Raw genomic sequence first — 72,089 nt, forward strand, 5'->3', positions numbered from 1 at the left:
GTAAGGATAGAGATGATCTAGAAAAATCATTATGCAAGTATAAAGAAAAGACTTTGAATGCTAAAATGAAATGTGATCCTCAATTTGCTACTTCACCTATCTTTGTTGATGATAAGGATTATGAATTCTTTGTCAACCCAGAGTTAATTACTTTGGTTGAATCTGATCCTTTAAATGGTTATGAAACTAAAACTGTTGTGGCACATCTTACTAAGTTGAATGATATAGCCACCCTTTTTGCTCATGATGAGAAGATTCACTATTATTATATTCTCAAATTATTTCCATTCTCATTAAAGGGTGATGCTAATACTTGGTACAAAACTCTTGCTCCTGGTTGTGTGCGTAGTCTTCAGGATATGATTTATTACTTCTCTGAAAAATAATTTCATGCTCATAAGAAACAAGCTGCCTTACAGGAAATATTTAACTTCATGTAAATTGAAGAAGAGAGTCTCCCAAAAGCTTGGGGGAGGCATCTCCAATTGCTTAATGCTTTGCCTATCTCTTAAGAAAAATAAAATACTTGATATCTTCTATAATGGACTAACTGATGCCTCTAGGGATTTCCTAGATAGTTGTGCTGGTTGTGTTTTCAGGGAATGAACTATTGGACAAGCTGAAGAACTATTGAATAACAAATTCAAAAATTACGATGATTGGACTCTTCTAGAGCCACCGCTTTACCTACTCTGAATAAGAGGGGTATCTTATATCTCAGTCCTGAAGATATGCAAGAGGCAAAGAAATCTATGAAAGAGAAAGGTATTGAAGCTGAGGATGTTAAAAATTTACCTCCTATTGAAGAAATACATGGGCTTGAAACACTCCACTACCTAAGGTGGTAGAGGTAAATTCTTTAATGAAATTCAATGATAATGATAATCCTTGTAATATGCATCCTAGTCAATGCCTTTATGAGTTTGATAATTACATTAGAAAGCAAGACCATTTCAACGCAAATGTTATGAAACAATTGAAATGTAATTCTGATATGATTGCTCGCTTGAGTGACTTGTTATTTAGAATTACCAATGATGTTAGAGGTGTAGGAAAGCATGCCTCTATGGTTCAAAATCAACTAGAACAAGTTGCTAAATCTCAAAGAGGGTTGATTGATGAAATGAACAATAATATACATGACTTTGCTGTTACAGTAGCCACTAGAGGAGGTAAAATGACTCGGGAACCACTTTGTCTTGAGGGACACCCAAAGAGAATTGAACAAGATTGTCAAATAGTTAACACTGATGCACCTAGTCCTTCTAAGAAGAAAAAAAGAAGAAAACTCGTAGGATTGTGCATGCCTCTAGTGAACCTGAAGTAGAAAAACCTCCTGATGCTACTAATGATGTTTCTATTTCTGATGCTGAAACTCAATCTGGTAGCGAACATTCACACTCTGATAATGAAAAACATAATGACGAGGTTCATGAAGATACTCAAACAAATAACAAAGAACTAGACAATGATGTTGAAATAGAACTAGTTGTTGATCTTGATAAACCACAACCGAAGAATAAAAGGTATGATAAAAGAGACTTTGTTGCTAGGAAACACGGTAAGGAAAGGGAACCCTGGGTTCAAGAACCTATGTCCCTTCCACCTAAGTCAACTAAAAAGAAAGATGGTGAAGAATTTGAATGCTTTGCTGAGATGATTAGGCCAGTCTTTTTGCGTACCCGCTTGATTGATATCTTAAAAATGCCTCCTTATGCAAAGTACATGAAAGACATCATCACCAATAAGAGAAAAATACCGTAAGCTGAAATATCCACTATGCTTGCTAATTATACTTTTAAGGATGGAATACCTTAAAAACTTGGAGATCCGGGAATACGAACTATACCTTGATCCATCAAAAGAAATTATCTGAAAACTGCTTTATGTGATTTAGGAGCTGGTGTTAGTGTTATGCATTTCTCTTTATATAAAAGACTTGACTTGAATAAAATCACACCTACTGAAATTTCTTTGCAAATGGCTGACAAATCAACTTCCATAGCTATCGGTATTTGTGAGGATGTGCCCGTTGTGGTTGCTAACATTACTATTTTAACTGACTTTGTTATACTTGAGATACCCGAGGACGACAACATGTCGATTATCCTTGGTAGACCCTTCTTGAACACTCCAGGGGCTGTTATTGATTGCAACAAAAGCAAGGTCACTTTTCATATCAGTGGTAATGAGCATATGGTGCACTTTTCAAAGAAACAATTCCAAGTGAATGGTATTAATGTTATTGAAAAATCTCCAACAATCACTATTGGAAGTTTTCAACTACCTCTACCTACTGCCAAAAAGAAATATGAAAAGCTTATGGTTGGGGACATTCATATCCCCGCTCAGGTATCTTAGTGTTTTACGAAAAGTTCTTCGATTTCATGCTAATCGGAATTGGTTGTTAATAAGACTTGATCAACCTTATTAATGAATAATTTTTGAGAGGTATGAAGTTGATGAATTTAGTAAGAACTACCTTCTATCCCAACCTTTTGTTTTCTGTTTTTATTAGTTAAATAAAATAAAATGCTTCATTTTGTCTGTTTTCTGAATTTCCCGAGCAATAAAAAAATGACCCAAAAATAAAAGTTCTCAGAATGCACTGAAAATTTAATACGATTTTTTCTGAATATTTAAGAATTTTTTGTGAAAATAACATCAGAGGGAGGTGCTCCTGGTGGGCACAACCCACCTGGCCGCGCCAGGACCCCCAGGCGCGCCCTGGTGGGTTGTGGTCCCCACGTGGGCCCCTGATATGTCTCCAACGTATCTAATTTTCCTAATGCTTTTCCTCTTGTTTTGGACTCTAATTTGCATGATTTGAATGAAACTAAGACCGGACTAACGATGTTTTCAGCAGAACTACCATGGTGTTGTTTTTGTGGAGAAATAAAAGTTCTCGGAATGGAACGAAACTTTGCGAGGATTTTTTATACAATAAAGGAGAATTTCTGGAGCCAAGATCCATCGAAGGGGGAATCTGGGTGGGCACAACCCACCAGGGTGTGCCTGCCCCCCTAGGCACGCCCAAGTGGGTTGTCCCCACCTGGTGGCCCCATAGACCCTGAAGCCGACGCTATAAAATCCCATATTTCCAAAAAATTAGGGAGAAAGAATTATCGTGTTCCACGAGACGGAGCCATCGTCACCTCCTGTTCTTCATCGGGAGGCCAGATCTGGATTCTGTTTGGAGCTCTTGAGAGGGGGATCTTCGATCTTCGTCATCAAAAACCCTTTTCCATCGCCAATTCCATGATGTTCCCCACTGGGAGTGAGTAATTCCTTCGTAGGCTCGCTGGTTGGTGAGGAGTTGAATGAGATTCATCATGTAATCTAGTTAGTTTTGTTTGGGCTTGATCCCTAGTATCCAGTATGTTTTGAGATTGATGTTGCTATGACTTTGATATGCTTAATGCTTGTCACTTTGGGCCCGGGTGCCCTGATCTCATGTAGCGACCCGACCTGAATGGATCAAGTCTCTGTGCTTAAGTGTCATCCCTGGATCGGTATGCTGACACACACAATACTCCAGGATTTATAACAGAGGTAAATCACATGTAAAAGTAACGTAGATACTATTACCTCAATCCAAATAGCGGAAGTAACAACAAGGTTGTGGATTTCCATCAACACCAACGGCAAAGTTGAGTGTAGAAATCGTAACCCTAACGTATCACTTACTCGTCGTAAGATTCCTGCAACATGAGACGTTGCAGCCACAAGGGCCAGTACATTGAATGTACTGGCAAATTCACACCATAGAGAATGATGAAAAATGGCTATCACTACATGCATATATGGCTGGTAGAAAAGCTCTATGGTTATATGTTTTTGTGAAAAGCCAATTTTTCCCTACTGCAAAGGAATACATTTTATTTAACTATCAAGGTGGTTGTTAAACATTGAGAGTGTAGACACCCTCTCAATCCCAATTAAGCATCATCATTAAAACCCAACAAAATTATTTAAAGTCACATGATGAGATTCACATGATAATCCAAGTACCAAATACTCAAGACGTCCATAACCGGGGACACGACTAACCATGATTAGTTTATACACTCTGCAGAGGTTTGCGCACTTTTCCCCACAAGACTCGATCTCCTCCGTTGGGATTCTCGCACTACATGGTGTTTGAGAAACGGATGACCGAGACATAGTCTTTCAGAAGGGCTAGCACCTTACGATCGGGTAGACCGTTACACCTACTTTCCCCTACATCTTCTAGTCTACCACTGTAAGAGTTCGCACAACTTAATCAACTATGCTAGAGCCCATAGTAGCTTGTGGCTGCACACGGAAGTTTCTAGTATGAATAATCTCATGATCCTTTTGAGCCTGAGTGGCGGTCCATAAAGAAAAACAGGAAATCGCTGGAATACCCAGGTGCCTAAACAGGCAATTGCTGGAATACCCAGGTGCCTCAATCCACCCAGATGTGTATTTAAGTTGCCACCTTAAGTTGAACCATTAATTAACAATCTCACATCTGTCATGGATTTCACTCACCCAAACCACGTCTACGAGCATAGCATAGCAATATAAGCAATTCGGATAAGTAACTCCCAAGGGTTTGAATGTAACAGAGCAATAGGTTCTACCTCATCAACTACTTCCCAACCCACATGTTAAAATTACATCCTAACCATGCAATGTTTGAGGATTGGAACTAATGCATAAAAACTTGTGATAAAGGGGTATGATCAAAGTGTGAACTTGCCTGCAATGTTGATGAAGATGATTCGCACTCAAAACTCTTGATAGTTCTACTCCTCACACTCCGGTCAATCTATCGTAAGCAAGCAATAGTAACCACACATAAGCAATCACTCAAAGATCGGAGAGAACAAAGAAGACAATTCGGAAAACGTCAAAACCAAGCAAATAACTCTTGCAACATAAAACAATTTCTAACAGTACCAAAATTAAGTGAATTTGGCCTTATCAGAAAGTTTAGGTCAAGAGCTTCGATTTGCAAAAAGAATCAACTAAATCGGAGTTACGAAACTCAAGTTATGTACAAAAGAAGTTTGAATATGAATCTGAACAAAATTCGAAATTTGAAAATTTCAAAAAGTTGATGTGACAGGTTCACTGGATAGGTGAAAACAAGACGAAGCTATAGGCGCTGGTTTCATCTAATTTGGATAAATGAGTGAAAAATTATGGCTATTTGAAAAATCGGGCCAAGCTGTTTTTTGAAAAAAAAATATAGCTACAGTTAAGGTCTAATGTATAAATACGTAGACTAATTGATAATCTAATTATTCTATCGTATTAGTCTAAAAATAATAAACTACGGAAGTGGAAGAAGAAGAAAAAACAAAGAAATATACCTTTATAAGGCAGAGAAAAGACGACTTTGGAGAGAAAAGACAATTTTCAGAAGTCGCGCCGGAGAGGAGAAATATATTTTTCTTAAATGAATCAAGTCAAACCAAAATACTGATTTAACCCGAACCGGATGATTTTTGGAGGCTATATAGGTCTATATTTATTGATGGAAAAGAGGTTTAAAGGTCAAAAACTAGGCAATGTGGGATTAAACGTAGACGAAAATATACGAAACAGAGATGAAAAAGGCTACACGGGCCTAAAGGCCTCGGCCGACCGCGCTATAGTTTTTTTTCTTTTAAACAAATTCGGTCAAATAAAAAAATATGGATGGCCTGGCCCATGAAGGATAAAGAGAAAGAAAAGATGGGGCGCCCGCTGCCACTATGTTGCGCATGTGGGCGACAGTTAGTTTTAGATGCGCGCGCAGTTTTTGTTATTTGTTTTTTTAACAGAAAGAGATAAACTGAAAAACAAAAATAAAAGTAAAACTTTATATAGGCATATTATATATCAAAATTTTCAGAAAAAGATTTTCTACAAATTGAACATTTTCCTAGCATTAAATAAAATTCACACAAATTCAGATAATTCAAAGAGTTCTACTGATCTAATAAAATCCAATAAAAATCATTATAAAAATACCAAAATTAATTCAAATTTATTTCTCTCCAAATTTCTGATGTAGGGAATTATGTTACCCTATTTTCCGTATATTTTGTTTTTGGAGAAAAATAATTTGAATAAAACCCAAATAACTCCAAATTGAAAATAATTTCAAAAGGATTTTAATTTTTGATCCTTTTAAACTCACAACTCATATCTCATATAATTTGAAGAAGTCATTTTATCTTCTCTCATGAAAATCATTGAGTTGCTTGAAGTTTCTGAATTAAAAATATTTCCAAATGAAATTCAAATCTTTTCAAAACCCTTTTCATTTATTTAAATGGAAGAAGTCATGTCATCTTCTCTCGAGGGTTTTGTATTTGAAAAGAATTTGAATTCACGGAGATCATAATACAAAAATGGAAGTTTGGGAAAGTCCTTTTATTCTCTCTCATTTAACTTCCAAAAAGTTCGAATTCACTCACTTTCAGTCAATCAATCAAACAATCAATCAAATCTATCTATTTAATATAACATTCCAAAATTTAGAATTTTGGGATGTTACAAACCTACCACCCTTATAATAAATCTCGTCCTCGAGATTCGGACAGGCTAGAAAGAAATAGGTTAGGTTTGGGGTCTCCTCAAAATCCATTGATTGTCGTAGGAGGGGGTTTGGGGTGCTACCACCCTTAGAAGCATGGTTACGGTTCCATCAAAACTCATATACTTCATCCATATTGTTAACAGTGTCGGTCTTCTCAGATCTTCAGGATAATTCCTTATATGGGCTCTTTCGGTAGTGGCATAACCTATTTCTCAATTCTTGTGTCTTTCATGTAGGTAAGGTTCTTCTGTGACTGGGTCTTCTTAGCTGACGGGTCTGGCGCCAATACTAAACAACTATCGATATCTCATGGTGGTCAACCATTTATGGTTTCTCCTACAGGAAATGGGTCTGGGTTGATCCTCACCATATAACCTACGGTTGGCAAAAACTGCCTTGTACAAGGGAAAAATACCTATACCATTCTAAGGCTTAAACAAAGTTTTGATTGTCGTCTCTCTACTATAGGTAAGTCACTCAGATTTACCATCCCATATAGCAAGGCGAATAATAGAGTAAGTCGGTATGGTGATCAATCCATCCCGCACGCAAATCATTACCTTGTATACGGTTTAGCGAATCTCGCATTTTAACACTCGGTCATCCTCACAAGCATTGCAGAATTTCTCCCGTCCATGAACTGCGTTCGGAATAATCCATTGATTCTGCAAGCCAAACAAACATCTATCGTTCCTTCACAACTCTCAGGTTTTGCGTTATTCCTATAAAATTGTTTGTCGATAAACGTCGTATCTTCCTCCAGGGTTTTTCCTTCAGCAAGAATGTTCTTGCTTCTTGGCAGGTCCTGGGGCCTGTGGGTTATGGCCCATCTTATCACTTGTAGTCCTTGAACTTATCATCGGGCAACTGATCATTATTCCAACTTCCAACTTCCTAGTATTCTTAAATCCATCCAATTGTACTCTCTTCCTTCCTTCTATTGGCACCAAACTAGGACATGATTACTCAGACTCATCATGGAGTTTCCATTGATCCATATTTCTGACATCATACCTCATTTATATCCAATAGCAATTTATCTCTTCATCTTCGTGGGATATCCCTCATACCGAGATAAAAACTTATACTTATGAAGTCCATATTCCACTTCGTGGAACATCATTATCCTTTCCAGGGTCAAGCGTCCTTACAGGGGAATATTGGCCATCTCTGCATGGCACTTCTTCAACTGGGAAACGTGAAACACATCATGAACTCCTGACAGTCCTTCGGGTGACTCCAACTTGTTGGCCACTTCTCCCATACGCTCCAAAACTCGGTATGGTCCTACAAATCTCGGGGCTAACTTCCTTAACTCCAATTCGTTAACTCCTCGCAGAGGGGGCACACAAAGACATGCTCTGTCTCCAATTTCATAGACTACCTCCTTGCGTTTTTTAGTCTGCATAACTCTTCTGCCTGGACTGAGCTACCTTCAGTCTATCTCGAATCAACTTAACATTCTCTTCTGACTCCTTGATCACATTTGGTCCAAACAACTGACGGTCTCCAACTTCATCCCACATACTCTTGGGTATCACACATATCGAGACAAAACTCGTATTCATTTTGTCCGAAATCCACTCAGTGGAGTATCCTTATCTTTTCCAGGGGTCAAGGGTTCTTACAGGGTACTACCACCCTTAAAATGCACAAATCTTCCATAGACCATATTTCTCATATCCTCAGAAATGGTCAAAATCCTTCTTCATAGAGTAACAACTCATAAAATCCATATCAGTACCAATGATGCTAACTTTATTCACTCTCAATTGATTACAATCTCTCCCTTTTCCATTACATGTCTCAACTCAACACCTCAATATAAAAGAAAATGTTCTCACTTCTACTACTCCATTTCTTTTGTTGCAAACTCAACTATCTAGCACAAGTTTCCTTCTCCTTGGGGCATTCTCTGGCAAAGTGCCCTACTCGATTACAACTAAAACATATTACTTCTGACAAGTCTCAAGGTTTCCTTTTTGGGCAACTGTTGAGGTAGTGCCCTGACTCCTTGCACCTGTAACAGGTGATATGACTGAGGTCCCTCATGGGCTCCAATCGGTTTCTCTTCCTGGACTTTTCCATTCCAATCAGGGCTTCTATTTCCTGTGGGTCATATTCTACTTCCTCTGTCGGGAATTCTACTAGATCCCCATTCAAACAATTTTGGGAGATGTGTCCTTCTTCTCCACATGAATAGCAAGACTTAGTGCAGGGTTTACTCGGGTCTTCTTTAGGTGTGTCCTCCATCTCTTCCTTCATCACAGCTTCTTCTAAAATTTCCATGAGGGCTCCTTTCATTACTTCTTTCTTCTGCTGGATGGTTCGTTGTACCATGGGGTAAATGTGACACTGAGCAGGATAGTGGGTAGTCCCTTCACACAAGAAACAAGTAATCTGCCTAGTTGGGCATTCTTCAACTGGGTGACTTCCTTCACAATTAGGGCATTCATCCTTGTGTTCTTTATGGGTGTGTCCTATTTCTCCACAAATCTTGCATGCACAAGGTTTCTTCATATCCTTTCCATAAGGCTTCAACTTCTGGGACACAAGCCGAGACTTTGGCAGAGTCAACTTAAATTCTTTCCAAGTGGTTACTCCTTGCCATCCATTGATGGTTTGGTACATCCTCCACCAAGTAGCAGCACCTCTTTCAAAGCACTGAAGAGCATGCTGGGTCATATCCTTTCCGACTATAGGGTTATTCTTCATGTGATCCTCCATGTTTTGAATCCATTGGTCCATCTCCAATTGACTCATCGGTCCAGAAAATATAAGCTCATCTTCATTCATCCTCTATTGGGTCCATGGGTTTGGGGTGAGATAAGAAGATAGAGAGGGATACACACAATACAAACAAAAGTTTGAAAAGACAGATTTTATTTGTGGCTGTCGGGAAAAACATCAAACAAATGACAGCTCACAAACGTCGCATCTAACGTAGGTATATAATAGGGGTTTGGTCTTCTAAAGGTCAATAATTCTTCAACGTCTCCAAACTCTTCAAGCCTTGTTCATGCCTCCAATGGCTTCTTCCGATCATGCTTGTCTTCCTCAAGTTCTTTTGCCAGATCAACTCTGTTGACGCGAAGTCTCTCGTGACGTCCTTTAATATTCTGGAGTTGCGTTCCAAACTTCTGGTTTCAACATCCTTCGCATGAACCATGGTCCTACTGTCCTTCAGTTCCTGACGAATCTCCAGTATCTCAAGGTTTTGCTCCTCCAGCTTGGCTACTTCAGCTTCTTGGACCTATGTTCTTCATGAAATGCTTCCTTGTCAAAATACGGCTTCCTGCGGGTCCGTCTTAAAATTCCTGATGTAATTCTCCAGATCCTGGTGATACACCAGCTAAGGTTAAAAATGCTCCTTTGCTGAATAGATGCTCCATCAGCCTTCTACCATCCAATCCTTCCGAAGAAATGCATGCTTAGCTCAGCTCGGTGACCATAGTATCAGTGGCGATGACATCACGGATAACCGTGTTTCTGCCCTTGTCATTGCCGTGAGCTATCTTCCATAGTTGATATCTCCTGCCTTAGGGTTTTCTTGACAAAACTTTGAGGTTTTTAACTCTCCATGCTCGGTCTTTCTCTGATACACCTTGATCTCAGGTATTGACGGCTTCCTTAGTCTGCCAAGTTCCATAAGGGGTGCCTTCCTAGGTCATACAAATCTGGAAAATTCTACAGGACCTTCAAATTCCCCTAGTCTTCGGAGTCTTCAACCGTTGTAGTTTCCATCATTATAATATACGGTAAAATCCTCTTCATTCCGATGTGGTCTTAGTGGTCCCATATCTTTTACTTCTTGGAGTGGTCTCATCAGCCGAATCTTCGAGTGGTCAAAAAAATGAAAAGGGGTATGGTCTCACTAAAAGGGTATATTTGAATAAGCTTAGAAGAGAAGAGAGGTAAAAGATCCTTTTGAAAAGAAAGTTGTAGAGAAAAATCTTTCCTATGGGCTTGCCAGTTTCTAGGGGTGACATCCTACAGTCAACATGTGCTCTGATACCATCTTGTAGCAACCCGACCCGAATGGATCAAGTCTCTGTGCTTAAGTGTCATCCCTGGATCGGTATGCTGACAAACACAGTACTCGAGGATTTATAACAGGGGTAAATCACATGTAAAAGTAACGTAAATACTATTACCTCAATCCAAATAGCGGAAGTAACAACAAGGTTGTGGATTCCCATCAACACCAACGACAAAGTTGAGTGTATCGTAACCCTAACGTATCACTTACTCATCGTAAGATTCCTGCAACATGAGACGTTGCAGCCACAAGGGTCAGTACATTGAATGTACTGGCAAATTCACACCATAGAGAATGATGAACAATGGCTATCACTACATGCATATATGGCTGGTGGAAAAGCTCTATGGTTATATGTTTTTGCGAAAAGCCAATTTTTCCCTACTGCAAAGGAATACATTTTATTTAACTATCAAGGTGGTTGTTAAACATTGAGAGTGTAGACACCCTCTCAATCCCAATTAAGCATCATCATTAAAACCCAACAAAATTATTTAAAGTCACATGATGAGATTCACATGATAATCCAAGTACTAGATACTCAAGACATCCATAACCGTGGACACGGCTAACCATGATTAGTTTATACACTCTGCAGAGGTTTGCGCACTTTTCCCCACAAGACTCGATCTCCTCCATTGGGATTCTCGCACTACATGGTGTTTGAGAAACGGATGACCGAGACATAGTCTTTCAGAAGCGCTAGCACCTTACGATCGGGTAGACCGTTACACCTACTTTCCCCTACATCTGCTAGTCTACCACTGTAAGAGTTCGCACAACTTAATCAACTATGCTAGAGCCCATAGTAGCTTGTGGCTGCACACGGAAGTTTCTAGTATGAATAATCTCATGATCCTTTTGAGCCTGAGTGGCGGTCCATAAAGAAAAAACAGGCAATCACTGGAATACCCAGGTGCCTAAACAGGCAATCGCTGGAATACCCAGGTGCCTCAATCCACCCAGATGTGTATTTAAGTTGCCACCTTAAGTTGAACCATTAATTAACAATCTCACATCTGTCATGGATTTCACTCACCCAAACCACGTCTACGAGCATAGCATAGAAATATAAGCAATTCGGATAAGTAACTCCCAAGGGTTTGAATGTAACAGAGCAATAGGTTCTACCTCATCAACTACTTCCCAACCCACATGTTAAAATCACATCCTAACCATGCAATGTTTGAGGATTGGAACTAATGCATAAAAACTGGGTGATAAAGGGGTATGATCAAAGTGTGAACTTGCCTGCAATGTTGATGAAGATGATTCGCACTCAAAACTCTTGATAGTTCTACTCACCACACTCCGGTCAATCTATCGTAAGCAAGCAATAGTAACCACACATAAGCAATCACTCAAAGATCGGAGAGAACAAAGAAGACAATTCGGAAAACGTCAAAACCAAGCAAATAACTCATGCAACATAAAACAATTTCTAATAGTACCAAAATTAAGTGAATTTGACATTATCAGAAAGTTTAGGTCAAGAGCTTCGATTTGAAAAAAGAATCAACTAAATCGGAGTTACGAAACTCAAGTTATGTACAAAAGAAGTTTGAATATGAATCTGAACAAAATTCGAAATTTGAAAATTTCAAAAAGTTGATGTGACAGGTTCACTAGATAGGTGAAAATGAGACGAAGGCACTAGTTTCATCTAATTTTGATAAACGAGTGAAAAGTTATGGCTATTTGAAAAATGAGGGCCAAGCTATTTTATGAAAGAAAAATAGTTACGATTAAGGTCTAACGTATAAATACGTAGACTAATTGATAATCTAATTATTATATCGTATTAGTCTAAAAATAATAAACTACAGAAGTGTAAGAAGAAGAAAAACAAATAAAGATACCTTTATAAGGCAGAGAAAAGACGATTTTGGAGAGAAAAGACAATTTCAGAAGTCGCACCGGAGAGGAGAAATATATTTTTCTTAAATGAATCTAGTCAAATCAAAATATTGATTTAACCCGAACCGGATGGTTTTCGGAGGCTCTATGGGTCTATATTTATTGGTGGAAAAGAGGCTTAGAGGTCAAGGCTAGGCAATGTGGGACTAAATGTAGACGAAAATATACGAAACAGAGATGAAAAAGGTTACACGGACCTAAAGGCCTCGGCCGGCCGCTCTATAGTTTTTTTTCTTTTAAACAAATTCGGTCAAATAAAAAAAATCTGGATGGCTTGGCCCATGAAGGATAAAGAGAAAGAAAAGATGGGGCACCCGCAGCCATTATGCTGCGCATGTCGGCGACAGTTAGTTTCAGGCGCGCGCCCAGTTTTTGTTATTTGTTTTTTTAAAACAGAAAGCGATAAACTGAAAAACGAAAATAAAACTAAAACTTTATATATGCATATTATATATCAAAATTTTCAGAAAAAAATTTCTACAAAATGAACATTTTCCAAGCATTAAATAAAATTCACACAAATTCAATAAAAATTCAGAGTGCTACTGATCTAATAAAATCCAATAAAAATCATTATAAAAATACCAAAATTAATTCAAATTTATTTCTCTCCAAATTTCTGATGTAGGGAATCATGTTACCCTATTTTCCGTATATTTTATTTTTGGAGAAAAATAATTTGAATAAAACCCAAATAACTCCAAATTGAAAATAATTTCAAAAGGATTTTAATTTTTGATCCTTTTAAACTCCCAACTCATATTTCATATAATTTGAAGAAGTCATTTTTATCTTCTCTCATGAAATCATTGAGTTGCTTGAAGTTTCTGAATTAAAAATATTTCCAAATGAAATTCAAATCTTTTCAAAACCCTTTTCATTTATTTAAATGGAAGAAGTCATGTCATCTTCTCTCGAGGGTTTTGTATTTGAAAAGGATTTGAATTCACGGAGATCATAATACAAAAATGGAAGTTTGGGAAAGTCCTTTTATTCCCTCTCATTTAACTTTCAAAAAGTTCGAATTCACTCACTTTCAGTCAATCAATCAAACAATCAATCAAATCTATCTATTTAATATAACATTCCAAAATTTAGAATTTTGGGATGTTACATTTCAGATCTGAACCATTTATGTTATCACCATTATATCCTTGGTCTAGATCCGATCTTGCAAGTTATAGTCACCTACTATGTGTTATGATCCGGCAACCCCGGAGTGACAATAGTCGGGACCACTGCCGGTGATGACCATAGTTTGAGGAGTTCATGTATTCACCTTGTTTTAATGCTTTGTTTCGGTTCCCTATTAAAAGGAGGCCTTAATATCCCTCAGTTTCCAATTAGACCCCGATGCCATGGGAGGGTAGGACAAAAGATTTCATGCAAGTTCTTTCCATAAGCACGTATGACTATTTACATAATACATGCCTACATTATATTTATGAACTAGAGCTAGTGCCATATCGCCCTAGGTTATGACTGTCACATGATGAATATCATCCAACAAATCGCGATTCAATGCCTATGAATTTCTATTATATTGTTCTTGCTATGTTACTACTGCCATCGTTACTATTGCACTTGCTACAAAATTACTGCTATCACTATTACCGTTGCTATTGTTATTGCCACTACTATCAAAACTACCATATTACTTTGGTACTGATCACTTTGCCGCAGATAATTAATCTCCAGGTGTGACTGAATTGAAAACTCAGTTGCTAATAGTTACAAATATTCTTTGGCTCCCCTTGTGTCGAATCTATAAATTTGGGTTGAATACTCTACCCTCGAAAACTGTTGCGATCCCCTATACTTGTTGGTTATCAGTCCCCTCACTTATCTCTTCATCCCACATCACCACCTACCTCCAAAAAAACACCATTGCTCTTGCTCTCGTGTTCTTGCTCTCAAACCCACGGATTTTGATCTATTTGCTCGAGCCGAAATTGTTTTGGGGGATTGTTGCTTGGTATGTGACTCCTCCATTTGTCCAATTAGTTTTTGCTTTAGTGGTTTATATTTTGAATAATTAGTTACTCTTAGTGCTTCTATAGATGAGCTTGCATGTTGAATTCTTAGATTTCTAAGTAGTTTGAATGCTTGATATGGCCTCTATGCATCCCTATGAGTAGTTGCTATCTATCTTGTGAAGTTTTGTTGAGGAAAATTTTTTGGACTATTTTTTCAGAATTTTGTTCATAGGAAAAAGATGTGTTTCTTTAGGAAGTTTTCTTCCAAGAAGAACTCCAAGGGAGTTATTGGGGAGTCATTTGACAGTGATCTCCTCTCCCGGAGAATGGCGGAGGTATGGCCGTGCGAATGGCCGCACAACCCATTCATGGAAGGGGTCGAAATCCTTCAAGAGTTTGCACAGTATGCTGCTAATGTAGGCCTCACCGACTTCATCGCAGCTGAATGTGAACAGTATCATCTCCTCACAAATTCCTTTATGCAAAGTTTTCATTTCTTGTCTAGGAATAATCCCCCAGAGGTGTAGTTTAACTTATATGTTGAACCCCATCAGATACCACTTACTGAATTTTGTGACATATGCTTGATCCGTTCTGATGGGAGTTTAGTAGAGCCTAGGCCTGTAGAGTTCGAAGGCTTTTACCGTACTGTCTGTAGGATATGAGAGAGGGGTGTCGAGTGTCACCGCCACTACCTTACAATTTCCTTCACGACATTATTTCACTTCATTTATTGTGAAGAGTTTACTTGCTAGAGAGATGGTTGGTGCACTTAGTGCCCCCGATTTCGCCATTTTACAGCGTGCACTCTACGGCGATAACACTTCTAGCTTGGGAGCTATTGTGGCACGTCGCCTCCACATTAATAGATCCAAGGGTAAAATACATGGTGGTATTTATGCAACTCATTTAGCGAGTTACTTTAACATGCAGATATGCCAACATGATTATCCTTTACCCAACGCTTATTTAGATCATCAGGCTATGGCACACCACCAATTTATTGCTGGCGAGAACACTAACATTACCATTCCTTATAACCTGGTTTTCAGTGTGGACACTCGTGATATTATTCCATTGCTTGCACCTGCTTTGTTTGATCCTATTGCTAGGGGCGGATACAGGATTATGCCTGAGGACATTGTCACCTACCAGAACAATCTGGCTGCGGCAGAGGAGGAGCCTCAGGAGTGGGACCCTCAGGTGCCCGCTCCCCAACACTTCAACATAGTACCCCATGGTTTCTTCGAGTGGTGATTACCAAGTTAGGCCAAAAGCCTAAGCTTGGGGGAGTACGTATTTCCACCGACATTATATTCATGTTCACACATTTCATTCCAGTTGTCGGTGTCCCCACTTTTTCATTGTATTATCCATTCTAGATTTATTTTCTCGCTTTGTTCTTGTGTGTTTGAAAAACTTTGAGAAAAACTAAAAATATTTCCTGCTTCTTTTTTATTTTTCTTTCTAGTGTAGTTAGTTGTAATATTAAAAATAAAACCCTTGTTCTTCTTTTGTTTGTTGGGAGATCTCCCGTGTAAATAGTTTTTCTCATTTTTTTCTTCCTTTAATTTGCTTTCTTTCAGAAAACCAAAAACTCCCAAAAAATATTTCAATGTGTTTCTCTGAATTTCTTTTATTTTTATTGAGTCGTACCGAGGAGAAGACCACGATAAAATTGTTGAGTGGCTCTCATATGCATTATTGTTGATCTAACAAAGAGCCCATATCACCTTGTCTTCTCCCTTTGAATAAAATATTTGCAGATTCCAGCTTAGTCCACGACACTCTTGCACTATTATTTTCATATGATTCGGTCATGCAAGTGAAAGGGATATTTGATGAACTGGCTGTGGCAGAGAGAAACGGGTATGAACTCAACTTGTTTTGTTTCTGTAAATATGTTTAACCTAGTATCCATGATTCGGCCTATTATGATCAAACATGTTTACAATGACAATTAGAGATTATAGTTTCTCATGCCATGCTTAAGTTGCTAGGAGTGGATAATGATTTATCTTGGATGTCAACATTGCATTAAAATAATTGTGATGTAGTATGATGATATGGTATCATCCTCTGGATGTTCGAGTGGCTTGACTTGGCACATGTTCATGCATATAGTTGAATCAAAAGCAACATAGCCTCTATGATATTTATGTTCATGGTGTTCATATCCTACTCATGCTAGTATCCAATGTTACTTATGCATAATGCATGTTCATGACCGTTTTCACTCTCTAGCTGACTGCTTCTCAACCTAATTGCTAGCCTTCGCATGTTCTAAGCGGGAATTATGCTTGTGCATCAAAATCCTGAAACCCAAGTTATTCCAGATGAGTCCACCATACCTACCTATATGCGATATTACCCTACCGTCCTAAGTAAATTTGCATGTGCCACCTCTAAAAACTTCAAATAAATATCCTTTTTGTGTGCCTGGATTGTTCATAGAATGATAGGAGGTAGTCAGTATCTTCCATGCTAAGCGGGTTATTCCCATGATGAGTGTTGATTCACTCGTCCTTGCACGAGAGGGGCGGTAATAGGGATTCCCAGTCCCGAACTCAAATTGCAAATAATTAAACAAAACTCCCTCAGGACTGTTGTTGGTATGGACGGCACCCGTTGTTTCTGACAAGTCGTGGAGTGTGATTGTTGGTGGAGGGAGAGTAAACCTTTACTTTTATCGCTTGGGAACTGCCACTAATGTATTTAGCATGGAAGATGTCGATAACTAATGGTCGCGAAGTAAACAAGAAGGGTGCATTTCTCAAAATTTCATTTACCTCTATTTTAAAAACATGAGCTCTGGCACCTCTGCAAATCACTGCTTCCCTCTACATAGGGACTACTTATTTAATTTTATGTTGTGTCATCACCCTCTCAAATAAGCGCCAGAACCTGAGAGCACCATTGTCATCCACATGCATTATGTGTAGCTAATGTTGGGTGCATCATGAATGGATCTTTTCTACCATGAATTACAATGTTTAGTCACCGCTTAAACTTTGGAGGTGCGGATAGTACAATGAAAAAGTGTGGACACCAGCAACTAGAATGAAAATGTGTGAACATGAATGTAATGTCGGTGGAAATACGTACTGCCCCAAGCTTAGGCTTTTGGCCTAACTTGGTAATCACCACTCGAAGAAACCGTCGGGTCCCACATTGAAGTGCTGGGGAGCAGGCACCTGAGGGTCCCACTCCTAAGGCTCCTCCTGTGCTGCGGCCAGGTTGTTCCGGTAGGCGACAATGTCCTCAGGCAAGATCCTACATCCGCCCCTGACAATGGGATCAAACAAAGCAGGTGCAGGCAACGGAATAACATCACGGGTAATCTCACTAAAAACCATGTTATAAGGAACATCCATAGTGGTGTTCTCGCTATCAATAAAGTGGTGATGTGCCATAGCAGAGAGGTCTAGGTAAACATTGGGTAAGGTATAATCATGATGGCGTATTTGAACGTAAAGTGACTCGCTAGGCGAGTATCATAAATACCGCCATGAATTTTACGCTTGGACCTGTTGATGTGGAGGCGACGTGCCACGACAACTCCCAAGCTATAAGTGTTATCGCCGTAAAATGCATGGCGTAAGAAAGCAAAATCTAGAGCACTAAGTGCACCTACCTTCTCCCTAGCAAGCAAACATTTCGCAATGAAAAGAGAAAAATAATGCACAACAGGAAAATGTAATCTAGTGGCCATGACACCCGACACCCCTCTATCATCCCCCACTTCCAGAGTGCGGTAAAAACCATCAAACTCCGCGGGCCTAGGCTCTCTTAAATCCCCGTCAGAAGGTATCAAGCATATGTCACAAAATTCAGTAAGTGGTATCTGATGGGTTTCAGCATATAAATGTAATCTAGTAAACTGCACCTTAGAAGGATTATTCCTACTTATGAAATGAAAACTTTGCACAAAGGAATTTGTGAGGAGATGATATTGTTCACACTCAGCTGTGATGAAGTCGGTGAGGCCGGCATTAGCAGCATATTGTGCAAACTCTTGGCGGATTCCGGCTCCATCCATGAATGGGTTGTGCGGCCATTCGCATGGTTGTACATCCGCCATTCTCCAGGTGTGGAGGTCATTGTTCAACGAATCCCCAATAACTCCCTTGGAGTTCTTCTTGGAAGCGAACTTCCTAAAGAAACTCATCTTTTTCCTATGAATAAAATTCTGAAATTTTTAGTCCATAAATTTTTTCTCAACAAAACTTCACAAGATTGATAGCAACTACTCATAGGGATGCATAGAGGCCATATCAAGCATTCAAACTACTTAGAGCTCTAAGAATTCAACATGCAAGCTCATCTACAGCAGCACCAATAGTAACTAATTATTCAAAATATAAACCACTAAAGCAAAAACTAATTGGACAACCGGAGAAGTCACATACCAAGCAACAATCCCCCGAAACAGTTTCAGAAATGGAGCTTTGAGCAAAGAGATCAAAATCCGCGGGTTTGAGAGCAAGAACACGAGAGAGAGAGAGAGACAGAGTAATGGTGATTTTTTTCTCGAGGTAGCTCATGACATGGGATGAATAGATAAGTGAGGGGGGCACATGGGGACCACAACCCACTAGGGCGCGCCTGGGGGTCCTGGCATGCCCAGGTGGGTTGTGCCCACCTGGTGCACCTCTCTCGGATGTTATTTGCACCAAAAATTCTTAAATATTTAGAAAAAATCGTATTAAATTTTCAGAGCATTCTAAGAGATTTTATTTTTGGGCCATTTTTTATTGCATGGGAAATTCAGAAAATTGACAAAACATGGTATTTTATTTTATTTAACTAAGAAAAACATAAAACAAAAAGTAGGGACAAAAGGTAGTGCTTACTAAATTCAACAACTTCATAGCTGTCAAAGATGATTCATTAATAAGGTTGATCAAGTCTTATTAACAACCACTTTCGATTAGCATGTAACCGAAGAACTTTGCAAAACACTAAGTTACCTAAACGGGGATATGCATGTCCCCAATAATAAGCATTTCATATTTCTTCTTGGCACTAGGTAGAGGTAGTTGAAAACTTCCAATGGTGATTGTCACAGATTTTTCAATAACATTAATACCATTCACTAGGCATTGTTTCTTCGGAAAGTGCATCGTATGCTCATTACCATTGACATGAAAAGCGACCTTCCTTTTACTGCAATCAATAATAGACCTGTAGTGTTCAAGAAGGGTCTACCAAGGATAATCGACATATTGTCATCGTCGGGCATCTCAAGTATAACAAAGTCAGTTAAAATAGTAACATTAGCAACAACAACGGGCACATCCTCACAAATACCGATAGGTATGGCAGTTGATTTGTGAGCCATTTGCAAATATAGTTTACTAGGTGTGAGTTTATTCAAGTCAAGTCTTTTATATAAAGAGAAAGGCATGACACTAACACCAGCCCCTAAATCACATAAAGCAGTTTTCATATAATTTCTTTTGATGGAGCAGGGCATAGTTGGTATTCCCGGATCTCCATGTTTTTTAGGTACTCCATCCTTAAAGGTATAATTAGCAAGCATGGTGGAGATTTCAGCTTTCGGAATTTTTCACTTGTTGGGGATGATGTCTTTCATGTACTTTGCATAAGGAGGCATCTTTAAGATATCAGTCAAGCGGGTACGCAAAAAGACTGGCCTAATCATTTCAGCAAAGTGTTCAAATTCTTCATCATCTTTCTTTTTAGTTGACTTAGGTGGAAAGGTCATAGGTTTTTGAACCCACGGTTCTCTTTCCTTAACATGTTTTCTAGCAACAAAGTCCCTTTTATCACCTTTTATTCTTGGGTTGTGGGTTATCAAGATCAACTGCTGGTTCTATTTCAACATCATTGTCTGGTTCATTATTATTTGTTTGAGTGTCTTCATGAACCTCATAAGTATCTTTTCATTATCAAAAGGTGCATGTTCATTACCAGATTGAGTTTCAGCATCAGAAATAGAAACATCATTTAGTAGCATCAGGAGGTTTTTCTACTTCAGGTTCACTAGAGGCATGCAAAGTCCTATCTTTTTCTTCTTCGTTTGCTTTTTAGAAGGACTAGGTGCATCAGTGTTAACTCTTTGAGAGTCTTGTTCAATTTTTTTTGGGTGTCCCTCAGGACAAAGTGGTACCTGAGTCATTCTACCTCCTCTAGTCATTACTCTAACAACATGATCATTAATATCATTGTTCATTTCATCAAGCAATTCTCTTTGAGATTTAGCAACTTGTTCTAGTTGAATTTGAACCATAGAGGCATGCTTTCCTACACATCTAACATCATTTGTAATTCTAAATAACAAGTCACTCAAGCAGGCAATCATATCAAAATTGTATTTAAATTGTTTCATAACATTTGCATTGAAGTGATCTTGCTTTATAATGTAATTATCAAACTCATAAAGGCATTGACTAGGATCCATATTATAAGGATTGTCATTATCATTGAATTTCATTAAAGAATTTACCTCTACCACCTTAGGCAGTGGTGGTGTTTCAAGCCCATGTATTTCTTCAACAGGAGGTAAAATTTTAACATCCTCAGCTTTAATACCTTTTTCTTTCATGGATTTCTTTGCCTCTTGCATATCTTCGGGACTGAGATACAAGATACCCCTCTTCTTCGGAATAGGTTTAAGCGGTGGTTCAGGAAGAGTCCAATCATCATAATTTTTCAATATGTTATTCAATAGTTCTTCAGCTTGTCCAATAATTCGTTCCCTGAAAGCACAATCAGCACAACTATCTAGGAAATCCCTAAAAGCATCAGTTAGGCCAGTATAGAAGATATCAAGTATTTCATTTTTCCTCAGAGGATGATTAGGCAAAGCATTAAGTAATTGGAGAAGCCTCCCCCAAGCTTGTGAGAGACTCTCTTCTTCAATTTGCAAAAAATTAAATATTTCCTGTAAGGAAGCTTGTTTCTTATGAGCAGGAAAGTATTTTTCAGAGAAGTAACAAATCATATCCTGGGGACTACGCACACAACCAGGAGCGAGAGTATTATACCAAGTCTTAGCATCACCCTTTAATGAGAATGAAAATAATTTGAGAATATAATAATAGTGAATCTTCTCATCATGAGCAAAAAGGGTGGCTATATCATTCAACTTAGTAAGATGTGCTACAACAGTTTCAGATTCATAACCATGGAAAGGATCATATTCAACCAAAGTAATTAACTCTAGGTTGACAGAGAATTCATAATCCTTATCATCGACACAGATAGGTGAAGTAGCAAACTGAGGATCACATTTCATGTTAGCATTGAAAGTCTTTCTTTATACTTGCATAATAATTTTTCCAGATCATCTCTATCCTTACAAGCAAGAATGTCTCTAGTTGTCTCCTCATCCATAACATAACCTTCTAGTACCTTTGGCAATTCATATCTAGGAGAATTAGGTCTAATAGGTGTCTCAAGATTTTCAGTTTCAAGCTCTTCATCAGTTTCAACAATTCCATCAGTTTCAGCATTGTCAAAAGCTTTAGTTCTAGCAAGTTGTTCATCAAGAAATTCACCTAGTGGCACATTATCATCAAGCAATGTACTAGCACCATCATGAATATCATTTATAGCAGAAGTGGCATCATTAATAACATGCGACATATCATAGTTGATAGCATGTGGTGGTGTTGCAAGTCTACTTATAATAGAAGGTGAATCAAGTGTAGAGCTAGATGGCAGTTCCTTACCTCCCCTCGTCTTAGAGGAAAAAAATTAGTCTTAGCATCCTTCAGATTCTTCATTGATAATTTGATAATAATCCCAAGTGACTCAACAAATATAGTTGTGCTCCCCTGCAACGGCGCCAGAAAAAGGTCTTGATAACCCACAAGTATAGGGGTCGCAATAGTTTTCGAGGGTAGAGTATTCGACCCAAATTTATTGATTCGACACAAGGGGAGCCAAAGAATATTTTCAAGTATTAGCAGCTGAGTTGTCAATTCAACCACACCTGTTGATTAATTATCTACAACAAAGTGATCAATAGCAAAGTAATATGATAGTTTTCATGGTAGTAGCAACAACAATAGTAACGGTAACAGTGATAGCAATGATTTTGTAGCTAGTGCAATAGTAACAATAATAGTGGTAACTTAGCAAGAACACTATGAGAGAAATTCGTAAGCCTTGGATCGGTGAATTCGTTGGATGATATTCATCATATAACAGTCATAACCTAGGGCGATACAACACTAGCTCCAGTTCATAAATATAATGTAGGCATGTATTCCGTAAATAGTCATACGTGCTTATGGAAAGAACTTGCATGACATCTTTTGTCCTGCCACTACAAAAAAAGACACATCCATGACATTTTGGGCCGAATGAATTTTTTTCTGTCATACATATGACACTTCTATGACGATAATTATGACAAAACCCGGTATCATCATAGATGTGGTGGGCTCCTACTTCTATGACAAAAAATCATGACATAAAATGGGCTTTTCGTCCTGGGCAGGCCAGAGACGCGGCTGCATGACATTCTTTGGGCCGTCCATGACGGAAAAACCCGTGGTAGAAGCGAGGGTGAGGAAAATTCGGGGAGTTCCCGGTTACGGTGGGAGGTCGGGGGCCGAGCGATGCGCGTTTCTCTCATACACGTACGCGCGTGTGTGCAAGGCGTTGGCTCTAACTGAACCCGAGCGAGGCGTTGGGCTCTAACTGAACCCGAGTGATTGCAATGCAGGCTACGCGTTACTGAACGCGAGCGATCGATCGATGGCTGTTAACTAAACCCGATCGAGCGATTCCTTCGTTACTGCTGCTCACTAAAGCCGATCGATTGGATGAACAGTGAGCGTTGCGGAGGGGGGGGGGTTGGATGAACTGGATGAACAAGACCCCATGGTGTGGAGGGCTGGATGAATAGTAGACAATGGAGGGGTGCCCGTGGAGGGGTGGTTGAACAGGACCCCGTGGAGGGGTGGTTGAACAGGACCCCGTGGTGTGGAGGGCTGGATGAACAGTAGACGGTGGAGGGGTGGTTGAACAGTAGCCGGTGGAGTAGCGCGCGGTGGAGACTGGATGAACAGGAGCCCGTGGAGGCTGGAGGAGGTCGACGGTGCAGATGAATAGTACCCCGTGGAGTCCTGTTTTGCGGTACGCCACACCCCTCCCAATGAACAGGACCCCCGTTTCGACCGTAGGAGGTCCGTTTCCTTCGTTTTGCGGTACGCCACACCCCTCCTGATCAATAGGACCCCTGTTTCGACCGTAGGAGGTCCGTTTCCTCCGTTTTGTGGTACGCCACACCCCTCCCGATGAACAGGATCCCGTTTCGAACGTGGCCGGTCGAACACAAGGCCGTTTCCTCCGTTTTGCGATACGCCAGGCCTCGTTTCCATCGCCTGTTCTGTCCAAGCCCTCTTGATGAACACGACCACACATTCCATTCCGACCCAGCCGGTTGGCTCCCACGCGTTCCGTTGCCTCCTGATGAACACAACGCATTCCGTTACCTCCCCATGAACACGACGCATTTCGTTGCCTCCCCACGAACACGACGACGACGTTGTTTCTCCGTTCCGACCCAGCCATGTAAACGAGACCTCGTCGTACGTATGCGCGAGTAGGCGTTCGAGACCCCGCCCGTATCTACACATACGTGACTGTATTTTCTTTCTTGCACCCTGGCCGCTGTACGTACGTGTACATGCTACGTGCGCGCCTCTACTACGACACGTACGCGCCTCTACTATGACACGTGCGCGCCTGTACATCCACCAGTATATATGTACGTACACGTTCGTGACCATAATGACAATGCTACGTACACTTCGACCAGGTGGGTCCCGACTGTCAGGCACTTCCTTGCGTGCGAAGATGTAGCTGGTGGGTCCCAGCAGTCAAGGGGCGAATCGTTTTTTTTTTGCCCGGACGCACTTCCTTGTGTGCGAAGGTGTAGCTAGTGGGTCCCAGAAGTCAAGGGGGAAACGTTTTTTTTCGCGAAATACGGTGGCCCGTCCGGTGGGTCCCCGCTGTCAGGTGGAGGAATAATTATTTTGCGCGTAATAAGGAGGCACTTCCTTGCTACGGCCGTGGACCCAGCTGTCAGCGTATCCATGCACAGTACTCTTCTGATGGAAGTCGGTCGTTGACCACATTGACCACGCTGCGCCGAGAGCACCACGGCGATGGATGACGGTGAGGCCTAGGAAGGGGACGACACGGAGGCAGGGAAGACTCGATAGTTGTTTCCCACGCGGAGGGGAGTTCGACTGTACGAGGGTTTACTGGTTCATCTGCCATCGCCGGAGAATAACAGCAGGTGTGGGTGAGTAGAGGGATAGCTAGGCCAGCGATGGGAGTACGGTGGGGCGGTGAGGCCTGTGCGGCAGCACAGCTGGCCGCGGGGAGGAAGGAGCAGGCGGTCCCGTCGACGCTTGTTTGAGCGGCTGGAGAAGGAAGAGCAGAGATTGAAGAAGCACGACGGCCGTTGGATGGACATCCAACGGTCAGTGCTTGTGCGTCAGCCTTTTTTAGGAAAGCCTCAAATCTGTGGAAAACAGCATACATCCCATCTACCATTATTTCTAATAATTTACAGCCCATTTGCTAATTCTTAAGGTTTTTTTGGAGCCCATATTCTTTTTGTTAGCATTACAGCCCATATTGTGGCCACGGTTAAAAAAATATTCGAAATTTTGCATATTTCGATGCGGTCCGAACTGTTTTTAATCCCGAAATTTCGAATCACATTCAAACTGATTTAAAAAATAAATGTAGATCAATATAAAATCCAACAAATTCTCCACGCATAAAAATTAATGTAATTTAAAATCTTGAAATGAAAAAAAGATATTTGAAACTAATTGCCAGTTTGATGTGTTTTAAAAATGTACAGCCCATTTCTCATTACTGATGGGCCATTTTCTCAGCCAGCCGAATGAAAGCTCTCCTCGTCTTGAAAGATTTGCAGCCCAACAGGCCTGACAAAGCGACTTACTTGGCAAATCACAAAAAACTAGGCTGTGGCCATGGACCCAGCTGTCAGCCTCTCCACATACAATACTCTTCCAATGGAAGTCGTTCCTTGACCACGTTGACCATGCCGCGTGGAGAGCACCATGGCGGTGGACGATGGCGAGCCCTAGGAAGGGGACGACGCGGAGCCGGGGAAGACGCAGTAGTGGAAGCCCGCGCGGAGAGGAGTACGAGGGTTCACTGGTTCGGCTGCGGTGTGAGGCTGCCGTCGCTGCAGGGCCTGGCCAGCGGTGGGAATAGTAGGGGGCGGTGAGGCCTGTGCGGCAGCATAGCCGGCCACGGGAGGCAGGAGCGTGCGGCACGACCGGCGCTGCTTTGGGTGGCTGGAGCAAGAAGAGCAGAGGTTAAAGAAGCACTACGGCCGTTGGATGGACATCGTACGGTCACTGGAGCTAGAATCATTCATATTGACTAAGTTGAGAAAGCCCTTCGTCCCCGTCAACTTAGTGGGCCCACAAGTCAGCCTCCCACCAAGGTAGGTCCCAGCTAGCCGAGGGAGTATTCATTTTTTTTGTGCGGAATAAGGAAGCACTTCCGGTGGGTCCGAGCTGACAGTGGAGGGAACGCTTTTCGCTAAATACGGTGGCCCGTCCGGTGGGTCCCAGCAGTCAGGGGGAAATGGTGTTTTTCGCAAAATACTGGTGGCCCGTCCGGTAGGTCCCCGCTGTTAGGTGGAGGAATAATTATTTTCCGCGTAATAAGGAGGCACTTCCTTGCGGCTGCCGTGGACCCAGCTGTCAGCCTCTCCACGTACAGTACTCTTCCGATGGAAGTCGGTCGTTGACCACATTGACCATGCCGCGCCGAGAGCACCACGGCGGTGGACGACGGCGAGGCCTAGGAAGGGGACGACGCGGAGCCGGGCAAGACGCGGCAGTGGATGCCCACGTGGAGAGGAGTACGAGCGTTCACTGGTTTGGCTGCGCTGTGAGGCTGCCGTCGCCACAGAATAACATGGGGGTGTGGGTGAGTGGAGGGATGGCTTGGCCAGTGTTGGGAGTAGTATGGGGGCGGTGAGGCCTCCGCGGTAGCACAGCCGGCCACGGGAGGTAGGAGTAGGCGGCACGACTGGTGCTACTTTGGGCGGCTGGAGCAAGAAGACCAGAGGTTGAAGAAGCACTATGGCCGTTGGATGGACATCATACGGTCACTTGAGTATTGACTAAGTTGACAAAGCCCTCCGTCTCTGTCAACTTAGTAGGCCCACAAGTCAGCCCAACAATATGGTGGGTCCCAGCTAGCAGGGGGGTATTCATTTTTTGGGCGTAATAAGGAGGAACTTCCTTGCATGCGAAGATATAGTTGGTGGGTCCGACCTGTCAGCGGGGGGAATATTTTTTTTGTGAAATACAGAGGCCCTTCCTGTGGGTCCTAGCTGTTAGGTGGAGGAATCATTATTTTGCGCGTAATAAGGAGGCATTTCTTTGCGTGTAGCTGTGGACCCAGCTGTCAGCCTCTCCACGTACAGTCCACTTCCGACGGATGTCGTTCATTGACCACGTTGACCAGGCCGCACCGAGAGCACCAGGGCGGTGGACGACGGTGAGGCCTAGGAAGGGAACGACACGGAGCCAGGGAATACCCGGCAGTTGTTTCCCACGCGGAGGAGTACGAGGGTTTACTGGTTCGTCTGCCGTCGCCGGAGAATAACAGCGTGTGTGGGTGAGTAGAGGGATGGGTAGGCCAGCGATGGGAGTACGGTGGGGCCGTGAGGCCTGCACGACAGCATAGCCGGCCGCGGGAGGAGGGAGCAGGTAGTCCCGCCGGCACTTGTTTGAGCGGCTGGAGCATGAAGAGCAGAGATTGAAGAAGCACGACAGCCATTGGATGGACATACAACAGTCACTGCTCTCGTGTGTTGACTAAGTTGATAGGGCGTTGCGTGTGCGTGAAACTTTTTTTATGAAAACATACGCATCAACCTGTAGTAGGCGCACAAGTCAGCCTCAAATCTATGGAAAACAGCATACAACCCATCTGTCATTATTTCTAATAATGTACAACCCATTTGCCAATTCTTAAGAATTTTTTTGGAACCCATCTTCTTTTTGTTAGGATTACACCCCATATTGTGGCCACGGTTAAAAAGTATATGAAATTTTGCATATTTCGGTGCGGTCAACTGTTTTTAATCTAGAAATATCTATTCACATTCAAACTATTTTGAAAAATAATTTATATAAATATAAAATCCAAATAATTGTCCACGCATAAAAATCAATGGAATTTAAGATCTTGTAATGAAAAAAAATTGAAACTAATTTCCGGTTTGATGTGTTTTAAAAATGTACAGCCCATTTCTGGGCAAACCGAATGAAACTCTCCTCGTCTTGAAAGATTTGCAGCCCAGCAGGGCCAATGAAGCAAGTAGGCCTTGTTTGGGTATTTCTTTTAAAAAATAGAACTGGGCTAGCCATTTTCAGCAAGAAAAAAACACAACTGGGCTCATGATGTGGTAAACATAAATAAAACCCTGGCTAGACGGGCCACATCCCCCGCACAGCCCCGTTGTTACCCTGTTCCGTCGCTAAAACTAGTATAAATAACAACTGCTTGTTCCTAAAAAAACTGCGCGACTTGCTGGGTCCCTGGTGTCAGCCACTCGTAGTGTAATTCTCTCGTTTATTGACTATGTTGACAATGGCGTGAGCCCCAGATGTCCAACCATTAGGAGGAACCATATTTTTGGCCTTGTACTATAGAGGCACTTGCTTGCGTACTGCCATGACGCTGGTGGGTCCCTACTGTCATCCTCTCCATGTACAATCATCTCCTTGTTCCTCTCGGTTGTTGACGATGTTGACAACGCAAAAGGGCGGCGCACCGCGCACGGCGAGTGATAACCCACAAGTATAGGGGATCGCAACAGCTTTCGAGGGTAGAGTATTAAACCCAAATTTAGTGATTCGACACAAGGGGAGCCAAAGAATATTCTCAAGTATTAGCAGCTGAGTTGTCAATTCAACCACACCTGGAAACTTAGTATCTGTAGCAAAGTGTTTAGTAGCAAAGTAATATGATAGTGGTGGTAGTGGCAACAAAAGTAAAGACAGCAAAAGTAATGTTTTTGGTATTTTGTAGTGATTGTAACAGTAGCAGCGGGAAAGTAAATAAGCGTAAACCAGTATATGGAAAACTCGTAGGCACCGGATCAGTGATGGATAATTATGCCGGATGCGGTTCATCATGTAACAGTCATAACATAGGGCGACACAGAACTAGCTCCAATTCATCAATGTAATGTAGGCATGTATTCCATATATAGTCATACGTGCTTATGGAAAAGAACTTGCATAACATCTTCTGTCCTACCCTCCCGTGGCAGCGGGGTCCTATTGGAAACTAAGGGATATTAAGGCCTCCTTTTAATAGAGAACCGGAACAAAGCATTAGCACATAGTGAATACATGAACTCCTCAAACTATGGTCATCACCGGGAGTGGTCCCGATTATTGTCACTTCGGGGTTGCTGGATCATAACACATAGTAGGTGACTATAGACTTGCAAGATAGGATCAAGAACTCACATATATTCATGAAAACATAATAGGTTCAGATCTGAAATCATGGCACTCGGGCCCTAGTGACAAGCATTAAGCATAGCAAAGTCATAGCAACATCAATCTCAGAACATAGTGGATACTAGGGATCAAACCCTAACAAAACTAACTTGATTACATGATAAATCTCATCCAACCCATCATCGTCCAGCAAGCCTACGGTGGAATTACTCACGCACGGCGGTGAGCATCATGAAATTGGTGATGGAGGATGGTTGATGATGACGACAGCGACGAATCCCCCTCTCCGAAGCCCCAAACGGACTCCAGATCAGCCCTCCCGAGAGGTTTTAGGGCTTGGCGGCGGCTCCGTATCGTAAAACGCGATGATTTCTTCTCTCTGATTTTTTTCTCTCCGAAAGCAAATATATAGAGTTGGAGTTGGCGTCGGAGGACATCCAGGGGGCCCATGAGGTAGGGGCGCGCGCCCCCCACCCTCGTGAGAAGGGTGTGGGCCCCCTGGTCTTCATCTTTGGCGAGGATTTTTTATTATTTTTTCTAATATGTTCTGTGGAGTTTCAGGTCATTCCGAGAATATTTGTTTTCTGCACATAAAACAACACCATGGCAATTCTGCTGAAAATAGCATCAGTCCGGGTTAGTTCCATTCAAATCACACAAGTTAGAGTCCAAAACAAGGGCAAAAGTGTTTGGAAAAGTAGATACGACGGAGACGTATCAACTCCCCCAAGCTTAAACCCTTGCTTGTCCTCAAGCAATTCAGTTGACAACCTGAAAGAAAGAAAGAAAAACTTTTACAAACTCTGTTTGCTCTTGTTGTTGTAACTATGTCAAGCCAGCATTCAAGTTTTTAGCATAGATCATAACTAACCACATTTGTAATAATTCTCAGGTCTCATAGTTACTCATATCAATAGCATAATCAACTAGCAAGCCATAATAATAAATCTCGGATGACAACACTTTCTCAAAACAATCATAATATGATATAACAAGATGGTATCTCGCTAGCCCTTTCTGAGACCGCAAAACATAAATGCAGAGCACCTTTAAAGATCAAGGACTGACTAGACTGTAATTCATGGTAAAAGAGATCCAATCATAGTCACACCCAATATAAATTAATAGTGATGAATGCAAATGACGGCTGTGCTCTCCAGCTGGTGCTTTTTAATAAGAGGGTGATGACTCAACATAAAAGTAAATGGATAGGCCCTTCGCAGAGGGAAGCAGGGATTTGTAGAGGTGCCAGAGCTCGGTTTTGAAATAGAGATAAATTGTATTTTGAGCAGTATACTTTCATTGTCAATGTAACAACTAAGAGATGGCGATATCTTCCATACTAAACACATTATAGGCGGTTCCCAAACAGAATGGTAAAGTTTATACTCCCCCTCCACCAACAAGCATCAATCCATGGCTTGCTCGAAACAACGAGTGCCTCCAACATACATCAGGTCTTAGGGGGAGTTTTGTTTGCAATTAATTTTGCTTTAGTTTGCATAAAGCATGGGACTGGGCATCCCGGTGACCAACCATTTTCTCGTGAGTGAAGAGCGGAGTCCACTCCTCTTGAGAATAACCCGCCTAACACGGAAGATAAGCACAACCTTGGTTGATACATGAGCTATTCGAGCATACAAAATAGAATGTTTATTTGAAGGTTTAGAGTTTGGCACATACAAATTTACTTGGAACGGCAGGTAGATACCGCATATAGGAAGGTATAGTGGACTCATCTGGAATAACTTTGGGGTTTAAGGGATTGGATGCACAAGCAGTATTCCCACTTAGTATAGGTGAAGGCTAGCAAAAGGCTGGGAAGCGACCAACTAGAGAGCGACAACAACCATGTACATGCATTAAAATTAATAAACATTGGATGCAAGCATGAGTAGGATATAATCCACCATGAACATAAATATCGTGAAGGCTATGTTGATTTTGTTTCAACTACATGCGTGAACATGTGCCAAGTCAAGTCACTTAAATCATTCAAAGGAGGATACCACCCCATCATACCACATCATAATCATCTCAATAGCATGTTGGCACACAAGGTAAATCATTATAACTCATAGCTAATCAAGCATGGCACAAGCAACTATGATCTCTAATTGTCATTGCAAACATGTTTATTCATAATAAGCTGAATCAAGAAAGAGGGACTCATCATGTTTACAAAAACAAAAGAGGTCGAGTTCATACCAGCTTTTCTCATCTCAGTCAGTCCATCATATATCATCATAATTGCCTTTCACTTGCATGACCAAATGGTGTGAATAATAATATGAGTGTACGTGCATTGGACTAAGATGGAATCTGCGAGCATTCAACAAACAGGAGAAGACAAGGCAATATGGGCTCTGGGTTAATTCAACAAAGATGCATATAAGAGCCACTTCAACAATTTAATTATGGTCTTCTCCTACTGACCCCCAAAGAAAAGAAAAGAAATAAAACTATTTACATGGGAAAGCTCCCAACAAGCAAAAGAAGAATGGGAAATATTTTTGGGTTTTCTTTTTAATTATTACTACTACAACAGAAAAATAAACTACTACTAATTTTTTGGTTTTTCTTAAGGTTTAACAAACACAGAAGAAGAAAGCAGGAAAAAGAAAATAAACTAGCATGGATATTACAGTGAAAAAGTATGAGCATCGACATCTAGCAATGAGTGTGTGTGAACATAAATGTGATGTCGATGAGAAATACGTACTCCCCCAAGCTTACGTGAGGGAGTCCTGGATTAGGGGGTCTTCGGACAGCCGGACTATCTCCATTGGCCGGACTGTTAGACTATGAAGATACAAGATTGAAGACTTCGTCTCGTGTCCGGATGGGACTCTACTTGGCGTGGAAGGCAAGCTAGGCAATACGGATATGGATATCTCCTCCTTTGTAACCGAACTTGTGTAACCCTAACCCTCTCCGGTGTCTATATAAACCGAAGGGTTTTAGTCCGTAGGACAACAACCATAACATACAATCATACCATAGGCTAGCTTCTAGGGTTTAGCCTCTCTGATCTCGTGGTAGATCTACTCTTGTACTACCCATATCATCAATATCAATCAAGCAGGACGTAGGGTTTTACCTCTATCAAGAGGGCCCGAACCTGGGTAAAACATCGTGTCCCCTGCCTCCTGTTACCATCCAGCCTAGACGCACAGTTCGGGACCCCCTACCCGAGATCCGCCGGTTTTGACACCGACATTGGTGCTTTCATTGAGAGTTCCTCTGTGTCGTCGCCGTTAGGCTTGATGGCTCCTACTATCATCGATAGCGATGTGGTCTAGGGTGAGACTTCTCTCCCCGCACAGATCTTCGTATTCGGCGGCTTTGCATTGCGGGCTAATTCGCTTGGCCATCTAGAGCAGATTGAAAGCTACGCCCCTGGCCATCAGGTCAGATTTGGAAGTTTGAACTACACAGCCGACATCTGCGGAGACTTGATCTTCGACGGATCTGAGCCATAGCCGGGCGCGCCGCACTGTCGCGATGGGTATGACCTAGCTCTGCCGCCGAACAGTACCCCAGAGGCTGCGCCCGCATTAGCTCCGACCCCTAGCTCGGAGCCAACCGTGCCAGTCGAGGACGGGTGGTTAGACACCGCCTCGGGGGCTGCAGTCTCAACGGTGATCGAGCCGAACACCAGCCTAACCCTCTGCGCAGCCCGTGACTCCAAGGTGCCGGACTCTTTTCCGGACTCCGAACCATCCGCGCCCCTGCCAATCGAATCCGATTCGGTGCCGATCATGGAATTCACCGCCGCGGATATCTTTCAACACTCGCCCTTTGGCGACATTCTGAATTCACTAAGGTCTCTCTCTTTGTCAGGAGAGCCCTGGCCGGATCATGGCCGACAGGATTGGGATGCGGACGACGAAGAAATTCGACGCCCACCCACCACCCACATCGTAGCCACTGTCGATGATTTAACCGACATGCTCGACTTCGACTCCGAAGACATTGACAGTATGGACGACAATGTAGGAGACGAACATGAACTAGCACCTATAGGGCGCTGGACGTCCACCTCATCATATGACATATACATGGTGGACACACCAAAAGAAGACAACGATGAGGAACAGAAGGACGCTTGTTCCCTCGAGAAGCAGTCAAAGCGGCGGCGCAAGCGTCGCCCCAAATCCCGCCTCGGCAGAAATAACGATCATACAGAACCAGCGTTGGAGCAGGGCGAACCACCGCCGGACCACGGTGTGATGCCCCAAGGCCGGAGCTTCAGATGCCTTCCATGTTTCCGAGTGTTGTCGGGTGATTCGTTTTGGTTCGTCGCATCTTGTGCTTTGCATCATGTCATCATGTCATCATGTCATAAGTCTTTTGCATCTCAACTAAATAAACCGTATGGAATTTCAGTCCATTTAAACTGAGGGAATTCACATGGTGATTCTCTTTATAACATATCCTCTCGATATTTAGAGAGCTATAGTAAATATTCCAATTATTTGGAATTCACCTTAACACACTTGCAAATAATCACATGCCTTTTCTCGCTTCAAGTTTGGTCCCCAAACTTTGCTTATATTCTTTCGTCATTTCTCGGAGCTCCACCAAAAATCCGAACATTTTTGGACACCTCTAATTCCTACCCCTTGTTCAAACCATTTGAATTAAATTCAAATGACTTTGAATTAAATCCTTGCAATCATGCCTCTCCTATTTTTCGTGGACCGTGCACATTTTTACGAGTCCGTGAAAATTATCCCCGTGCCCAAACTCTTTCTCTAACCTTTCTTTTCTTCCTTTTTTTCTGTTTTGAAAAGAGTAAGAGAGAGGGAGGGAGCCCAACAGCCAGCAGGCCTCCTGACCTTTTCCCTCTCCCCACCTAAGTGCCTAAGGCCCAGCCGCCGGCCTCTAAGGCCCATCTGCACCGAAGGCCCATCTGGCCCTTGTCTACCGAACCCTAGCCTCCCTGTTTTCCTTCCCCTCACTCCCTCCTCGTCCCTCAATGCCGCCAGAGAGGATAGAACGCACGCGCAACCCGACTCCTCTCTCCCTCGTCGCCTCCTCTCGATCCCTCCTTCTCCCAGCGCCGCAATGCACCCCGTGCCCAATCCCCTCGAGTCTCCTCTCCGTGCGCGACGGCCCTGCAGACGCCCGCCTCCGTTCGTCGGTACCCGTCGCCGTGTGATGTTCCCTCGCGCCACCGGCCTCTGCTTCCCTTCTCCAGGCCGCACCGCCGCCTTTCTGCTCTGCCTCCTCATCATCGCCTCATCGTCCAAGGACCAGCGTCGCCTCCAGCGCCCACAGGGCCCCTGCGCCTCGACCCGACCTCGCCTCTTCCACAGCGTAGCCCCGCCATGACCGCGCCCCTGCTGCTGAGGCCCATGGCCGCCGTTGCCCGCTGCTGCCCTCCTCCTTCTCCTGTTCATTGGCGCCGTCCAAGACCAACAGGCCACCGCAGCGCCATTTTATTGCCTTCTCTCGCGCCCTTATCGAGCCACCAGGCCAGGGGTCGCCAGATGTCGTCCCTGCTGCCGGGGAACCTCGTTCTCCACCCGTTTCTGTCTCCGGCGCCGCGCTAGGCCTCCCCGACGCCCTTGCTGTTGCTACTCCTCGTAGGTCTTCATGGTGCCCTCGTCTCTGCTCGCGGGATGATGAGTGCGACCGCTGCTTCGATCTGCGATGCCCGAGGCCACTTGGCCTTGTTCCGATCTGGATGCGTCGAGACCATCGTTGCAACGTCACGACCTCTGCCCCGGAGTACCTCAAGTTCGTCTACATGAAACTGCCAAGTACCTCTACGCACGGATACCGTCAAGTACCTACACCGGCAAGGCTACACGGACGTTCGTTCCACTACAACACCGAAACGTCAAGTTCGACTATGTTTTGTTGCCCCGTCCGGAGTCGTCAAGTACCCGAAGACCATATTGCACCAAGTACATCTATCGCCGTCTTCGGAATTGTCAAGAACGGCAAGTACCGCGACACCCAGATCCCTCAGATATGTCAAGTTCAACTAACATTGCAAGAACGAGACCGGCGGGTCCGAAGACCCCGAGTACCACGATGACCCTCGAAGAGCTCGGAACCGTCAAGTTCGAATACTGTCGCGTGAAAAAACTACTTCCTCTACCATCGCCGAGTACCACTACTTCCCACAACGATTGTGAACGACTACACCGCTTGACCCGAACCGCTCCGATAACGCACGCTTCAAAGGTATAACCCCGAAACGACCGCCCGTGGACGAATGCATATGTTGTATGAAATGCTCGTGGTTGCACCATGCCCGACGTGTTTCTTGCATGTTCCCCGTTGTCATGCCGTCTTCTCGTGGGAACCCGGTTACCGGGATCACCCCACCTTCTATCGCATGTCACGCTCCCGCCACTTTTCCTTTTCCGCCGGTATCTCCGTGAGCTATCGGAACCGGAATGTTGTCGTGGCACCATTTCCGCTGTCATTGTCGTGGCACCCCTTTCGTTTCCGCCACGATGACAAATGCTTCTTAATGCTCTTGTCAACTTTTAATAATAATTGCATAAAACTTGTTCACGTCATCCGCATCATGATAACAACAATTAAAATGTTTAAATTGTTGTTGCACCAAATTGATAAATGCATATGGGGATTTACCGGAATTGTTGTTTGTTATATCCGACCCCATTTAAATTGCTTAGATTGTGTAGTTTACTCATGTTTCACCTCTTGCCATGTTAACCAACATTCATTATTGTTGAGTACCTAATCGAGAGTGAACTAAATAATTGATGTCGTGTTTCGTCAATATGCAACGGAGTTGCATATTGTGCTCCACTTAATTTGTAGGGTTGCTTGTGCACTTTGCCATGCCATGCTTCATTAAACCGGACATGCATCATACTTGATTGTCCATCATGCCATGTTATGTGGTGGTTGTTTACTATGTTGTGTGCTTCTTTCCGCAGTTGCTTCTTCGGGTTGTTTCCGGTAACGTTGCATTGTGAGGATCCGTTCGACTACGTCCGTTTATCTTCTTCATGGACCTGTTCTTCTTCCTTGCAGGATTTCAGGCAAGATGACCATACCCTCGAAATCACTTCTATCTTTGCTTTGCTAGATGCTCGCTCTTTTGCTATGCCTGTGCTGCGATACCTACCACTTGCTTATCATGCCTCCCATATTGTTGAACCAAGCCTCTAACCCACCTTGTCCTAGCAAACCGTTGTTGGCTATGTTACCGCTTTGCTCAGCCCCTCTTATAGCGTTGTTAGTTGCAGGTGAAGATTGAAGTTTGTTCCTTGTTGGAACATGCAGATGTTGTTCCATGTTGGAACATGTTTATCTTGTTGGGATATCACAATACCTCTTATTTAATTAATGCATCTATATACTTGGTAAAGGGTGGAAGGCCCGACCTTATGCCCTGTGTTTTGTTCCACTCTTGCCGCCCTAGTTTCCGTCATATCGGTGTTATGTTCCTGGATTTTGCGTTCCTTACGCGGTTGGGTAATAATGGGAACCCCTTGACAATTCGCCTTGAATAAAACTCCTCCAGCAATGCCCAACATTGGTTTTACCATTTGCCACCTAGCCTTTTCTTTTCCCTTGGGGGTCGCGCGCCCAAGGGTCATCATTATTTTAACCCCCCGGGGCCAGTGCTCCTCTGAGTGTTGGTCCAACCGAGCGATGTCCGGGGCTACCAGGGGCAACTCTGGGCTGGCCTACCCGACGTCTTGCTCATACGGTGTGCCCTGAGAACGAGATATGTGCAGCTCCTATCGGGATTTGTCAGCACATCTGGGTGGTGTTGCTGGATTTGTTTTAACTTGTCGAAGTGTCTTGTAGAACCAAGATACCGAGTCTGATCGGAATATCTCGGGAGGAGGTCTATTCCTTCGTTGACCGTGAGAGCTTGTCATGGGCTAAGTTGGGACTCCCATGCAAGGATTTGAACTTTCGAAAGCTGTGCCCGCGGTTATGGGCAGATGGGAATTTGTTAACGTCCGGTTGTAGAAAACCCGAAGTTGACCTTAATTGAAATGCATCAACCGCGTGTGTAACCGTGATGGTCTCTTTCCGGCGGAGTTCGGGAAGTGAACACGGTGTTGGAGTTATGCTTGACGTAGGTTGCTTTAGGATCACTTCTTGATCATACTTTCTCGAACGTGCTTTGCCTTCTCTTCTCGCTCTCATTTGCGTATGTTAGCCACCATATATGCTAGTCGCTTGCTGCAGCTCCACCCCATACCTTTTACCTTACCCAAAAGCTTAAATAGTCTTGATCGCGAGGGTGTGAGATTGCTGAGTCCCCGTGGCTCACAGATACTTCCAAAACCAGCTTGCAGGTGCCGATGAGTCCATGCAGATGACGCAACCAAGCTCAGGAGGAGCTCGATGAAGATCTTGTCCTTTGTGTTGTTTCGTTCTAGTTGATCAGTAGTGGAGCCCAGTTGGGGTCGATCGGGGACCGTGTCGCATTTGGAATTCTTATTTTATTTTGGTTTCGTAGTCGGACCATGATTGTATTTGGATATTGTAATGCTTTATTCATGTTATTGTGTGAAGTGGCGATTGTAAGCCAACTATGTATCTCTTTCCCTTATGTATTACATGGGTTGTGTGAAGATTACCTCACTTGCGACATTGCTTTCAATGTGGTTATGCCTCTAAGTCGTGCTTCGACACGTGGGAGATATAGCCGCATCGAGGGCGTTACAAGTTGGTAATCAGAGCCTTCCCTGACCTTAGGAGCCCCCACTGCTTGATCGAATTAGCAGTCGTTGTTGAGTCTAGAAAAAAATGTTTTGAGTCTTTTAGGAATTATATATCAGAGAGTTTAGGAATTATTTTTACTCCCCAGTCCCTTCATCACTCTGGTAAGGCATCCTGACGTAGAGTTTTGACTCTTCTCTTCTCAAATTTCACTAAATTTTTTTTAGGATCACGCGGGTATCTTGGAATCGTTTCGATGGATTTGTGACGAGAACATTGTTCTTGGTGCCTCCTGTCATTTAGGGGTTGTGGCAGTGTCCCGGGGAGTTGAGCTCCGAGGTGTTGTCGTCACAATTTTATCGTTCCAGTTCTGGAATACCTGAGTTTAGTTTCGCCGACATCGAAAATCTCTTTTATGCAGTTGTTGGTGAGATAACCTCGACGCCACCCAGTACTGGGGCGGGAGTTAGGGAGTATTGCCACAACTCGTATAATGGATGCTTTTCGAAGGTTGAGGTAGACGATTTCCAAAGGTTTCTTGGTTATGTGTTGAAGGATGGATACAGCTGGATGTAGGATTTGTTAGTTTTGGTGAGATATTATGCTTCCCCTGTATCCCCAACACCTGATTGCATAACCGGAAAGTTTCGGGAGTTTCATAAGTGGGAATTCAAGTAGCTCTTAGGATATCTTTCCGACAGGTGTATGATATGAAATTGGGGTTCGACGTCTAGTGGTCCGCCTATTCACGGTCGGTTTTACAGTGGTCTCGTTGTGTCTTAAAGAGTCCTTGGCTATGCCGACTCGGGGACGCTTTGCATGTCATGTGCACTGCCTTGTACATGATGGTGCTGTACGATCGAGCCCGTGTAGGCCCCACCACGAAAACTTCGGATGAAATATCTATCATATGTTTGTTCCGGCTTACTCTGGAAGCCAATCCTTTGTTTTGTTTTGAGTTGTGGTATTCGAGTTGCTTCGAAGTCAAATGTTGATTCCATACCTTCTCTAAACGGTGTTCTCATACTCCGACGTGTATACCAATCCTTCATGATAATCGAGATTGTCATGTTAACTCTTTTCAACCGGCGTGTTTTCTCTTCAAGCGGATCTGAATATTTCAACATCCGAAAGATAAAGTATCAGTTCTTCTCAACGGTGTTTGTTTCATCCGTTCCAAGTTGTCTTTGTTTTCCCGCCCACCCACCCTTTTCTTCGATGACTCAGATTTCTTAATCTAGTATCATCTTATTGATGAGAAGCCTCTCCATTCTTTTTCCTTCAATATTCTTATCCGGTGATTCTCATGAAGATCCTAACGGAGCTTCTAGTTTATCATTCTTCGTTCTTTTCTTCTCCGGTGGATTCAAGTCAAGCCTTGTCGATCATATCTTTTCCTTGTTCCAAATGTTTTCTCTTGCCGGTGCACCTCATATTCATTCACCTCTCGCTATCCATTTGTTCCGGAGTGCTCAAGATATCTCGAAGATTCGTGTTTCCACTCTTCTTCCATTCAAGCTATTTCGAGGATGTTATATCATTCAAGCCTTTTTATTCAACCGGTGCATTCTCCTTCTCAAGTAATCTTTTCAACGGTGTTTTTTTTCAGTGGGCCCTAACCCACAGGTCTTTTCCCAGGATCTTACCTGACTCTTCTTATTCTCCCGGAGTTATTCTCAAATTCTTTTCCAAGTTTGACGTAAGAATGATTCATCATTAGCCATATGCTTTTCTCCAAGATCTTTCAATTCTTTTCATCATTGGTTCAACTTTTCTATTCTTCTCATCCCGGAGTATCTCAACTATTTGGTGGTGTTCCTCGTCGTCATTCTCTACATTTGAAGACCGAAGAAGAGTTTTCCCTTGAATCTTGTTTCGTTCTATCAAAGATTCGTGGTTCTAGCTTAATGTCATCCTCTCATAATTGTTTTGTTTGTGAGTATTCTTTTCACCTATCCGGAGCAATTCAAGATTCTTTTCAGTTTGTTTCTCCAGAGCCCATCATCTCAGAATTTATTCATTCTCAGCTTTCAGCTATGGTTCTCCAAATCTGACCGGTGCATCATTCAAGTATTCTCTTATGAGCTCGTGGTCTCTTCGTTCTCATGTATATAAATTCTCTCAAGCATCTTCGTTCATTTAGTAAATTCTTCCCGGTGTTCCTTTATCTTTTCTTCGTTCATTTAAATCCTTACGGTGGTTCATTCAAGATTTCTCTTCCTTCGTTTATCATATCAATTCATTCGTTGTTTCAACCCTACCGGTGGTTCGTTGAAGACCTTCTCAAGTTTATGTTATATCTCTCTTAATCTTTTCAACGAGAATAAGTAATATGTTAAATCCGTTGATTGTCAGCAATTTAATTGGTGAAGGATAAGCATAATGTAATTCTTATTCTTGTTTCTTCCAAGTGATTAATTCCTTATTCCGGAGGTTCATCAAAATTCTTGATTTCTTTTGTTCATCTTTCTTTTCCCGGAGTTCCAACCTTTTTCAATTACATCTCCACGGAGATTCATTTAAATCATTGCAAGGCTTCAACCTTATTCTTTTCATACTCCATTTCGTTTGATCTTTCTTTTTACCGGAGTTTTCATGAAGGCTCAACATGGTGGTGCATCAAGGATTTAATTCCTTCTTGAAGTGTTCATCAACATTCTTTTCTAAGGAGCTCAAGTTTTTATTCATCTTCCAATCCGGAGTGCAATTCTTTCTCCCGTATCATTGGAGATGGTATTATGTCATTCTTAATAATTTGAGTTCATGTTTCATAACTCACATGTTGTTAAGAATGAGGTATTTTAAATCCATCAATCTCTTCATTGGAATTATCTTGGGTTATATTTCACCAAAGCCTTCCCTAAGGATTGTTGCTATTTATGGTGCTTATAAATGACCCAAGTTCTTCAATTATCCTCTCGGTGAAATAAGTTTCTCGTCTCCTTGTTCTTATCAATCCAATCTTTTCCGCGAGTGGCAGGTTGTCACCTAATAATTTGAGATGTATTCCATAAGACCATATCAAGTTTATGCTTTTCGTTGTTGATATCCAACAACTCCGTTCTACCATTTGTTGTAAGCGTGATCCCTCAAGATCTTGTTTCTCGTCGTTCATTCCATTCCATTCTCTTTTCTGTTCCGGAGGCATTGTGATATTGCTTTCTTCAACCATCATCTCGTTTCATCTAAGATCATGTTCTTTTCTTGGGTTATCCATTTAACCGGAGTGTTGTGCCCTTTTGCTCAAGTTCTCTTCGCCTTATCAAGCTTTGCATCACTTTTTAACCGGAGTGCTGTCCGAATTTGTTCTTCCTCGTTACTCTTCTCGAACGGAGGGCTTTCAAATTTGTTCATCTCCGTTGTATTCTTTCTTTCAATGTGTTCAACCTTTTCAAGGTTCTTTGGTCTCACTCGTTTGTTAAAGAAGAAACTTAGTTTTACCTGTTCTCTTTCTTTTCCGTTTTCCCTCCGGTGCCATTCTAGATCTCGGGACGAGATCCTCTCGTAGTGGTGGAGTGTTGTGACGCCCCAAGACCGGAGCCTTAGATGCCTTCCATGTTTCCGAGTGTTGTCGGGTGATTCGTTTAGGTTTGTCGCATCTTGTGCTTTGCATCATGTCATCATGTCATCATGTCATAAGTCTTTTGCATCTCAACTAAATAAACCGTATGGAATTTCAGTCCATTTAAACTGAGGGAATTCACATGGTGATTCTCTTTATAACATATCCTCTCGATATTTAGAGAGCTATAGTAAATATTCCAATTATTTGGAACTCACCTTAACACACTTGCAAATAATCACATGCCTTTTCTCGCTTCAAGTTTGGTCCCCAAACTTTGCTTATATTCTTTTGTCATTTTCCGGAGCTCCACCAAAAATCTGAACATTTTTGGACAACTCTAATTCCTAGCCCTTGTTCAAATCATTTGAATTAAATTCAAATGACTTTGAATTAAATCCTTGCAATCATGCCTCTCCTATTTTTCGTGGACCGTGCACATTTTTATGAGTCCGTGAAAATTATCCCCGTGCCCAAACTCTTTCTCTAACCTTTCTTTTCTTCCTTTTTTCTTTCTTTTTTTCTGTTTTGAAAAGAGTAAGAGAGAGGGAGGGAGCCCAACAGCCAGCAGGCCTCCTGACCTTTTCCCTCTCCCCACCTAAGTGGCCTAAGGCCCAGCCGCCGGCCTCTAAGGCCCATCTGGCCCCTGTCTACCGAACCCTAGCCTCCCTGTTTTCCTTCCCCTTGCTCCCTCCTTGTCCCTCAACGCCGCCAGAGAGGATAGAACGCACGCACAGCCCGCCTCCTCTCTCCCTCATCGCCTCCTCTCGATCCCTCCTTCTCCCAGCGCCGCAACGCACCCCGTGCCCGATCCCCTCGAGTCTCCTCTCCGTGCGCGACGGCCCTGCAGACGCCCGCCTCCGTTCGTCAGTACCCGTCACCGTGTGATTTTCCCTCGCGCCGCCGGCCTCTGCTTCCCTTCTCAAGGCCGCGCCGCCGCCTTTCTGCTCCGCCTCCTCATCATCGCCTCATCGTCCAAGGACCGGCGTCGCCTCCAGCGCCCATAGGGCCCCTGCGCCTCGACCCGACCTCGCCTCTTCCACAGCATAGCCCCGCCATGACCGCGCCCCTGCTGCTGAGGCCCATGGCCGCCGTTGCCCGCTGCTGCCCTCCTCCTTCTCCTGTTCGTTGCCGCCATCCAAGACCAACAGGCCACCGCAGTGCCATTTTTTGCCTCCTCTCGCGCCCTGCATTGAGCCACCGGGCCAGGGGTCACCAGATGCCGTCCCTGCTGCCGGGGAACCTTGTTCTCCACCCGTTTCCATCTCCGGCGCCGCGCTAGGCCTCCCCGACGCCCTTGCTATTGCTGCTCCTCGTAGGTCTTCATGGTGCCCTCGTCTCTGCTCGTGGGAGGATGAGTGCGTCCGCTGCTTCAATCTGCGATGCCCGAGGCCACTTGGCCTTGTTCCGATCTGGATACGTCGAGACCATTGTTGCAACGTCGCGACCTCTGCCCCGGAGTACCTCAAGTTCGTCTACATGAAACTGCCAAGTACCTCTACGCACGGATACCGTCAAGTACCTACACCGGCAAGGCTACACGGACGTTCGTTCCACTACAACACCGAAACGTCAAGTTCGACTATGTTTTGTTGCCCCGTCCGAAGTCGTCAAGTACCCGAAGACCATACTGCACCAAGTACATCTACCCCCGTCTTCGGAATTGTCAAGAACGCCAAGTACCGCGACACCCAGATCCCTCAGATATGTCAAGTTCAACTAACGTCGCAAGAACGAGACCAGCGGGTCCAAAGACCCCGAGTACCACGACGACCCTCGAAGAGCTCGGAACCGTCAAGTTCGAATACCGTCGCATGAACAAACTACTTCCTCTACCATCGCCGAGTACCACTACTTCCCACGACGATCGTGAACGACTACACCGCTTGACCCGAACCGCTCCGATAACGCACGCTTCAAAGGTATAACCCCGAAACGACCACCCGTGGACGAATGCATATGTTGTATGAAATGCTCGTGGTTGCACCGTGCCCTACGTGTTTCTTGCATGTTCCCCGTTGCCATGCCGTGTTATCGTGGGAACCCGATTACCGGGATCACCCCACCTTCTATCGCATGTCACGCTCCCATCACTTTTCCTTTTGCGCCGGTATCTCAGTGAGCTATCGGAACCGGAATGTTGCCGTGGCACCATTTCCGTTGTCATTGTCGTGGCACCCCTTTCGTTTCTGCCACGATGACAAATGCTTCTTAATGCTCTTGTCAACTTTTAATAATAATTGCATAAAACTTGTTCACGTCATCCGCATCATGATAACAACAATTAAAATGTTTAAATTGTTGTTGCACCAAATTGATAAATGCATATGGGGATTTACCGTAATTGTTGTTTGTTATATCCGGCCCATTTAAGTTGCTTAGATTGTGTAGTTTACTCATGTTTCACCTCTTGCCATGTTAACCAACATTTAATATTGTTGAGTACCTAACCGAGAGTGAACTAAATAATTGATGTGGTGTTCCGTCAATATGCAATGGAGTTGCATATTGTGCTCCACTTAATTTGTAGGGTTGCTTGTGCACTTTGCCATGCCATGCTTCATTAAACCAGACATGCATCATACTTGATTGTGCATCATGCCATGTTATGTGGTGGTTGTTTACTATGTTGTGTGCTTCTTTCCGGTGTTGCTTCTTCGGGTTGTTTCCGGTAACGTTGCATTGTGAGGATCCGTTCGACTACGTCCGTTTATCTTCTTCATGGACCCATTCTTCTTCCTTGCGGGATTTCAGGCAAGATGACCATACCCTCGAAATTACTTCTATCTTTGCTTTGCTAGATGCTCGCTCTTTTGCTATGCCTGTGCTGCGATACCTACCACTTTCTTATCATGCCTCCCATATTGTTGAACCAAGCCTCTACCCCACCTTGTCCTAGCAAACCGTTGTTTGGCTATGTTACCGCTTTGCTCAGCCCCTCTTATAGCGTTGTTAGTTGCAGGTGAAGATTGAAGTTTGTTCCTTGTTGGAACATGGAGATGTTGTTCCTTGTTGGAACATATTTATCTTGTTGGGATATCACAATACCTCTTATTTAATTAATGCATCTATATACTTGGTAAAGGGTGGAAGGCTTGGCCTTATGCCTGGTGTTTTGTTCCACTCTTGCCGCCCTAGTTTCCGTCATATCGGTGTTATGTTCCCGGATTTTGCATTCCTTACGCGGTTGGGTAATAATGGGAACCCCTTGACAGTTCGCCTTGAATAAAACTCCTCCAGCAATGCCCAACATTGGTTTTACCATTCGCCACCTAGCCTTTTCTTTTCCCTTGGGGGTCGCGCGCCCAAGGGTCATCATTATTTTAACCCCCCCCCCCCGGGCCAGTGCTCCTCCGAGTGTTGGTCCAACCGAGCGATGTCCGGGGCTACCAGGGGCAACTCTGGGCTGGCCTACCTGACGTCTTGCTCATCCGGTGTGCCCTGAGAACGAGATATGTGCAGCTCCTATCGGGATTTGTCGGCACATCTGGGTGGTGTTGCTGGATTTGTTTTAACTTGTCGAAGTGTCTTGTAGAACCGAGATACCGAGTCTGATCGGAATATCTCGGGAGGAGGTCTATTCCTTCGTTGACCGTGAGAGGTTGTCAAGGGCTAAGTTGGGACTCCCCTGCAGGGATTTGAACTTTCGAAAGCCGTGCCCGTGGTTATGGGCAGATGGGAATTTGTTAACGTCCGGTTGTAGAAAACCTGAAGTTGACCTTAATTAAAATGCATCAACCGCGTGTGTAACCGTGATGGTCTCTTTCTGGCGGAGTCCGGGAAGTGAACACGGTGTTGGAGTTATGCTTGACGTAGGTTGCTTTAGGATCACTTCTTGATCATACTTTCTCGAACGTGCTTTGCCTTCTCTTGTCGCTCTCATTTGCGTATGTTAGCCACCATATATGCTAGTCGCTTGCTGCAGCTCCACCCCATACCTTTTACCTTACCCAAAAGCTTAAATAGTCTTGATCGCGAGGGTGTGAGATTGCTGAGTCCCCGTGGCTCACAGATACTTCCAAAACCAGCTTGCAGGTGCCGATGAGTCCATGCATATGACGCAACCAAGCTCAGGAGGAGCTCGATGAAGATCTTGTCCTTTGTGTTGTTTCGTTCTAGTTGATCAGTAGTGGAGCCCAGTTGGGGTCGATCGGGGACCGTGTCGCATTTGGGATTCTTATTTTATTTTGGTTCCGTAGTCGGACCATGATTGTATTTGGATGCTGTAATGCTTTATTCATGTTATTGTGTGAAGTGGCGATTGTAAGCCAACTATGTATCTCTTTCCCTTATGTATTACATGGGTTGTGTGAAGATTACCTCACTTGCAACATTGCTTTCAATGCGGTTATGCCTCTAAGTCATGCTTCGACACGTGGGAGATATAGATGCATCGAGGGCGTTACACACGGTAATACAGAGAATCAAACCGGACAAACCAATTCTGTCAAAGATGATAGTCCGGACAACATAACGCCGGACAAGGACCCGGAGCAGCAGATTGCCTGCCAAAGGCTTGTTGCCACCACGAGGAGTCTGAAAAAGCAGATGCAAAGGCTCAAGGCTGCGCAGGACACACTCCAAATCAGATGGAGCAAAGTACTCAACACAGCAGCAAAGTACATCAGCAATCGCCCCACCTAGAGCTACCCAAAGCGGAAGTTGCTACCTAAATTCGATGAGGAGGCCTCAGACCCCCCACAGCCAAAAATTAAAACATCCATCTGGCCAGATAGACGACCTCACGGCCAACATAAAGCGGCAAGCAACGCCGCACATAAGCCAATATGCGGTCTACGCGAGGGCTCGCATCAAAAGGAGGGCGAAACCAGATCCATCTATGGACCATGCAAGCGTGCTCCAGCATACGATGCAACACAACAAATATCCGAACAACGCGGTACACCTAGGTATCGGGGTGCCGCACACCCCCTATGTTTCACCGATGAGGTGCTGGACCATGAATTTCCAGAGGGATTCAAACCCGTAAACATCGAGGCATACGATGGAACAACAGACCCTGGGGTCTGGATTGAGGACTATATCCTCCATATCCACATGGCTCGGGGAGATGATCTCCACGCCATTAAGTATTTACCCCTCAAACTCAAAGGGCCAGCTCGGCACTGGCTTAAGAGCCTCCCCGAAAGCTCCATTAGAAGTTGGGAAGAGCTCGAAGATGCCTTTCGGGCAAATTTTCAAGGGACTTATGTCCGACCTCCGGACGCGGATGATTTGAGTCATATAACTCAACAGCCCAGAGAGTTAGCCCGAAAGCTTTGGAACATGTTTCTTACTAAAAAGAACCAAATTGTCGACTGTCTGGACGCCAAAGCATTTGCAGCGTTTAAGCATAGCATCCGTGACGAATGGCTTGCCAGACACCTCGGCCAAGAAAAGCTGAGAACAATGGCAGCATTAACAAGCCTCACGACCCGCTTTTGCACGGGAGAGGATAGCTGGCTAGCCAGATGCAGCACCAGCGACCCCAGTACATCCAAAGTTAGAGATGGAAATAGAAAATCACGGCGCAACAGCAATAAAAAACGCCGGAATAAAGAAGACATCACGAAGAGCACGACAGTAAACGCCAGATTCAAAAGCTCTCGGCCAGGTCAGCAAAAGCCGCCCTCTAAAGGCGCCAGAGACGAACTGTCCAGCCTAAACAAAATTCTGGACCAAATATGTCAGATCCGTAGCACCCCTAGTAAACCCGCTAATCATACCCACAGAGAATGTTGGGTCTTCAAGCAGTCTGGCAAGCTCAACACTGTACACAAGGGGGAGGATACACCAAGCGAAGACGAGGATGAGCCTCTCAAGTAAGACACTATGGAACAAAAGAAATTTCCAACAGAAGTCAAAATAGTAAACGTGTTACACGTGATCAAGGGAAGAAACATAACAGCACTCCTAGAAAAATATGCCCAAGGGCCTATCACCGCGGAGTCCTGCCACTGGTCGTCTCAACCGATCACTTTCGACCATCGTGATTACTCAGCAAGTATTCGGCGTGCAGGATGGGCTGCCCTGGTATTAGACCCAATAATTGACGGATACCACTTCACATGAGTCCTGATGGACGGTGGCAGCAGTCTAAACCTGATATACCAGGATACAATCCGCGAAATGGGGATAGACCCAACAAAAATTTGCCATAGCAATACTACCTTTAAAGGAGTAACGCCAGGCCCAGGGGCTCATTGCACGGGCTCCTTGCTACTAAAGGTTATATTCGGCTTCCCCGATAACTTCCGTTGCGAACATTTAACCTTCCACATCACTCCGTTCCAAAGTGGCTATCAAGCACTACTCGGATGCAAAGCTTTCGCTCGCTTTAATGCAATACCGCACTATGCTTCCCTCACACTCAAGATGCCCGGCCCACGTGGCATCATTACAGTGAACGGAAGTATTAAGCGATCTTTGCGCGCCGAAGAGAGTGCGGCTGCCTTGGCAGTCGCACACTAAAAACGGCCTCACCAACTAAAGCATTTAACATGCCGTCAAGACCTCGGACACGGTTAGACGAGTTCGACGCAGTTATATGTAATTCATACCGGATCAATGGTCACACCCCTATTACAAATACAAGGGGCTCAACGCGCGCAGACAAGTGGCAATTTTTACTCATCTTGAATTATACATGGTTTCTTTAAAAACTATCTTTTTTGGAGGACAACTCTTTCACCTAAGTTCCTCTCTTTTACACATGATCATCGTGCTACACCCGTCCAGGATACGGCACAATGGAGACACAGGCGCAGATGTGCAGCAGGGACCCGCTCCAAGGATTCTTTTTAGATTAAGACCCTGCGTAAACCTTTTTTACTGTCTCTTGTTGATACACATCCACTGAATTTTCAGCACAGTTGAGAAGGATGCTGACGTCTTGGCATGTGGCCACGTCAGAATAATGCACGTACCTGGACACAAGGGGCTTCTTACAAAGGGCACTATTTAGGCCCGGTTTATACCACAAAGACCGAATACCTTAGGGAGTGTTCGGCGTCGCGAGTTTGGCCTTATATGCATCAGCTCCGAATCATTGTCTTTCGTCAAATGTTGGGTTTGCCAGGCTCCTGTGTTTTGGTGCCTTACGTTCCGCTTTATCAGCTAAGGTAGCACTAGGAGAACTACTGCGATTGTGCCTTGGTTCATCCGGACGAGCACCTTAGTAGAGAAAGCCGAAAACTGACTGTCATGATATAGCGTGAGACTGGTCAACCACTCGATGACCTATCGGAATGTTAGAATTCCTCCGCCTTAACGAAGGGCCGTTTTCCGGCCAGGCATGTACCCACGCCGTGATCAGGAGAGTGCAGAGCCACCAGGGGCTATCTAGTCGCCCCACTGTCAAACTCCTATGGCTAAGTGAAAGTGTTAAAGCATTATAGTCCGGTTGCCTCGTTCGCTACGCTATCACCTCCTTAATAGGACCAAGACGTTGGGTTAAGTGTGAACATGCATTTTTCGCGAGCACCTCCGCATTAGATGCGTGGGGGTTGAAGCCGACGGCTGTAATCTTTCAGGTTATACACATGTATGCATAAACGGCCGCACATGAGGCATCATAGCACTTTCAGGCAAAAGTATAAACATAGCCTTATAAAACTTCATAAAAGCATTGTGTTTACAATGAGAATACGTATCACTCAAACATAATATTCTTTGAGCACTGGGCCTCTATCAAACGAGCACCCTCGAGAACCTCGTCGAAATAATGCTCGGCAGCCACTCGTCCTATGGCCAAACCCTGCGCCGCAACAGTGGTAGCGTCCATCTCCGCCCAGTATGCTTTAACATGGGCAAGGGCCATCCGTGAGCCTTCTATGCACGCCGACCTCTTCATCGCATTAATACGCGGCACCGCACCAAGGAACTGCTGCACTAAGCTGAAGTAGCTGTTCGGCTTTGGCTTTTCCGGCCATAGCTGATCCACAACAGACCTCATGGCGAGTCCGGACAACCTATTCAGTTCGGCCCATTCGGCTAGCTGGTCAGTCAATGAAAGCGGACACTCTGGAACATGGAATTGCGACCAGAACAGCTTGTCCACTTCACGATCTGACTGACCTTGGAAGTACTTGGCCGCATCGGCAGCGCTCGCCGCCAAATCCATATACGCATCTGCCGAACTCCACAGCCGATCCAGAGGGGCATACCGTGGATCTCCGAACTTCCTCCGTAACATGAAGGGTTTCCCAGCCGCAATATCCCCGGCTTCCCGCAGCTCCTCCTTCTTCGCTCTCATAGCAGAACGGGTGTCTTTGTCCGCCGTCGTGGCCTTCTCAAGGTCCGTTGCCTTCGATCGGTTTTCTTTTTCAAGGACCCGGCAACGGTCGGTAGTGTCTTTTAATTCTACGACCATCTTGGCCATCTTCTCTTGGCTCTCGCAATGTGTGGCCTTCTCGGCTTTCAACTCTTCGGCCGCCTTCAAATCAGCCGCATTACTAATCCTCGCTTTTTCCTTGGCTTGGGAAAGTTTTGCCTGCAAGGTTTCCACGGTGGCAGCTCCATCTGCAGTCACAACATATTAAAGATATTGGCATCATGCTGCTCTTACTATGTGGCATTCACCAGATAATAATACTTACCCTGTGCCTCGTCAAGCCTCTTGTTACAAGCTCGATGTCGGCGTCTGCCACATCCAGTTGCCGTTTTAATTTGGCAAACTCACTAGTCCGGCTAGCTACTGGAGCTTCCACCACCTGCACATAGGGGCAGTCTGGTTATTGCCTGGGAATATGATCCTCTGTTCGCCGCGTTCTCGACGACAACTAGAGTCTCAGGGGCTACTATCTACACAGGGCACACCTAACATGTGCAGTACTATCACATATTATCTCACGTACCTGAAAGCCTGTCAGTAGACTCATAAAGGCTTCATGTAATCCGCTTTCGGCGGACAAAATTCTCTCCATCACCGTACCCATCAGTGTATGGTGTTCTTCTGAGATGGCCTCTCGCCCAACCAACTCCCTCAAAACGTCCGACCGCACACCAGATAGTGCCGGACTCTTTTGTCTGCTCTCTTCGGGAGCCGGACGCTGGGGACTTCGGGGGTCTATGGGATTATCTTCTGGCCTCACCGGATCCGGAGAGGCCCTCCGTGACGACAATTCGGGGCCGTTCGCTTCTTGAGCGGAGGAGTCCGGATGAGGCGTTCGCTCTCCATCATCTCTGCAAGAAGATCCCCCGAAGATGAGCTCAGCTGAGAGGGGCTAAGGCCTGAACTGCAAGATATATGCGGTGGTTATTTTCTCAGAAAAAAGATAGCATACCTTTACTATTAAAGTATTTTGGATCACTTACGACTCGTTGGAGGGCTGATCCCCCCGCGGACTCTGTGCGGCAAAAGCACCCCCCGTGGCAGGACCCTCTGCGAGAGACTTCTTCTCCCGTTTGGAGGCTTCGGCTTCCGAATCCTCGGAAGAAGTCCTTTTCCTCCCCCGGTTATCCTCCTTCATGGAGACACTCATTCCCTCGGTTGGAACGGGCAATGATGGGGGTCCACGTCCGCCCGTATTATCCCCCCGTATCTTCCTTCGAGGGCTCCGGGCAAGGTGCGACCTCGAGCATCTTTTCCAATACCGGATTTTCCAAACCCTCAGGGAGGGGGGCCAAAAACCGAATCATCTTCGCCTTTGTTAGCCAGTCCTGGTCAAAAAGCGAACTCTCAGAAATAACTTCATGACGAATAAAAGATAATGTGTTTGGCCAGAGGATTTCTTACTTGTTCGGCGGCGCGGTTATTGCTCGGGCCCACTTCCTCGGTAATATCCGGACACTCTACTTGAGGTCCGAAGAATGACTTGTACATCTCCTCGTGCGTCAGGCCAAGGAAACTTCGAATGGCACATGGTCCCTCTGGGTTGAACTCCCACAAGCGAAGGGGCTGGCGTTTGCACGGCTGGACTTGACGAACCAGCATAACTTGTATTACCACAGCCAAATTAAAATCTCCCTCGAAGAGATCTCGGATGCGGCTTTGCAGTATAGGCACGTCCTTGGCTGGACCCCAGCTCAGACCTCTGCTAATCCATGACATCAGTTGTGGTGGGGGGCCCGAGCGGAAAGCGGGGGCAGCCGCCCACTTGGAACTTCTGGGAGCCTTGACGTAAACCCACTCCCGTTGCCATAATTTGGACACCTCTGGAAAGGAACCTTTCGGCCATGGAGCTCCTGCCATCTTGCCTATTGATGCACCTCTGCACGCTGCATGTTCCCCCTCGATCATCTTCGGCTTTACTTCAAAGGTCTTGGGCCACAGGCTGAAGTGAGGGGTAACGCGGAGGAAGGCCTCACACACGACAATAAATGTCGAGATGTGGAGAAAGGAGTCCGAAGCTAGATCGTGGAAATCTAGCCCGTAATAGAACATCAAACCCCTGACGAAGGGATCCAGAGTGAGGCCTAGACCTCGGAGGAAGTGGGAGACGAACACGACGTTTTCGTTGGGTTCGGGAGTAGGGATGATCTTCCCTCGAGCAGGTAGCCGATGCGAAACCTCGGCGGTCAGGTACCTGGCCTCCCTCAACTTCTTAATGCCCTCTTCCGTAACGGAGGAGGGCATCTATTGGCCTTGAAGGCTAGATCTGGACATGATTGAAGATCCGGAGCACCTAACCTGGGCTTTGGGTGTTAGAACTCGAGGCGGGGGAAGGGTTCGATTGAGCACGAGAGGGAAAAAGCGAAAACCTTGTCCCTTTATAAAGAGGGTGAATATCAAGCATCCTCTCCGTAGCTGTTTAGGACTTGCCTATAATCTAGGAGTCCTAGACACGGTTGGGTTACCCACGACCGCATTAATGAGAATCCCGTAATTGAGGGAACACGATCTCCTCTTCGACAAGACGTGTCAAGATACCGCCTCGAGCTGGCTAAAGGAAACGGTTCGAATAATCACCGGGCCATGACATAACGCCATGCGGCCAAAACAAGCCAGTAAATTAGATCTGTGAAAATATTATTCTCTCTACGGTGGAATGTGGAACTTATTTTGCAGGGTCGGACACTATCCTCGTATTCAAATTCTTCTGTGATGTATTCGGAGAAGGAACCCACCTTGCAATGCTGAAGACAATACTGCGCGCCGGACTCATCGTCATTGAAGCTTGGTTCAGGGGCTACTGAGGGAGTCCTGGATTAGGGGGTCTCCGGACAGCCGGACTATCTCCGTTGGCCGGACTGTTAGGCTATGAAGATACAAGATTGAAGACTTCGTCTCGTGTCCGGATGGGACTCTACTTGGCGTGGAAGGCAAGCTAGGCAATACGGATATGGATATCTCCTCCTTTGTAACCGACCTTGTGTAACCCTAACCCTCTCAGGTGTCTATATAAACCGAAGGGTTTTAGTCCGTAGGACAATAACCATAACATACAATCATACCATAGGCTAGCTTCTAGGGTTTAGCCTCTCTGATCTCGTGGTAGATCTACTCTTGTACTACCCATATCATCAATATCAATCAAGCAGGACGTAGGGTTTTACCTCCATCAAGAGGGCCCGAACCTAGGTAAAACATCGTGTCCCCTGCCTCCTGTTACCATCCGGCCTAGACGCACAGTTCGGGACCTGCGGGGGGCGATGCTGATTCCCGCCAACACCTATGGGGACAGGGCCCCTTTTCGGTTCGGTGGGGGGCGAAGAGCGCACAAAGAGCGGATCGAGGCAGTGCACGCGGGGGGGATTTTTACCCAGCTTCGGGCCGCACGGATGCGTAAAACCCTACTGCTGCTTGTTTGTGTATATTGGATTCTTGCTCAGGAGCGATGGACGCTGCCAGACTGAGCGTAAGAATGTCTCTGGGGTTGAACGAGCCGAGCTAGCCGAGTCTCTGAACTCCCCGATTTGTGGAACCCCTTCTACATTGCGCTTGGGCCTTCTTTTATACTCAAGGGGTCACCGACAGGGGGCAACATAGACAAGAAGGGTAAAAATGGAAAAGGATGTGGTAGGTATAGCTACCACTACTGTGGATACAGTGCACCCTACCTAACTCTGACGGCAGGGGACAAGGGCATTAAATGCCTGTCTGAGTCTCCTAAACAGTGCAAAAAGTGACCGTTAGGAGTGCCACCGTTTGCCACGATGGGCTTCTCTTCATCTCCGCTTGCCACCACGTACCCCTAGCTGCACGGCCTCCCGCCACGTGCGCTCTGGGAGAGTCCCAGAGTGACACGTTAGCAGGTGAGCTGGAGCGCGGGCACGCAGTGGGGGTTTCCCGCGGCAAGCTCCTTGCCGCGGCCGTCGTCTTGTCGCGTCCGGAAGCTTGTCGCTCACCGGATCTTGCCGGGACGTAGGGCGCGTCGCAACAAGCTTTCTTGGTATGTCTTGAGTGGCCTTCCCGGCAAGCTCCTCTTGCTGGGGTCTTGTCTCTTCCCGGCAAGCTCCTCTTGCCGGGGCCTTGGTTGGCCTTCCCGGCAAGCTCCTCTTGCCGGGGCCTCGGTAGTCCTTCTCGGCAAGCTCCTCTTGCCGGGGCCTCGACTTGAATACTTTGCTCTTGAATGGTCTTCAAGGGAACCACGGAGGGTCCTGGCGGTCACCTGGCAAGCCTTGCCGCGGGGCGCTGCAACTGCCCGTGCACGAGTTCGGGGTAATAGGGTACCCCTACTCTAGTACACCGACAGGAGCCCCCGGGCCTGGGCCATACACGGTGCCGAGCACTGTTGGGCCAGGCCCAAAACAGTGCATGGGCACGCGCGGCCTAGGTCACGCCGAATCTAACTCTGCTCCCACCGCGCACGCCCAGAACGGCACGCGTCAAACGCGGCGTCGTGGGAGAGATCGTGGGAGTTTATTCACTTGGGAGGCCGAAACGTCCGCCCCGTCCCTCTTTATAAGCAGGGGAAACAGGGGCACTTCCTCCGTCTTTGCTATTCGCTGTTGCAATCTCAGAAGCCTCCGCCGCCCCTCTCCGCTTCCAAAGTCGAAAGAGAGCAGCGCCCCGCTCCCGTTGCCGCCGCCACCACCAGTGCCGTCGATCTCCCCCACCGCCTCCGCCATGCCTCCGAAGCCTGGGAAGGGGAAGGCCACGAAGGCCGCGACCGCGAAAGCTGTGAAGTCGACCGAAGCGCAGCGGCTTGAGGCGCTACGGAAGGAGCGGGCCACCTTCCCCCCCGAGCTCTCCGCGGAGGAGCTGAGGGAGTGGTACTATCTCTTCTGGTCGACGGAGACGCGGGCACATCCGTGCACAAAGGTACTCTCCGCCGTCGCCTCACGAGCAGCCCCAGCTAACGGATATCCTTTCTTCGCCGTGTTCTTCTACTGCGGTCTCTGCCCACCATTCTCTGACTTCTTCTGTGATATCATGAACACCTACGGACTCCACCTCCTTGATTTCACCCCCAACGCTGTTCTGACCATGGCAGTTTTCGCCCATCTATGCGAAAACTTTGTCGGAGTCCACCCCAACGTAGCTCTCTTCCGCCATTTCTTTATGCCTCGTGTCGAGAGAGGGGAACCTCTTGCCGGCGGGATTGCCTGTATCTCGCGGGCCGGCAAGAAGGAGACTTATCTGGAGGGGGAACTCCGCAGCAAGTGGGACGAGTGGAGAGCAGATTGGTGCTGGGTTGTAGAAGAGAGCCCGCAGCCATTCACTGCCCTGCGCCAAGCCTCAGCAGTGCGCGGCAATGACTGGAGCGCTCTGTCCGCGGATGACGACAAGATGACGATCGCCACCACTCGGATTTTGCGTCTCAGGCTTGCCGGGTTGACTGTAGGAGCTGTCGGCGCAGATTTCCTCCGCCGGCGCATCGCCCCTCTGCAGGCGAGGGGGAGACCTGCCTGGGAATTTGGAGGCCCGACGGATATAATGAGGTTGCGTCCAGGCCTTAACTTTAATTTCACCGTCCTAGAGTTGGACGGGATGCTTAAGGAGATATTCAAGCATGACCCACAGCATCCCGAGTGGTTCAGGTTGCCGGCAGGTGTCGTTCCTCTGTGCAACAACTCCTCGCGCAACCGCATCTGCGCAATGATGCCGTTGTGTGATTCGCACGGGATCGCTCCAACTTGGCAAGACCCCGCCGGCGACGTCGTGCAGCAGTTCTTTGACAGCCTCGTGGAGGTGGCGGTCAATGCTGACGAGAAGAAGCTCCTCACCCGCGACACCACTGAGCAAGAGATGGAGCGCATCGCCACCAGGGCGGAAGATGCAGCGGCAGCCGCGGCCGCGGGTGAATTCGGGTTCATCGTGGAGGAAGCGGACGCGGCGTTGGCGATGAGCATTGCCGAACGGGAGCAGCCCGAAGAGGAAGAAGAGCTCGCCGCGCCCGACGCCGAGTCGAACGAGCCTGCCGAGGGTACGAGCGGCCCGCCACCTCCGGGGAGCTTGCCGGGAGCAGGACCCGAAACGCAGCCCCCAGTGCAGCCAAGAAGGCACCTCAGTAGGACCGGGGATGCAGCAGGGCGGCAAGCTGGTCAACAGCCGCAGCGCCACACGACGCGCTCCACCGCGGCAAGCACGGTCGCCGCGGGGGCGCCTCCCATCGCAGAGGCAACTGGGGTGGGGTCGTCTCGGGCTGGCGCCGCGGTCCCCGCCAAGCGGCCAAGGGATCCCACCTCTTCGCCTCGCCGCGCCGGGAGTGGGCCGAACTTCGACCTCTCCGCGCTCGGCTCCGATGAGGAAGATGAAGAAGAGTAAGATTCCCTTGCTTGTTCTTGTAGTTCTTCAACTTGCTGATCTTATCTTGCATCGGATCTGATCCAACCTGGGCTCTCCTTTTCAGGACTCTGGCCCAGAGGGCAGCGAAGAGGGCCAAGGCTCAAGTGGTGGTCATCGAGGACGAGCCTACTGCGACGACAGGAGGCGCGCCCGAGACTACCTTGCCGGACCCGGCCATCACTTCGTAGGGCAGCCCCCAGCGCAGCCCCCAGCGTAAGCGTACGGGTTACTTTCTGCTTCTGGATGCGCGTGGTTGCTCTTTTCCTTTGTTGACATCCGATCTCTGTTTTGCTTGTGCAGGAGCAGAACAGCTTGACCAGGAGGGCGTAGTGATCTCCTCTGACTCGTCGTCTGCTTCGACTACGCCGCCAAGGGCGGACTCCCCGGCAAGGGAGCGTCCTCCGGTAAGGGAGGAGTTTCCAGCAAGGGACAGCGCTAACGATCCGCCGGTGGTGGAGGCCACGACGGCAGATCCTAGCACAGGTAGCCCTCCTTGCCCAAAACTTTCCTTGTAGTCTTCTGCTAGATTTCTCTTCTCGAACACTTGTTTGATTTCTCCTTCTTATTTGGTCGTCAGACCCACCCTCCATGGATCCGATGGATACCGAGGCGGTCGGCGAAGAAGATGCACGCGGCAATACTGATGATGCCGCGGCCACCGAAGGAGCCGGCGCTAATGTGCCCGCCGGCGAAGAGGCCGCCAAGGCTGCCGCCGAGGAAGCTGGCGGGGGATCTGGCGATCGCACTGACGGCCCTGAGGCCGCAGGAGCGTCAGGCGCTGCACCAACCACCGATCCCTCCGCCGCTGCCGCAGCGCCAGGCTCCGAGGAGCCCCAGCCCGGCGCCTATCTGAAGGCTGGCGAGGGTATCTTCATCAAGCTCCCCTGGGCGTCGAGCTCCAGGGCGCCGGTGGAAGGAGAAATTCTGGATGGAGAGGTGCTTGCCTCCGCCGGGTTGTCGATCGTCGACGCGCCGGGAAGCAGCAGTGAAGAGCCCGAGGAGGAGCGGCTGCTGCGGAGGCTGCTGGCGCTCTACCGCGCCCGCCAAGTCAAGCTGGAGTCCCGGGAGGCGCTCGCCGCAAGGGCGAGCGTGTACATAGAGAAGCGTGCGGAGGAGCTCCGGGGTCTTCGCCAAGAAACTCTCCGGGCCTTGGCGAAGGAGCGGGAGCAGCTTGTCGAGGAATGGAAGGCCTTCCTTCTTGAGAAGGCCGAAGCTGAAGAACAGCAGCGGCTCACCGGCGAGAAGTTGTATGTGCGAGAAGGCGAGCTGACTCTGCGGAAAGTGAACCTCGACAGCCACGAAGAGGAGCTTGCCGCGCACGAACGGGCACTTGGTGGGACGCTCCAAGAGGCAAAGGATGCAGCTGCGACTGCCGAGGCCGCCAAGAAAGAATTGGAGGCAAAGGTGGCGCAGCTAGAAACTGATCTGAAGGTTGGTGGCGAATAGCTTGCCTCCCTCAAGCTAGAGCGCGAGAAGGACGCCCTTGCCCATGGTGAACTGCAGGGCCGGCTCGCCGAGAGGGGCAAGGAATTGAGCGCCGCCAAGGGTTCCAACGCCGATCTTACGCTGAAGCTGGCCACCTTGACGGAGACGTTGGACAACGCCAGGAAACGGGAGGCAGACTTGAAGAAGGACATCGAGGCCAACGAGGCGCTGCTTGCGAGGGCCGCCGAAACCCAGAATCTTCTCAGAGATACTGTGGAACTCTGGACGGAGGGCCTCGTGGACATTGCTGCAGTCATCGAAGAGGAGCTGGTGTAATTGGGAGTGGAAGGCTTCGGGTACTCCTCCGACGAGAACCTCCAACCCAGCGCCAAGCTCACTTTGTTCTTCAAAGGCGTGGCGGTGGCGCTCCAGCAACTCCGGGAACGGATCCCGAAGCAGTTGGCCGACGAGTCACGCTCAATTTGTGCCGGAGTTCTGGAGAAGGTGCTGGTGAAGGTGGCCTTCCGCAATCCGGGCCTCAACCTCACCAACGTGCTCAGGAAGCTGCCGGCGGACGCTGATCTTGATGCACTTAAGGCCCTCGTAGCACCCATCGTCGACAGGGTGAACGAGGTCAAAAGGGTTGACGGCGATCGCGTAGATTAGGCCGTCCGTTTGCTTCTTTTCTTGTCGCTGCCAGTCATGTCATGGGAACACTTTATTAGGGGTGCGACAAGTTATTCTTGTAATATAACTCTATCTTAGGTAAAACATTGCCGTGTTACTTCCTTTACTCGACTCTTGGCTTTGTATGGTCCTACCGTACGCTTTTTAGGGAAACTTGTCGGTGTAGGCATTCTTGCCACGAGCGCCGAGTGCGGAACTTCAGCAGCCTGCTGGCGAGGCCGCTACCGACAAGCAACCTTGTCGCAACTAGATGCAGCTCACTTAAGTTGTTGAGTGGACTCGAAACAAAGTAAGGGCGCTTAGCGGCTCACTTAAGTTGCTGAGCGGACTCGAAGCAAAGTAAGGGCGCTAGCAGCTCACTTAAGTCATTGAGCGGACTCGAAACAGAGTAAGGGCGCAACTAGCTGTGAATTGGTTCCTCCGCGCACAGGTTTTCCATACAAAGCACGGTCGTTCAAGGAAAATAACTCAGAAACTGATTGCTCAAGCTTTAGCAACTTAGCTTTTCTGTCGTCTGCTTCCTGGCAAGGAGAAACTCCTCTTCTTTTTTTTTTGAATGGCCTGGCCCACACCATTATCCTCTCCTTCCCCCTCCGGTAAACCTTGTGGGCGAGGGAACCTTCCTTCTTTTGAGAAAGAGACAGAGAGATAAAGCAATGATATGGAGCCTTGGGCTCGTTATCGCTTACCGGGGTCAGGCGCTGCACAAAGTGTCAGATAATATATGCGAAAAAGGATCATAGCATAAGGAAACTGACAAGATGTGCGGTGCACATGAACTTTACTAGTGCACGGGGTCTGCGCCCGGCTCTGTACAAAGGATTACATGCAACAGCGGCAAGACTTGTACATGAAGGTGGTTGCCGGACAGGGTCCGACAACCGCGCCTTATGGGTAAAACTTACGAAGATGCTCGATGTTCCAGGAGTTGCTCACCGGAATGCCATCTTCGGTCTCAAGGCGGACAGCGCCGGGCCTAGTGACTCGTTTCACCCGATAAGGGCCTTCCCACTTCGGTGTCAACTTGTTGGAATTCTTGGCCGACTGAACGCGCCGAAGAACAAGGTCACCTTCCTCGAGACTCCTGGCATTGACTCTGCGGCTATGGTAGCGGCGTAGAGCTTGCTGGTAGCGAGCGGCTCGCACAGCAGCCTGGAGACGGTCTTCCTCAAGGAGCAGCGTGTCATCTTGGCGCAGCTGCTCTTGCTCGAGCTCATCATAAGCGAGCACTCGAGGTGACCCGTATACGAGTTCCGTGGGGAGAACTGCCTCCGCTCCATAGACTAGAGCGAAGGGTGTCTGGCCAGTGGCTCGATTTGGCGTCATCCTGATCGACCAAAGAACCACCGGCAGCTCCTCGATCCAGTTTCTTCCGCACTTGCGCAGTCTGTCGAAAGTTCTGGTCTTGAGGCCTCGCAGCACTTCAGCGTTTGCCCTCTCCGCTTGACCGTTGCTTCTTGGATGAGCAACAGAAGCGAAGCAGACCTTGGCGCCAAGATCTTGGACGTACTGCATGAAGGTGCGGCTCATAAATTGCGTGCCGTTGTCGGTGATGATCCTGTTCGGGATCCCGAAACGGCAAACAATCGACCTGAAGAACTTGACTGCTGACTGTGCTGTCACCTTCCTCACTGGTTCCACTTCCGGCCACTTTGTGAACTTGTCGATTGCAACGTACAAGAACTCAAAGCCCCCGACAGCTCGGGGGAAGGAGCCGAGGATGTCGAGCCCCCAGACCGAAAATGGCCAGGATAAAGGGATCGTCTGGAGGGCTTGAGCTGGCTGGTGTATCTGTTTGGAATGGAACTGGCACGCTTCACACTTGGTTACTTGCGCAGTTGCATCCTGGAGGGCTGTCGGCCAGAAGAAGCCTTGTCGGAATGCTTTGCCGACAAGTGCTCTTGCGCCAATGTGGTGACCACATATGCCTCCATGTATCTCTGCCAACAGCCATTGCCCATCTTCCCGGCGAATGCACTTCAATTTCACACCGTTGAGTCTTATTCTGTACAGTGTGCTGTCGACAAACTTGTACATACTTGACTGTCGGGCTACTTTTTCAGCTTCTTCTTGCTCTTCGGGAAGCTCTCCTATCTGGAGGAAACGGACAATCGACTGCGCCCATGCTGGAGCGTGCGGCTCGACAACAAGGACTAAAGGCATGCCTGTTGCTGCGGGAACATCCGCTTCTACGGAAAGAACCTGTGATTCTGCCGAAGCGTGATGTTCCCCGGCAAGCTTGCCGGAGCAAAACTTGTCGGGAGCGTTTGCTTCGACGGAACAAACCACAAGGTTTGCCAGAGCAGACTGCCCCTCAGCATCGTTGGCGTTGATCTTGGGGACTTTCTTGGCGGCGGCTTCGGGGTGCTCTGCCGGAAAGTAGTCACCTGAAACCAACTTCCTCTTTTTATTCTGCCCAGTTGATGGTGCCACGGAAGGTTGAGTCAGCTTGAGCACAAAGATCCCTGGTTCCACAGGCAACTTTAGTGCAGCGCATTTCGACAGGCCATCAGCAATGTCATTTTGAGCTCTTGGGATATGCTCCATTTGCAGGCCGTCAAAGCGCTCTTCTAGCTTCCTCACTTCATCAACATATGCTTCCATCAACGGGCTCTGGTAGTTCTTGTTGACTTGGCGGACGACAAGCTGCGAGTCACCCCTGATTATGAGCTTCTTGATCCCAAGGTCAGCTGCTATTCTAAGACCGGCAAGCAATCCTTCATACTCTGCAGTATTGTTGGTTGCTTGTTCTTTGGGAAAGTGCATCTGGACTACGTATTTGAGGTGCTCTCCGGTGGGTGCGATAAGCAGCACGCCAGCACCGGCGCCTTGCAGCAAGAAGGCACCATCAAAGTACATCAGCCACTCTTTGCTTGTCTCCTTGACGGGGATGCTCATCTCTGGAATTTCTTCATCTGGAGTTGGCGTCCACTCTGCTATGAACTCTGCCAATGCCCTGCTTTGGATAGTTGCAGTGCTCTCAAACTTGAGGCCAAAGCTTGACAGTTCCAAGGCCCACTCGACAATCCTGCCTGTTGCATCTGGATTCTGCAGTATCCTTTTCAGCGGAAAGCGAGTGACGACTGTGATCTCGTGTGCCTAGAAGTAATGGCGCAGCTTTCTCGAGGCCATGAGAAGGCCGAAAAGCAGTTTTTGCACACCAGAGTATCTCGACCTAGCCCCCTGGAGAAGGGAGCTGACAAAGTAAACTGGGCGCTGCACCACCTTCTTCTGCACGTCCTTGCACATCTGCGCAGATTCTTCTTCGTCGGGACCAGAGCTTGCCGGACCAGAACTTGTTGGAGAAGCCCCCTGCTTGTCATTGGATTCACTTGCTGCGATTGCCGGCTCATCATCCGCCTCCCTCTCCGCTACTAACGCAGCACTAACCACTTGACTGGTTGCCTCTAGGTACAGCAGCAACTTCTCTTGTGGCTTAGGTGCGACAAGTATTGGAGTGGAGGACAGGTACCTCTTCAAGTCCTGCAGCGCAGCCTCCGCTTCCGGAGTCCATTTCATTGGACCTGCCCTTTTCAATATTTTGAAAAATGGCAGGGCGCGCTCAGCAGACTTAGAGATAAACCTGCTGAGAGCAGCCATGCAACCGGCAAGCCTTCGCACATCCTTGACGCGCTTCGGTGCTTCGATCTGCTCGATGGCCTTAATCTTGTCGGGGTTGGCTTCAATTCCCCGCTGAGATACAAAGAACCCGAGAAGCTTGCCGGAAGGGACTCCAAACACGCACTTCTCGGGGTTGAGCTTGAGGTTGATCTTGTGCAGATTTGCAAAAGTTTCTTCTAAATCTTGAATCAGGGTAGCCTTGTCCTTGCTCTTGACCACTATATCATCCATGTAGGCTTCCACATTTCTGTGTATCTGTGGCTCAAAGGCGACGTGGACTACTCTTGCAAATGTTGAACCAGCATTCTTCAACCCAAAGGGCATTCGTACAAAACAGTATGTGCCACAAGGGGTGATAAATGCAGTTTTCTCCTCATCCTCTTCTGCCATGAAGATTTGATGGTATCCTGAATACGCATCAAGAAATGAAAGCAAATCACATCCAGCTGTGGAGTCAACAATTTGGTCAATGCGTGGCAAGGGAAATGGATCTTTGAGACAAGCTTTATTGACATCAGTGAAGTCTATACAAAGCCTCCATTTCCCGTTCGCCTTGCGCACGACTACAGGATTGGCCAGCCATGTGGGATGGATCACTCCTCTAACAAGGCCTGCTGCTTCCAATTTCCTGATTTCTTCTGCAATGAACTCTTGGCGCTCCACCGCTTGCTTCCTGACTCTCTGCTTGACGGGCCGCGCATGAGGACAGACGGCAAGGTGGTGCTCGATTACTTTCCTGGGAACACCGGGGATATCAGATGGTTGCCATGCAAACACGTCGACATTCGCCCGCAGGAAAGCAACGAGCACACTTTCCTATTTGGGGTCAAGTGTGGCACTGATGGTGAAGGTACCACCAGTGCCGTCCTCCTTGGCGGACACCTTCTTGGTCTCGGGCGAGCTGCCATCGTCTTCTTGCACTTGCCAGTGGAGCTCGATGGTGCGTCCTCGATGGTAGCGCAGCACTCTGAAGAGGTGCGCTTGCCGGAGTGGGCATCAGAGCTCTTGCTGGACTTGGCCTTCTTCTTCTTCCCGGGAGCTTCAGTGGCAAGTGTATGGTGATCAGCTACGGCTGCTGCTTCCCGGTAGATCTTGTCGGTGCAGATAAGGGCACCCTTCTTGTCGCCGGGGACAGAGATGACACTTATCGGGCCTGGCATTTTGAGCACGTTGTAAGCATAGTGAGAGGCTGCCATAAACTTGGCAAGCGCTGGACGACCCAGGATTCCATTGTAGGGAAATGGAAAATCGGTAACGTCAAACGTGACCCTCTCAGTTCTGAAATTCAGCTCGCTGCCAAATGTGACCGGCAGCATGATCTTCCCTTTCGGCTTGCTCCTTCCCGGGTTGATTCCTTGGAATGTGCCGGTCTCTTCGAGCTCGCTATCAGGGATCTGAAGTTTGTGAAGGACCGCGGAGGAGATGAGATTCAAGCCGGCCCCACCGTCAACTAGCATCTTTGTGACCTTGAGGTTGCGGATAGTTGGTGAGACCAACATCGGCAAGCACCCAACCGTAGTTACACGATCAGGGTGATCCCCAATGTCGAAGATGATAGGCGTGCTGGACCATTTCAGGGGCTTGCGTGACTCTATGGATGGCTCTGCTGCATTCACTTCCCGCATCCACTGTTTGAGCTGACGGTGCGAAGTATGCAGAGAGGCGCCACCGTCAACGCACAGGACCTCTGTGGCTTTCTGAAATTCCTGCTCATCGGCCTCATCATCATCCACGTCTTCGTCATGGTCGTCATCTTCATCTTTGTCACGGCCGCGGGGAGGTCTGTCTCCTTGCCGCTGCTTGGCCTTGCCGTGGCGTCCCCCCCGGCCGGGGCGCTTCTTGCCGGATTCACCAGTTCTTTCCTGGGCCTTCTCTTTGTCGCGTCGCTCGTATTCAGCTTTCTGTTGCTCAGCGAGCTGTTCGACCTTCTTGCAGTTCTGGAGATCGTGACCCTTGGTGCGGTGAATCTTGCAATACTGCCTGCCGGAGCTGTCCTGCTTGTCGGCGGCCGCCACAGGATGGGCCTCCTTGTCAGAGCCACCAGCCTTAGCTTCCTTGGCGCCACCTCCGTTGCCGGTCTGTTCAACAGCTAGCACTTCCTTACCCTTATTCCTTCTGTAGTTCCGCCACCGGCCTTTTCTTGCCGGGGCGGCATCCTCACTGTCAGATCCTCCTGCCCCTGTACTCTCTCCGGGGAGCCTCCTCCCCTCTTCAGCGCATGCACATTTGTCAGCCAGGGCATAAAGCTCGCTGACTTCTCTGATCTTACACATCGCCATCTCCTCCCTCATCCTTCGATTTCGCACGTTCTGATGGAACGCGCTAATGATCGTGGCGGGGTGGACGTCTGGGATGTTGTGCTGTACGCGGCTGAATCTTTGAATCTACTTGCGCAGTGGCTCTCCTTCCTTCTGGGCGAGCAGATGAAGATCGCTCTCTTGGCCATGTGGTTTGTGGCCGCCTGTAAAGGCGCCGACAAACTGATGGCACAGATCAGCCCAGGAAGATATGGAGTTGTCTGGCAAGTGCATGAGCCAGGATCTGACATTGGGCTTGAGCACCAGCGGGAAGTAGTTGGCAAGGATCTTGTCATCTCGTCCCCCGGCAGCTTGCACCGCAATGGTGTAGATGCTGAGGAACTCCGACGGATGCGTCTTGCCGTCGTATTTCTCCGGTACGTCTGGCTTGAAATGTTTTGTGCTGGGCCACTGGACTTGCCGCAGCTCACGGGTGAACGCAGGACAACCTACCACATACGGTAGATCGCCTGGTTCCCCTGGCACATGCATGTCAACAGAGAGCCCAGCGCGCTTGTCGGATTGACGTCGCGCTTCTCTTCGGCGCTCGATGCGAGTTCGAGCGTCTTCTTTTTGCCGTTCATGGAGAACTTGACGCTGGTCGCGACGAGCTCGTGGGTCCGATGACGCGGTGGAGCCGCTGTTGGGGTGGACCCGGCGAGTCGGCGATTTTGGCCTTCGAAGTGGAGAGTGTATGGAAGTCGCACCTCCCTCCGTCTTGTTGCCATCGGCTCGCGTCTGGTTGTCCTGTCGTGGCAGCGAGGTGCTTGGTTGCCGCGCAGTGTCGCCGTTAGAGAAGTCGATGAGGCTCTGGATAGTGGCCCTCCATTCGTCGGTCTTGTCCGCCGTCGGAGGATAGTCCAGGAGCAGCTGGGCCCGCGCCAAGGCTTCTGCTGGGGTGGTGGGCGGCAGAGGTGAACGGTGCGAGGAGAGGGGCGTGCTCGGACTCCTAACCAAGTTATAAGGAGCATCGTCCCGTGCCGGCGACCGTACCTCGCTGGGGCCAGCATGCTGGCGTGCATGCTGGTCTTGAACACCGCGCGAACCACCAGCTTGATCTTGGGTCAGCGGGCGTATGGCGCTGCGAACGCTATGACACTGCTGGTCCCGCGCCTCTTGAGAGAGACGCGGAGCGCGCATGGACGCCGAGGTCTGTGCCGCCTTGTCCTTGGACTTGGCAGCGCTGTGGGCTCCCTCATCGACGCCCATTCCTTCGCCGACGTCCATTCCACCATCTGTTCGCTCCGGAGGCGGTGGAAGCGATGCGGACGGAACGGCTTCCTCCGAATTCTTCTTCTTCGGTGGCATGTTGATGAAGGCGATGAAGATCTAGGATGTGTGCACGCCGGATCGGGTTCGCACAATCTCGACGCCCCCTACCTGGCGCGCCAGAGATGCTGGGGGCGATGCTGATTCCCGCCAACACCTATGGGGACAGGGCCCCTTTTCGGTTCGGTGGGGGGCGGAGAGCGCACAAAGAGCGGATCGAGGCAGTGCACGCGGGGGGGATTTTTACCCAGCTTCGGGCCGCACGGATGTGTAAAACCCTACTGCTGCTTGTTTGTGTATATTGGATTCTTGCTCAGGAGCGATGGACGCTGCCAGACTGAGCGTAAGAATGTCTCTGGGGTTGAACGAGCCGAGCTAGCCGAGTCTCTGAACTCCCCGATATGCGGAACCCCTTCTACGTTGCGCTTGGGCCTCCTTTTATACTCAAGGGGTCACCGACAGGGGGCAACGTAGACAAGAAGGGTAAAAATGGAAAAGGATGTGGTAGGTATAGCTACCACTACTGTGGATACAGTGCACCCTACCTAACTCTGACGACAGGGGACAAGGGCATTAAATGCCTGTCTGAGTCTCCTAAACAGTGCAAAAAGTGACCGTTAGGAGTGCCACCGTTTGCCACGATGGGCTTCTCTTCATCTCCGCTTGCCACCACGTACCCCTAGCTGCACGGCCTCCCGCCACGTGCGCTCTGGGAGAGTCCCAGAGCGACACGTTAGCAGGTGAGCTGGAGCGCGGGCACGCAGTGGGGGTTTCCCACGGCAAGCTCCTTGCCGTGGCCATCGTCTTGTCGCGTCCGGAAGCTTGTCGCTCACCGGATCTTGCCGGGACGCAGGGCGCTTCGCAGCAAGCTTTCTTGGTATGTCTTGAGTGGCCTTCCCGGCAAGCTCCTCTTGCCGGGGTCTTGTCTCTTCCCGGCAAGCTCCTCTTGCCGGGGCCTTGGTTGGCCTTCCCGGCAAGCTCCTCTTGCCGGGGCCTCGGTAGTCCTTCCCGGCAAGCTCCTCTTGCCGGGGCCTCAACTTGAATACTTTGCTCTTGAATGGTCTTCAAGGGAACCACGGAGGGTCCTGGCGGTCACCTGGCAAGCCTTGCCGCGGGGCGCTACAACTGCCCGTGCACGAGTTCAGGGTAATAGGGTACCCCTACTCTAGTACACCGACAGGACCCCCTACCCGAGATCCGCCGGTTTTGACACCGACATTAGGCTTTTAGCCTAAGTTGGTCTATGGCCACGGCTGGCCTGGCGGATATCCATAATAATAGTTGTTGGGGTCGTACTATGATGAGGAGGAATAGTTGGGATCATACTGATGTGCAGCGGTTATCGCCTGCTGAGATGCAGCGTGGAGTCGAGCTGCATCCGCCCTCGTCTCGTACTCTTCTGCCTCATCTCTGGTAATAACATATCTTCTTTTTGTCTGTGAATCAAAGAAGGCAGGAGCAGGGAGAGTAATACGGAAAACGCGTCGTTTATCAAAAATTCCTCCAAACTGGTGCGAAGCCATAGAGTCATAATCTAAATATGCAGGAGGCAACTCCATATCACCCTCACGAATGTCTATCTCAAAATGGGCTAAGCGGGTTGCATAAATTCCTCCAAAGAAATATCCATTATGTCTATTATGATGCAACCTACGAGCTACAATGGCTCCCATATGATAAGATTAGTCTCCTAACACAACACTCCTGAGAATGCTAAGATCAGGGACACACATGTGACATGCTTCATCCTTAGCATTTATGCATCTACCGATGAGGAGAGCAAAATAATGTATAGGAGGAAAGTGAATGCTCCCTATGGTAGCCTGCGTTATATCTCTAGATTCCCCCACAGTTATACTAGCAATAAAGTTTCTAAATTCAGATTTAGTGGGATCCCTCACACTACCCCATGATGGAAGTTTGCAAGCAGAAGTGAAATCCTCTAAGTCCATGGTATAAGATTTGTCATAGAGATCAAACATGACTGAAGGAGAATTACGCGAAGATGAATACTCAAACCTCCTCACAATGAACTTGTGAGATCATGATACTGGGGGCATTTGTTAGCCTCAAAATCCTCAAGACCGGCATTGCGCAAATATGCTTTGAATTCTTCTTTAATTCCCGCACGGTCCATCAAATTTTCCGATGGCCATTCGCAAGGCCATACTGGAGCGTCTCTTGGTGGATCCTCGTCAGCATCGTGCATAGCAATCCTGGGTCCTTGCTTCTTAGAGGAACCACCTTGGAACATCTTCCTAAGCATAAATTTTTCTCTGAAATTTTTAGTAACTTCAAACAAAAGTAAACCAACTTCAATAATATTGATAGCAACTACTCCTACAAGTGCCTAGAGCCTATATCAAGCATTAGAACTACTTGGAACCATATAAATTTGACATGCAAGCTCAAGAACATGGTCACCTATGCAGCACAAATTTGCAAAGAATAAAGCACTAGAACAAAAACTAATTGGACCAATGGAGGAGTCACATACCAAGGAACAATCTCCCCAAGCAGTTTGGCGAGAGGTGCTTTGAGCAAGGAGATCGAAAATCACAGCAAAAGTGGCTGGAACTCGTGCTTGAGTTGGTTTTTCGGGTTTGTGTGAGACAGAGGAAGAAGATGGGTGCTGGGATAAGTGTAGGAGGGCCACCGTGGGCCCATGAGGCAGGGGGCGCGCCCTAGAGGGGGGGACGCCCACCACCCTCGTGTCCAGGTGGCAGCTCCTCCAGCGGTAATTTTTGCACAGTAAATCCACAAATATTCCTGAAAAAATCATATTAAATTGGCATGTCATTCTAAGGACTTTTATTTTCAGGATATTTTTATGTTGCACGGATAAGTCAGGAAACAGACAGAAAAATACTAATTTTACTTTATTTAATATAAATAACAGAAAGTATAGAGAGGGTACAGAAGGTTGTGCTTCTAGTTTCATCCATCTCATGCTCATCAAAAAGAATCCACTAACAAGGTTAATCAAGTCTTGTTAACAAACTCATTCTGATAATCATGAAACCGGAGAAATTTCGAATAGCACTAAGTTACCTCAATGGGGATATGCACATCCCCAATAATAAGTATATCATATTTCTTTTTGATAGTAGGAAGAGGAAATTCAAAACCTCCAAATATAATCGATGGAATTTTTCCAATAGAGTTGATACTATGAACTTGAGGTTGTTTCCTCAGAAAGTGTACTGTATGCTCATTACCATTAACATGAAAAGTGACATTGCCTTTGTTGCAATCAATAACAGCCCCTGCAGTATTAAGAAAAGGCTTCCAAGAATAATAGACATACTATCATCCTCAAGAATATTAAGAATAACAAAGTCCGTTAAAATAGTAACATTTGCAACCACAACAGGCACATCCTCACAAATACCGACAGGTATAGCAGTTGATTTATCAGCCATTTGCAAAGATATTTCAGTAGATGTCAGCTTATTCAAGTCAAGTCTACGGTATAAAGAGAGAGGCATAACACTAACACCGGCTCCAAGATCACATAAAGCAGTCTTAATATAATTTCTTTTAATGGAGCAAGGTATACTAGGTACTCCGGGGTCTCCGAGTTTCTTTGGTATTCCACCCTTAAAAGTATAATTAGCAAGCATGGTGGAAATTTCAGCTTCCGGTATCTTTCTTTTATTAGTAATGATACCCTTCATATATTTAGCATAAGGATTTGTTTCGAGCACATCAGTTAGTCTCATACACAAAAAGATAGGCTTAATCATTTCAGCAAAGCGCTCAAAATCCTCATCATCCTTTTTCTTGGATGGTTTTGGAGGAAAAGGCATGGGTTTCTGAACCCAAGGTTCCCTTTCTTTACCATGTTTCCTAGCAACAAAGTCTCTTTTATCATAACGTTGATTCTTTGATCGTGGGTTATCAAGATCAACAGCAGGTTCAATTTCTACATCATTATCATTACTAGGTTGAGCATCATCATGAACATCATCATTAATATTTTCATTAGGTTCATGTTCATTACCAGGTTGTGTTTCAGTATCAGACATAGAAATATCATTTGGATTATCAGGTGGTTCAGCAATAGGTTCACTAGAAGTTTGCACAGTTCTATCATTTTTCTTCTTCTTCTTTTTAGAAGAACTAGGAACATCAATATTATTTCTTTGAGAATCTTGCTCGATTCTCTTAGGGTGGCCTTCAGGATACAAAGGTTCCTGAGTCATTCTACCAGTTCTAGTAGCCACTCTAATAGCATAGTCATTTTTCTTACTATTCATTTCATCAAGCACTTCTTTTTGAGCCTTAAGTACTTGTTCTACTTGAGTGGTAACCATAGAAGCATGTTTGCTAACAAGTTTAAGTTCACCTTTAATATTAGCCATAAAATCACCCAAGCGTCTAATCATATAAGCATTTCTTTTAGTTGTCTACCAAAATAAGCATTGAAGTCGTCTTGCTTAAACATAAAGTTATCAAACTCATCCAAGCACTGACTAGCAATTTTAGTAGGAGGAATTTCAGCTTTATCATATCTATAGAGAGAATTTACCTTTACTACCTGTGTCAGGATATCGGGATCAGGAGGTTCTTCAGTAAATAAAAAATTGAGATCATATGTTTCTTCAATAGGCGGTGAATTAAGACCATGTATTTCTTCAATAGGAGGTAAATTCTTAACGTCTTCAGCTTTAATACCTTTTTCTTTCATAGATTTCTTTGCCTCTTGCATATCTTCAGGACAGAGGAATAGAACACCTCTCTTCTTCGGAGTTGGTTTAAGAATAGGCTCAGTAATTGGAGCAGGAGTTGGCTCAGGAGGTGCCCAATTATTTTCATTTGTCAACATATTAGTCAATAAGATTTCAGCTTCATCCGGTGTTCTTTCCTTGAAAAGAGAACCGACACAACTATTCAGGTAATCTCTGGAAGCATCGGTTAGTCCATTATAAAAGATATCAAGTATTTCAGGTTTCTTAAGAGGATGATCAGGCAAAGCATTAAGTAACTTGAGAAGCCTCCCCCAAGCTTGTGGGAGACTCTCTTCTTTAATTTGCACGAAGTTGTATATTTCCCTCAAAGCAGCTTGTTTCTTATGAGAAGGGAAATATTTAGCAGAGAAGTAATAAATCATATCCTGGGGACTATGCACACAACCAGGATCAAGAGAATTAAACCATATCTTAGCATCACCCTTTAATGAGAAAGGAAATATTTTGAATATATAGAAGTAACGCGATCTCTCATCATTAGTAAACAGGGCAGTTATATCATTTAATTTAGTAAGATGTGCCACAACAGTTTCAGATTCATAGCCATAAAACGGATCAAATTCAACTAAAGTAATTATATCAGGATCAACAGAGAATTCATAATCCTTATCAGGAACACATATAGGTGAAGTAGCAAAAGCAAGGTCGGGTTTCATTTTATATCTAAGTGTCACATCCTAGCTAGCCATGCATTAGAGTGTTGCATCATGTTTACTCTTTCATCAGAAACTTGAAATGGGGATCTGTGAAACCCTCAGAATCTTTTTGAAAATGATCCAAATAAAAATTTCTCCAAAAAGGTCCAAGAAAATGCTCATGTTGCTCTCTGAAAATATTGGACAGAGATAATAATCAAACCAATATTTTTAAGAGCTCATAGGTATTTATTTTGGGCATTTGGAATTAATGCATAAATATTTGCTTTGGAAATATATTAATATATGTCCAAATATTATGCCATTTATAAAGGAGCTCTGAAATAATATATCTAGCCCCTGCAAAAATTGGCATAAGTTAAATAAATGATTTAATACTTTTTTTTAAATCAAAACAAATGTCAGAAATTAGAAAAACAGAAATAATTAACAGGAGGAGCTTACCTGGGCTCCTCCCTGTGTGGCCCAGCCAGCAGCCGGCCCAGCCCACCTCCCTCCTTTGTCGTCTTCGTCCCGACAGAGGGAGGGGAGTGTGGCCGGCGCGCGCGCGCGCCACCGCGCCACGCCAACTCTCTCCTTGCCTGCCTGCCCTCCCCTCCTCGCCTCGATGCCCCTGGACGACGCCACGCCTCTCCCCTGCTCTCTCTCACTCTCCCCCCCGGCTCTCCCTCCTCCCCTCGCTCTCTCTCTCACACGGCCGAACACCCCCGTCGCCGCCGTTCGCCATAGCAGCCATCTCCGGCCACCCCTCGCTTCCCCGACTAGCTCAGAAGCTCCGCCACGACCCCCTCTTCCTCCCCACCGCTCCACAGCTCCCCGGAAGCCCTGCATCGCCGCCACATCGCCGTTCCCCTCTTCGGGCTCCGACCATCGTCGCCGTCGAATTCGTCGTCTCCAGCGCGTCCCCGAGCCCGCTAACCATCCCTGCAGCTCCGCGGTGAGCCCCCGGATCGTTTCCCCCTTCTCCCCTGGTCTCTCCCGACCTCTAGGCCCTAGCCCCACCTTGGCCGAGAGCTCCACGCCGCCGGCGATGTCGCCGTCGTGGCCACGGTCACCGTAGCAACCAACCGAGCACACAATCGTGCTCCACACCTCACTAGGAGTACGCAGCACGCACCAACGCCTCCCCAAACCCTCTGCAACACCGATCCCGACCGCACCCGAACTCCGGCGGCCGCAGCCGAGCTCGCCGCCGTCGACTCCGGCCACCCCAGGCCCAGCCACGGCCACCATTCGACGCGCGGGAGCAAGAGCTTTCCAACGAGCCCAAGCACGGCCTCGCCCGTGCCCTGTAGCGCGATCCCGCATCACGCCGCCGTCTCGGGCCTCGCCGGCGTCACGTCGCCGGTGGGTTTGACCCACCTTGACCACGGCAGGACCCCCCAGAGTCACTGACGCGTGGGCCCCGTCGGCCAGGTGGTCAGATTAGTGCTAATCACTATTAGTCAACCCCCCCGACACTGACCAGTGGGC

Source organism: Triticum aestivum, chromosome 2A, assembly GCF_018294505.1.
Source record: "Triticum aestivum cultivar Chinese Spring chromosome 2A, IWGSC CS RefSeq v2.1, whole genome shotgun sequence".
NCBI classification, from domain to species: Eukaryota; Viridiplantae; Streptophyta; class Magnoliopsida; order Poales; family Poaceae; genus Triticum; species Triticum aestivum.